The following is a 72,089-nucleotide window of genomic DNA, read 5'->3' on the forward strand; positions in this document are numbered from 1 at the left end:
AAAATATTTTCTGCTTAGACATTTTAACTAGAAGTTAATGCATTTTCAATGAAACATTTTCTAGTTCAACATTAGACAACATGCTTTCATCATTACGCTCTTCACATGATTCAATAGAGGATTTATCACAAAAATCATTACATGAATCAATGCATGCATTATTAGCAGGACAATTACAAGGTTCAACATATTTTTCAAAAAAGGCATTAGATGATTCGACGCATGATATATAACATTTTTCAATACAAGAATCATCAATAGAAATAGAATAAGGATCATATACTTCTTTGTCTACTAATGCTTCTTGCCCATGATTTGCCACTACCTAATCATATGAGCTTGAAGCTTCTAGAGTGGTTGTCTCCTTTTCCTGGGTCTCTCCATACCACTTTTCAAGCCCTTCTCAAATTTCTCTCACATTTTTATTTGCCATGATATTATGAAGGACATTAAAATCTAAAGTACAATATAACATATCCATGACATTTGAATTTACTGCACTAAAAACATTTTCATTCATTCTCAAGCAACTTCCTCTAACAGTCATTTTCCAGGCCCTCCAATCAATTGATTTTGTAAAAATGATCATCCTTTGTTTCCAAGCGGTGCAATCAACACCATAAAATAAAGGAGGACTGGTAAATGACTATCCCTCTCTGAATGGGGATAAACCAATGAGAGTCATTACGATCTTTAGCACAAGTGGTTAAGCTTTTTACAACTTGGCTCTAATACCAATTGATGTGATTGGTGTATTCCCAAGAGGGGGATGAATTGGGTATTTTAAAAAATATTCCTAGTTTAAATTCAAGTCCATAATCAGTATATCACAACTTAGGGTCTTTCTAAGCAATCAGAAATACAATTTCCACAGATATCAAGATATGCAAGTATTTAAATCATACGCAACAGTTTAAATATGACATTCAAGTGTAGAAATTTAAAGTGCAAGAAATAACGAGTCGGCACAAAATTTGTTATCGTGGTTTGGCCAGTCTTGCCTATGTCCCCGCCTTAAGCCGCGGCTCAAGGATTGACTAATGCTCTTTTTAACTAGGTGGAGCGATGCCACATACACTCTCCTTACAGGGCGGAGACTCCCCAACTCAAATTATGAGGATGAGCCACAACCAATTCTCCTTGTGAGGCAGAGAGACCTCGGTTCACTTTTTGAGCGGAATCATGTCGTACACCCTTTAACAGGAAGGTGCACCTCCTGACTTTCCTAACCGGGTCTAAGCCAATCTGGGACTCTTAATAGGGTGAGTCTCCCTCTTCAGGCCACCCCTGGAATACAATAGATAATAAAAATATTTGTGTACAAAGAGAAAGTTTCTACAAAAGCAGATGTGTACACAGTGAAGCTCTAAAATGCACTCACACAAGATGTGAATTTAAGCTCAAGTGAGTATGAGTATTTTTCTCAAAATAATTTTTGCAATCTTTGTGCAAGATGTATATGATAAGAGCTCAAAGATTCAACCCCCAATCAATATTTCTCCAAAAATGTTTTTCAATAAAAGTAAAGGAGAACCAAGGGTTTTACTTTCAAAGAGTTTTTGCCCAACTAAATATATAAGATCTTGATGAAAAATGAAATATGGAAATATATGTTTTTCAATGATATTAAACCCTTAAAAATTTTCCCAGAAATGATATTCAAAAATATGGTTCAACGGAACCTAGGGTTCGAAGCTAAAAAAAAATTTTGCAATAAAGAACAAGATGAACTTATGAATCTTGCAATGAAAATGCCAAAAGATTCACAAGTTATAATAAGTTTCTCCATAAATATTTATCAAGAAAAATATGTGGAGAAACACAATTTTTACTCTCAAGAAATGATTTTGAAAAGAAGAGAGTGAATGAGAATAGATGATTTTTTAAATGAAAAATGAATGCCCAAATGAATACTCTCTTGAAAAAGATTTTCAAAATGTTAAGTAAGAGAGTAAAAGAATAAAGCTCAAAAATATTTTCAAAGGATTGTCAATTTAATCATTAGTTAGGAAATGAGTTATTAAGGGGTATTTATAGAGCCTGGGAAGAATATGACCGTTTGGGACCTATTAGGCATTTTAAAATTTGTTTAATCAAAAAATAATTATGTTTAAGCGCTTAAAAATGGTCCAACCGAGACGTTCGGTCGACCTAAGGTTTTGCCGGTCGACCAACCTAAGCCAAGAATTTGAATTTTCAAAGAGGTTCGGTTGGCCGAGGAAGGTGTTGGTCGGCTCACCAAGGAGATTCCCCAAACCTTCATAAGTTCTATCGACTGACGCAATGACCAGTCAGTTGAGTAAATAGTGTCGGTCAGCTGAGGCTCATTTTGTTCTAAAACGGTAGGTCTACCGTGCATAGATAAGAGGCCAGATATGCAAGGCCGGTCGACTGGACATGTTAGTTCATTTTGGGATCGGTTGGCCAAGTTTGACCAAAATTACAATATTTTCCTCAGGGCATGGTCATTCGGCTTAGGTGTTTTAAAACGTGAAGGGTCTGTCGACCGGGCATATTTAAAATGCAAGTTTGGACCTACTTTTACTTGAAAACATTTTAAAACCTATTGTATATTTTTAGACTTTGATAAAAAAGGTTTTTCATGACAATTTTTGGTCCTCTAAGGTTTGTCTATTGTCGGTTTAAGCTTTCATCCACATCATGCATCATATGCATTATTACAGACCAAAAACTAAAATGCATTACAATATAAAACGTAAAATGTCTTATTTTTCTTCTTTTGCTCCTTTGTCATCCATGAAATACACCAAATGATGTAGGCTTTAAGATCTTCAAGCTTCCATTTTCCCTTTGTCTTATGTGCGTGCCAAAATATAAACCTGTTCAAATGCTTAAAAACACATAAGATCCTTGTGCTTTGTCAGTATCAAAATAGGGACCGTATTCAAAAAGTCAACAATTATGTATGCATATATTGTGAATATGATTATCTTGATATGTATGACAATTGATTATAATGAAGCAAAATCTTAATGTTAGGGTTGTGTGTTTCTCGTAGATATTTTTTCATATCGAGACTGCTACTCTGAATGGTAGAAAGTTCAAGCAGTGTTCCTATGATTGTCCTATTGTATATGGGGGAAATGATCACATGAGTGAATGGATTTGGTTATGGTACTTACCTAGTTAGAGCAATTGAAATTGAAAAGAGGCAAAATTAAGCAAACTGTATGATAAAATATACAAATATCTTCACATTGATCCAAATCATTATGCTTTGTAGGTTATTGTGAGTAGGGGTGGCAAAACGGGTAGGTGGGCCAGGTCCAGGCAGGTCGCCAACGGGCCGGGTAATAAACGGGGCAATGTTAAATGAGTCACATATATGCCAACACTAACCCGCCCATATAATAAACGGGCGAGTCACGGGTCACCCGTTTTAAAAATATAATTTATTTATTTTAAAATTTTCATATAAAAGGATTTTTTAAAAAAAAAAAAATACTGCATTTTATTTATTAATATCTAAATAAAAACAACATAAAATGTAAAAACTGAGAGAGTGAGAGCCTGAGAAGATCGACCTCTTCTCTGTTTCTGATCTCCCGTTCTGTCCATAATTCCCTACTGCCCAGCAGTCTGCCCTATTCTTCTTTTATGTTTTTCTTCTCCTTCTCTTCTTCTTCTCTTAATTCTCTCCCATAATTCTCTCACCTCTCTCATTTTTGAATTCTGTGGTTGTCTCTTGGCAGTTCCTATCCAGAAACTCCTCCAACCTCCCATCTCTCTCTCTCTCTCTCTCTCTCTCTCTCTCTCTCTCTCTCTCTCTCTCTCTCTCTCTCTCTCTCTCTCTCTCTCTCTCTCTGTGTATATATATATATATGTATATATATATATATATATATATGAATTTCAGTTAAAAAAAACTGAAAAGCAATTATGAACTTTTCAGAAATTCCATTTGTGTCCGCAAATCTCAAACACCACTTTCTATATATATATATATATATATATGAATTTTAGTTAAAAAAAACTGAAATGCAGTTCTAAACTTTTCAGAAATTCCATTCGTGTCCCCAAATCTCAAACACCACTTTCCAACGACCGTCCCGCAACACCACCTAGACCATCAAAAATAGAACCCCACGAAACCCTTCCACTCAAAATTTTATCACGGTCCGAACACCGGAGGATCCCCACGTGCCAGCCAAAACTTCTGCAGCCCTTAGAGGATTTTTTTGTGTGGGTGGCAGCAGGCAGCAGCGCCGGCGCACCAGCAAGAGGGAATCAGGATGAGGGAGGCAGCCTGAGCCCAAAGGAGGACTGAGAATCTATGAGAGTGAAAGGGAGAGCGGTGAGAGCCTGAGAGGGAGAGCGGCGAGAGCTTGAGAGGAGAGTGAAGTAATTAGGGGTTTTTTTTTTTTTTTTTGTGGGTGGACATGCGCGCCCGTGGGTTTACTGAGTTAGTTAGTATATAAAGGGTCCAATAAACAGGTCACCCGGCGGGTGACTCGACCCAAACTCGGTTAAACCATTTATAAAAGTGTCAACCCGTGACCTGCCCATTTATAAAACGTGTAAAGACCCAAACCCAAGTGGGTTCCTAAATATAAATTTTTCGGTGGAAGCAAATAAATCTAAATTATTTTTATTACGAGAGTACTAATTAGTTTTATTACAAATATATATTTCAACTATTAAAATTAGCATTCTTAAAATTCTAAAATAAAAAAACATATTCTAAAATTGTATTATGCTAAATTTTTATTTTACTCTACTCTTTCAATTTCTGCCCATACACTTGCTATGCCAAGTTTCAGGTACATTCTTCAAAATTATCTGAAATGTAAAATAATGGTTAGGGTGAGACGACGCTAACTAAGTAAATAAGATTATTATTAGTGTGTGGCCAAAATGAGCTTTCATAATATTATAATTTCATAAAATAATATTTAATACTATAACTTCAAAATTGCTTTTAAAATAAATGTAAATTTAAAAATTTATGTATAAAACTTTTACTATCATTTATAGCAGTAAACTTTTATTATTAAACTGAACTTTTTAACTTTAAAACTATACTATAATACTCAATCATGTATATATATACTTTTTCTTATGCGTTTCTTTCAAATCATCGTTTAGGCACAAAGATGCCCCTGTTCACATAAACATATATTTTTCCTTCAAATCATTAATAACTCTATTCATGTAATTAAATATGTATATACGTATACTGTAAAAACCACCCTTAGGCTTGTTAGTCGTAAGTCATGTTTACCCCTATGACTGGGTTGTGCGGTTCGAAGATTAGACTTAGCTGGCTGGGCGGTCAAACAAAATCAACATACATTATCATTAAGTGAGATTTTCCCTTTTAAGTCTTGGCCCGGGACCTGGTGTGCACTCAGAAGAAATCCACTACCATATATAATCATTTTATAAATAGTATGGGTGCACTTTGATCCGTTTAAACTTTAAGCTATTTTAAATGGTATTTTCTATTATCTAAATTGCATGATATGTTTTAGGAACCCTGGGGACCAGTGTATTGTGAGCACGGTACTGTTGCTAGAGATTTGTTATGTGGTCGTATGCGTCCACACTTGTGCTTAGAGGTGTAGGGTGGCCTCGTCCAATTTGCCTATGTGAGGTGAATGCACCCCCCTGGGTGAGGGCCATCGGACCAGCAGCTAGAGCTGCATAGACCCACGGAGTATGTTAGCGAAGAGTACAAATGACTATTGTCTAGGTGGATCCCCTAGGACAATAATCCGGCCTTCGGGCCGCACAACCCATGCCATGGGGAAGTAAATGGCGTGTTTGTCACAGGGAGTGTCTTATATGCATATCTGTTAATTTATGTGAGTACGAATAATTAATAAGATAATTTCGAGGGCTTGTTGAGAAAGGCGAGGGCTCTAGTAGCAGTAATGGTATTAGAGCAGAGGGAAGCTACTTGTATGGGCGGGTAATCTTCCTTATCCTCGGCTAATTGTGTGTGTGAGTGTAAAATAAGAATTTTTTCATAAATGTATTTATCTGCTTAGTGAACTAGTTATTTTCTTTACACTAAATGCATACTGGCCACACACTAACATTAACTTAATCTTTCCCTTACTGAACCGTGCCTTACCCCTACTTTACAAACTATCTTTTCGAGAAATCCTAGAGATCAGGTCTAGCGGGCTAGAGAAGCCAGGCTAGAGGTATAAATTCATTTAGGTAGTGTGTAGATAGAGATTTTATTTTTGTTTAGTTTTATGGGATGTAGTTATGTGGAAATGGATATATTTGTGTATAAAGATAGTCAGAACTCTAGTAATGTAATTTGAGGATTTTGTATTTTATTTCCGCTGCATATGTGTGTTTTATATATGATGAACAAGGTATTAGGTACACAGATGTCACTAAAGTAGCACTCCGGACCCACGTGGCGAGTTAGGGTCGTTATAGGTGGTATCAGAGCCTAGGTTTGCTAAATTCTGCAGACTTTGAGGATTGATAATTACCAGAGTATAGGTTGAGATAAGATAGGGATAGGGGTGAATTAGTCAAAAAAGAGTTTTGGTCTGGAAGCTTGGAGGTAGAAATCCTTTGACGGACTTCTGTGATTTTTTGAATCAGTCGCGAGTTTTAGAAAATCATGGTAAATCCATCGATGGTTTCGTTTCTAGGTTGAGGGACTTGAACTCAGAAAATTTAGGTTGGAATGTTAGTATAAGTGGGTATGTGTGTGAAGTTAAGGTTAGGATGGAGACATTTGCCTCAATGGTTTTGTGATAGAATTGGAATATGAATTATTAAATTCGAATCCGTATATTATATCAATTCCATTATTCCATATTTGCAATAATTATATTGAAGGTGAAATTTCTAAGTCGAGTTATATCCTATTTACATACTGTCAGATAGTGCGATTGTATTATTTGATTCTGGTGCAACCCACTCGTTTGTGTCTCAAGGATTTGTTAAACTATGTGGGTTAGGGGCTCAATTATTAGAGACAGAGTAAGTAGTGGGCACACCGATAAGGTCAGTGCAAGTATATAGCAAAGTGATCAGGGATTATCCAGTTGAGATTCAGGGGAGAGTGCTGCCTGCTAGTTTGATGGTCCTTGATATGCATGGTTTTGACATTATTTTGGGCATGAATTGGCTAGCATCTAGCCACGCGAACATTGACTGTCGCAGGAAGGAGGTGGTATTCAGATCTCCTGGGGAGCAAGAGTTTGTATTTGTTGGGTCGTATGTGCATTCGGCACCACGGATCCTTTCGACTATCCAGGCAAAGAGGTTACTTTTGGGGGGGATGCTAGGGTTACCATGTAGTGGTGAAGGAAGCGCCGAAGGAGGAACTCAAGTTGGAAAATATCCTAGTGATACGAGAGTTCTCTGATGTTTTTCCATAGGATTTACCAAGGTTGCCTCCTGATCGGGAGGTGGAATTTGCAATTGATCTAATCCCAAGGACAGCACCAATCTCTAAAACCCCATACAGAATGGCTCTAACTGAGTTAAAAGTGTTAAAGGAACAACTACAGGAACTTCTCGACAAGGATTTATCAGACCGAGTGTATCGCCTTGGGGTGCACCGGTGTTGTTTGTGAAGAAGAAGGACGAGTCGATGAGGACGTGCATCGACTTCTGGGAGATTAATAAAGTAACAGTGAAGAACAAGTATCCAATACCCTGAATTGACGACCTGCTTGATAAACTTCAAGGTACACAAATTTTCTCTAAAATTGATATGTGATCTGGATATCACCAGGTGAAGGTTAAATCAGATGATGTATCGAAGACTGTTTTTTGAACTCAGTACGGCCATTACGAGTTCCTGGTTATGTCGTTCGGGTTGATGAAAGCTCCAGTGGTATTTATGGATCTAATGAATAGGGTATTCCACGAGTACTTAGACCAGTATGTTATTGTGTTCATAGATAATATTTTGGTCTATTTGAGGAGCCTTGAGGAGCATGAAGCTCATTTGAGACTAGTACTTCAGGTGCTCAGGGAAAAGAAGTTATTTGCTGAACTTAAGAAATGTGAATTCTGGCTAGAGTAGGTTGCATTTCTAGGTCATGTAGTATCCAAGGAAGGGATTTCAGTGGATTTGAGCAAAGTAGAGGTTGTAGTTGATTGGGTAAGGCTGAAGAATGTGTAGGAAGTTATAAGTTTTCTAGGTCTTGTCAGATACTACCACCGATTTGTCAAGGGGTTCTCCAGATTATCAAGGTCTTTGACATGACTCACAAGAAAGAATGTGAAGTTTGACTGGATCGACGAATGTGAGCAGAGCTTCGAGGAGTTAAAGTAGCGTCTAGTCACTGCCCCAGTGTTGACCCTTCCATCAGGTGAGGGTGAATTTGTAATTTATAGTGATGCATCGCAGAAGGGACTTAGATGTGTTTTAATGCAGTAGGGGAAAGTCATTGCGTATGCGTCTCGCCAGTTGAAAGAATACAAAAGAACTATCCTACGCATGACTTGGAGCTGACATCAGTTGTGTTTGAGTTAAAGATTTGGCGGCACTACCTTTATGGTGTAAGGTGTAAGATCTTTACTGATCATAAGAGTCTCAAGTACTTCTTCACCCAGAAAGAGTTGAATATGAGGCAGCGTAGATGGCTCGAGTTGATAAAGGATTATGACTGCACCATTAGCTATCACTAGGAAAGGCGAATGTGGTGGCTGATGCATTGAGCTGGAAATCTAGGGGTGCGTCAGCCTCAGCAGTTATGGGTTCACACCAGATTGTGATGGACCTGAAGAGGTTGGGTGTAGAATTGGTAGAAGGGAATCAACAGGCGTTCATTTCTAGTCTGGTGGTTCAACCGACTTTACGGGAGAGAATCAAAACAACTCAATTGAAAGATGCAGAGTTGATAGAGATTGTAGAGAAGATACCAGATGAGCAACGCGTATACTTTAATGTTGCTGAGGATGGAGTTCTCATATTTCACACTCGATTATGTGTGCCAGATGACGTAGAGATAAAGAGGACAATTCTAGGGGAAGCTCACCGCTCTCTTTATACTGTTCACTCGGGTGGCACGAAGATGTATAAAGACTTGCAAGAATCTTTTTGGTGGAGTAACATGAAGAGGGAAATTGCTAAATTTGTGGGTCAGTGCTTGACGTGTCAGTAGGTGAAGGCAAAACACCAGAGGCCAGTGGGACAACTTAAACAACTGGACATCCCTACGTGGAAGTGGGAGCATATCTTGATGGACTTTGTATCGAGATTACCTTCAGCGTTGCATGGACAGAATGTCATATGGGTAGTGGTTGACAAATTGACGAAGATTGCCCATTTCATTCCGGTTAGAACCAGTTATTCCATGGATAAGCTGGCAGAACTCTATGTTCAGGAGATAGTCAGAATACATGGGGTGCCCGTGTCCATCATTTTAGATCGGGATCTGAAGTTCACTTCCCATTTCTGAAAGAGTTTGCAGGGAGCGTTGGGTTCTCAACTCACTTTTAGTACTGCACTTCACCCTCAGATGAATGGGCAGTCTGAACAAACCATTCAGATTCTTGAGAATATGCTATGGGCATGTGTGTTAGATTTTGGGGGCAGTTGGATCCGATATCTGCCGTTGGTTGAGTTTGCATACAATAACAATCACCAGGACAACATTGGAATGACACCATATGAGACTTTGTATGGTCGCCGGTGCCGATCTATTTTGTACTGGGATGAAATAAGCGAGTGGAAGATTTAGGGACCAGAACTTGTTCCGCAGGCCTCTAAAAAGGTCGAACTTATCAGGGAAAGGATCAAGGCAGCCTAGAGTCGGCAGCAGAATTATGCGGATACTCACCGACGGGAGCTAGAATTCGAAGTAGGTGATATTAAATTCTTGAGGATTGCTCCGATGAAGGGGGTGATGAGGTATGGAAAGAAAGGTAACTTGAACCTTTGATACATTGGGCCATTCAAGATTCTGGAGATGATTGATTCAACGACGTACATAATAGCACTACCCTCAACATTGTCCAGGATACACAACATGTTCCACGTGTCTATGTTGAGGAGGTACGTTCCAGAACCCTCACATGTGATCAATTATGAATCATTGGAGATTGGGGATACTTTGGCATACGAGGAGGTACCAGTTCAAATTTTGGATCGGAAAATACAGGAATTGCGTACTAAGGATATACCATTAGTGAAGGTGCTGTGGCGAAATCATGTAGTTGAGGAGGCTTCTTGGGAGTTAGAAAAGGAAATACGCTAGAATTACCTACAGCTGTTCAGCGAGGACTAGTGCCAGACGAGTAAGGGTATGGTTGTATATGGAGGGATTAGAGTAGGTTGTGTAGTTAGTTGTTGATAGTTTTAATTATGGATAGTCTTTGGGAAACTTTGTTATGATTATTGTAATTTCCCAAAGGCAGTATTGTAACCACGGTGTTCCTCCGCCATAAGTGAGGGTAGTTAATAAACTTAGGACAAGGCCGCTATGTAGGTGGTTACCGACTCTTCTATAGACAGGAGCAGTGAGTTAAGAATGTAATTGGTAATAGTTAACAAATTTCAAAGACAAAATTTTTGTAAGGAGGGAAGAATGTAGTGATCTTAAAATTTTTTTTTTAAATTAAAATTAAAATTAAATTAAAATTAAAATTAAAAATTTTTTAAAAATAAAATTAATTAATTAAATTATTATTATTAATTAAATAATATAATATAATATAATAATAATAATAATAATAATAATATAGTATTATAATAATATATATAATATATATAAAGTAATCAATCCTAAGATTGATTGAGATCACACTGAGATTAAAATCTCAGACATGCCACCTCTCCCACTCCGTTCACTCCTCCTCTCCTCTCTCCCACTCTCCTCAATTTCGTCTTTGATATTCGGCCGATCGGAAATTTGAAAATACCGTTGGGCTCTGTTCACCGCCACCGACACTTCAACTGGAGAAGATCTTTCGTGGGAGCGGTGTAGGCATATCTATTGGGGTAAAGTTAATTCTCAAACTTACCTCAATTTCTCTTAAACTATAAGTCCAATTAACGAACAAAAATTATTAGGAGATTCGTGGGGAGATTCTCTACAATCTAGGCGGAGCGGATTTTGAAATTTGAGCTCCGAGGTATTTAGGGTATTCAGAGCCTAGGGAAATTTTAGGGAAAGTTATTCTAGGGATTGTGATGAGTAATGTAGTGAAATTTGAATTTCAGGGTTTCAGGGATTTTTGAACGCGTGGGCGTAGGTTAGGGTATTATCGGGTTTTTCAGGAATCAAGTAAGAGGATTAAGTTAAGTCAGTAATTTTATGAAATTTGAATCCATTTAATTGTTATGTTTATATAAATATATTTATTTATTTATTCATTTGGGAATTTAAAGGCTATTTTGAAAACCAACCGTTCGAAATGGATTTTACAAACTTAGGATATATGGTATGTGTAGTGACCCGAAGAATAATAGTATTTAAATAATAATGAGGGAGAGAAATTGAAACAGAAACAGAAGGAGGCAGTAGGCTTCGTCGACGACATTGCATTTTGGAGATAATAATTTCAAGGAATTTCCAGGCTTCTTCGACGAATACAGGGATAATCGACGAAGGTCTTCAGGACTTCGTCGACGAGGTCCCGTCTCGTCGACGAGAAAATACTAAGAGAAGGATTTGGGCTACTCTAAATTTCATCGACGAAAGGTAAGGTTCGTCGACGAATTTACTAAAGGACTCATCGACGAGATGACGTGTCTCATCGATGAATCTGGTCCTATAAATAGTGAAAACTCGGATTTTTATCATATTTTCAGTGCTCTCTCTCTCTCTCTTTCCTTTCTCTCTCCTACGGTCTCTCTCCCTTCTCTCTTCGATTTCGGCCCCACCAGTCGCCGGATCGATGATCTGAAGCGACCACGATGCTCCTGGAAACGTTCTCTGCAAGTTTGCCGGAGCGGATCGTTGGTGAAACAAAATTGGATTTCATCCCAAATTCAGGGTAAGACCTTTTAGTCCATTTTTGGCCTTCTGACAGTTATAGGAAATGATATAAGCAGAGAAATACTGATATTATGTTCTGACAAATGTTGTTTTCAGGGTGTTATGTAGGAGGCCCTACAGGTGTTAGGCTAGTATAACATAGGGGCTTTCTAGTAGTTAGGTAATGGAAATATACTATGCTAGGTAATTTTAAAATATTATACAGTTTATTAAATTATGAATATTATGTATTAAAGTATGGTGTGGCTCGAGAATATGAATATAGTACGGAGATATGTTTTATGAATTCTAGTATCATGATTTTACGAATTTTAGTACCATGATTATACGAATTTTAGTACCATAATTATATGAATCTCAGTACCATGATTATACGAATTTCAGTACTATGATTATGCAGTTTTCAGTATTATGATTATACAGTTCTCAGTACTATGACGTATGGATTATAGTTACAGGTTATTCAGTATCATGGTTATTACGGTTATTTCAGAATCATGGTAAATCAGATAGTTGTATATAGAGATATATTATATAGTATTAGACCCTGTTGGACCATACAGAAGAGTACAGTACCATTGCTACGGATATTTATGTTATGAGTGCACCCACCTATTTAGATAATACGTAGTAGTAGGTCGATCACTTAGGCCCTTGACGTGGACAGGCTCCCCATCAGATATGGGTTGAGGTGGGCAGATCAGACCGATGGAGTATAGTGATTTACCCTGGTCGGCCAGCCAGTGTAGATCCCGCCTACGACGCACAACCCTGTCATAAAGGGTTAAATCATGACACACAATTATCCACAAGGAAAGTTTTCAGTTACTATTACGTATATACAGTTTTACAGAAACAGGGAACATACTTATGTACATTAGAAGTATTTTGAATAGTAACCTGCAATACTGTTATGTTAAGCAACATGGAAAGGGTGGTGGATTTTATCACTTGTACTGTATTTACATATTTAGTTATACATAATTATATGAAAACAGATTTTCATAATATTGTAACTCATTTGCCACATACTAGTAATAGCATATTTCGTCTTACTGAGCGTTGGCTCATCCCAGTATTAAATCATTTTTTAGGTGATCCAGGTAGGCGAGCGGTCCAGGCTTGCAAATAGAGGGGTCACAGTACTGCCCCGTGAGTAGAGAGTGAGTATATTTTTGAGAGTGTATTGTATAGCCCTCACTAGTTGATGATATTTTGGGAACAGTGATATATGTAAATTATGGGAAACCTATTAGCACTTTGGTATTGTATATAATTATATATATGAATATGTCTATTTGATTTATGCTTCTCGTTGCTTAGGCTAATGATTGGGTTTACCCCAAGTATGGTATCAGAGCATGTAAAATATCATAGTATAAAAAAAAACAACAAACATGGAAATTAAGCAGGTCGTTACAGTATGGTATTTTTGAATAAAATGAATGATGGAAAATTTGTTTGTTTATATGAATATGTTAAAACGTGGAAAATCGTGTGGTAGATGATTTAATTGGTATGGATTATTGTATATCTGGATTTGAGATTTTGAAATACTGAATTGTTTGAGAAATACTGAAAATGCTTATGAAAATATTGGAATTGTTTTATGAAATGCAGGTGTTTGAATTAACAGCTAGTGACCGGGTAATTGTTTTATTGGCTAAGGGTCAGGATTATTATTTGACATCCAAGGGCCGAGTTTTAATTGATGGCTATATGCCGGATTGTATTTTGTGGCCGGGGGCTAGGTTTTTGGAATAACCAGGAATATATGTGAATTAATATTTTAAATAGTATTTTCTATTATCTAAATTGCATGATTTGCTTTAGGAACCTTGGGGACCAGTGTATTGTGAGCACGATACCGTTGCTATAGATTTGTTATGTGGCCGTGTGCGTCCACACCTGTGCTGAGAGGTGTAGGGTGGCCTTGTCCGATTTGCCTACATGAGGTGAATGCACCCCCCTGAGTGAGGGCCATCGGACCAGCAATTGGAGCTGCATAGACCCGTAGAGTATGTTAACGGAGAGTACAAATGACTATTGTCTGGGTGGATCCCCTAGGACAATAGTCCAGCCTTCGGGCCGCACAACCTGTGTCGTGGGGAAGTAAATGTCGTGTTTGTCATAGGGAGTATCTTATATGCATATCTGTTAATTTATATGAATACGAATAATTAATAAGATAATTTCGAGGGCTTGTTGAGAAATGTGAGTGCCCTAGTAGCAGTAATGGTATTAGAGCAGAGGGAAGCTACTTGTATGGGCGGGTAATCTTCCCTATCCTCGGCTAATTGTGTGTGTGAGTGTAAAATAAGAATGTTTTCATAAATGTGTTTATCTGCTTAGTGAACTGATTATTTTTTGTACACTAAATGCATGCTGGCCACACACTAACATTAACTTAGTCTTTCCCTTACTGAGTTGTGCCTCACCCCTACTTTACAAACTATCTTTTTGGAAAATCCTAGAGATCGGGTCTAGCGGGCCAGAGGAGTCGGGTTAGAGGTGTAAATTCATGTAGGTAGTGTGTAGATATAGATTTTATTTTTGTTTAGTTTTATGGAATGTAGTTATATGGAAATGGATATATTTGTGTATAAAGATAGTTAGAACTCTGGTAATGTAATTTGAGGATTTTGTATTTTATTTCCACTGCATATGTGTGTTCTATATATGATGAACAAGGTATTAGGTACACAAATGTCACTAAAGTAGCACTCCGAGCCCACGTGGCGGGTCAGGGTCATTAAAATTTTAATTTATTTTTCAACACTTAATTCATAGTTTGAAGTTTGCTTTTTTTGGATTTCAAAATTTTCATATTCCTCTCAAGTTGCTTCTTTCAACATAACATTTTTAGTTCTTAAATGAAGAAACTTTTGTTTTAACTTGAAATATTTGCGTAATTCTTCTAGACCATCAAAAGTAGCATTGATAGTTATAGATGAATTATTTATTACCATTGAGTCTTATTGGATGTTTTCTGCCATAAGATATAGGTTCTCAGTTTCTTTTGCAGTACCTTTCTATTTAGTGTTTGATGCTTCCAATTCACTCCAAGTGCATAGCACTTTTCCTATTTTCTTTGCTTCATCTCTTTTTATATAATGGATACTTTGATCTAAAATGACTTTTTGCACTCATAGTATGTACTCTCTTATCTTTTCTTGTTGTCTTCCTTGTGGGACTTGTTAATGAAAGAAATTTTTCTCTAATTTTTTACGTTTAAAGTAGGTTGCCATATTAGAGATTAGCATTTTATTATTCTCTTCTCCAGAACTATGATATGGTTATACTACTTTAAGAGTTATGCTCGTCTTTTCGTGCACAAGAGATGTGTTGGTAATATTCCTGTTTATTTCATGAGTGTACCAACTCATCTATAGATGAGTCTAGTAGGATGAGTCTTACTAAGCCCTTTCATTGGGTTGATGATATTAGTAAATCAATTATATATGTTTACAATAGTTTCTTCATCTTTCATCTTAAATATTTCATACTCATGAGCATGTTTACCTTCGACTCTTCTACATGGTTTGTTCCTTCATGTAGAATTTCTTCTCTATCCTAGGTTTCATTTTCCAAGTCATAGTCTAAGACCTTACTGTATTCATTATGAGTTAAAAATAACGAAAATATAGACAAATTTTGCATTAGGTTGGATATATCTTTCATCAGTTTCATTCCATTCATCCAAAGATTTTGGAATTAAGTTTCCATTCTCCAATTCAATGGAAATCTTGGGACCTTAAAGGATATTTTTTAAAACTCCTACATCACTTGATTGAATGTAGGTTTTAACCCATGACTTCAAATGTATGTAATTGGACTTATCAAATAAGGGTGATTAGTTTGTGGATTGTCTTAAAGTAAGTATTTGACTTATCATGGATGCCTATAGGTATTTACTTTAGGGTATAAACGGGTACTAAAGTCATGCTCTTACACTAATTTTCGACTTCAGTGGGCTCCCAAGAAAGGGGGCAGGTAAATTAGGTGATATTAAACTTTTATCTAGGAAAATGCGAGGAGGAGGTTGGAAATTGTAGACACATGAAGATGTAAAAAACAAACCATAAAAAACATGAATTTTTTTAGCCTCGCACCAATTTGGTTGACTGGTCTAGAGCTTAAAGCCAATCAAAGCATATGCAAGCGTACATATGCACACATAGAACCACTAGACTGCCCTTGGGGTCTAGTCAAGTAGGTATTTTGTCAATTTTTATTTTTTTAAAATAAAATTTTAATTTATTAAAATAAATAAAAACACAACTAGAGCTTGAAAAAAAAAACAAATAATTTAGAAAAAATTAGAAATGGTAAAAATTGTTGAAAAAGAAGAAAAATTCAAAATATAGGGATTTTTTTTTTTAATTTTGTGTAAAAGGTCTAAAACGCTTTCGGACTACTCTAATCCTTTCAAACTATTCTAAATCATCAAAAATGGTTTCAATGAGCCAAAAAGAGATATAAATGCCCCAATTTGATAAAATGAATAGAGCAAAAAGGAGAACATGAGTTTTAGCTGTAGTTGCCTCGGTTTTTGGTGTGGAGTTTTGAGATTAGAGTTTTGACTATTTCGTTAAAAATGACTATTGACGTGCAGTTAGAGAATGACAATGATACATCACAAGAAAGAAAAAGAAAAGACAAAAAATGATAGTATATTACGTTAAATTAGAATTTTAGATTACATTTTAAAAGTTGGGCTTTTTAAATATTAGATGAAGCAAAATATTGAAAAAATCTAAAAGACCCATTCGAGGCTTAAAAAACATTAGAAAAAGGAAAGAAAAATATGAATGAATCAAGAAAATTGAGAAAGAAAATAAAACAAATACAAAATTAATGACAAAAATTTAATTTTAAACATTGTTAGCATTTGATTCGTTTTTAAAATTTTAAACTATATTATAATAAATTTTTATTTGTAATAATATTTGATATAGATACAAAATATACTGAAAAGGAATTTCATTCTTATTTTTTCAAATAAAATTCTTAACCCAAACGTACATTAAGAGATGTAAATTACTTTTTTTCAAATTATTTGTTAGATCATGTATTGTAACTTTATTTTCTATTTTCTCAAATCATTAAAATTATGAATTGAAACTTTATTAACCTACAAAAATAAAAAGAAAAGAAAAATCAAAAAAGAAAAGATTAGTTCTTTTCAATCGGGCTGAGGGAAAATAAAATTAAAGACTAAGGGCCTTTTTGGTATTGTTGTTATTTTTCGTTTTCTATTTCTGTTTTCTCCATAGTGAAGAAACATATTATAAAACATGTTTATTTATGTTATCAATTTTCTAATTTTGTCATTGTTTTTTAGTTATTTACCCAAAGACTGAAAATCAAATTTTATAATTTTTAATTTTTTTGGCAACTTGTTACTAGAAATTTTACTATCCGGAAATAGTTTTTTGAATTAAATTATTCACTTTATGCACTTTTAAATTAATATCAAATTAAATGATTACATAAATTTAAATATAATTAAAATAGAAATGTACATAAATTTTAAATAATAATAATAAAGTCAATTAAAAAATACTTTTATTATTTTTCAATTGCCATGTTAAATAAAATTTCTATTGTAAAGTAAAATTTGAAAAAAAAAAGATGAAAATGAAAACAGGTTTGTTAGTTTCTAATTTTTAATTTTCATTTCTATTTTTTTTTCACCCGATATCAATTTCTCCTATATATATACTGTTACATGTAGCCATAATGAGACAGTAACGCTGACGTGCAGTTGGGGAACGGTCCGTCAATTAACTGTGACGATGATGGGCCCAGCCACGCTTGTTCGTCTTCTTCTCCTCGTCTCCTCCGTCCCAAGAAATTATTTGGAGCATTCGAATAAACAGCTCCAGCAAGAGACGAACAAGAAAGTTTTGCACAGAGAGAGAGAGAGAGAGAGAGAGAGGGGAGAGGAGGGAGAGATTTCTGACGAAGAGAGATCGGCAATCAATGGAATCCGTGGTGGGTATTTTGGTATATGGGCGAACATAGACACTGCTGGCAATGAAAGGCGTCTTCTCGGCGCCCGGAGATTATGTTCACTTTAAGTCACAGGTCCCTCTCCACAAGATCCCTGTAAGATCCCCTGTCTTCCCTTTTTAATTTTTCCTCCAATTTTTTTGGGTATATTCTGATATTGCTTCCACTCTTTTAGCATCTAGTTGTAAGTGGGTATAATTTTTCAGCTGTAATCTCTTTTCTTGCAGTTCAATTTTATGGTGCTGTGGAGCATGGATTTGTCTTTGATTGATAATCTTGTGTACTGGGTTTCAATCTTCCATGTATTTTTAAGGAAAATTAATGCTTTTAGGGTATTTTTTTTTGCAAATTGCACGCAAAATTTGCGGATTTGGATGCGTGTATATTTAAGTCGCAAGCTTTGTGGTCCATATTTTCATCTTGAGCCTTACATGTACGGTTGTGTCTGTGTTTTGTCAATACTCTAGCGGACGTGATTCATTATTTTGATTGGGGTTTACTAAGTGTAAGGTTAGCAAAATTTGTTGGGCCATATAGCGCATGCTGGACTGCTCCCGTGACAATTCTAACAACAATTTCTTCTCATCTTTGGACTTTGGATGATTACTATATTGTTTTTATGTAATTGATAATGTTGGCGTTTTTTTCTTTTTGCTTAGAAGAATGTTTACACCTAATGCCCAACTTACCCAATTCAATTGGGGTCTGGGGGGAGCATGATGTACACAGCCTTACCTCCACGGCCGGAGAGATTGTTTCTCTGATTAGAAATTCTGATCTGACCATGACTCTAGGCTGGCAGGAATTGACAGTATTTTTGAATTTTGAATCTTGATTTTGTTAAAGAGAGTTTGTATTATCTTTTTTTTTTTTGTTTAAAATTTTATTGCTCCGTTGTTCCCATAAACTTTTGAACTAAATGAGATTTGCTTTGGTAAGTGCCTAAGTGGCAAAACCTTTTTAGCCATCAATCATATTCTTTTTTTGTTTTTGGAAAAAGATTGTCAATCATATTCTGAATTGGATATCCAATTATTTTTCTATGAAATTTGAGAGATGGCTCAATCTTTTGAGGTGGCTATTTGGAACAATAGATCAATGCTTTTGAGTGAGGTGTTAATGATATTGGTTGCAGCTTTTAGGTTGTAGTTTTCAGTGTGTCTTTTATTAAGTTCTGTGCTCTAATTATTTAATGAGCTTAAAATTGTTTTTGTGATACCCAATGCCCAGTCCCCCGTTGGTTGTGGAGGGATGATTGACGTGGTTTATGACCTTGGGCAAGCTTCCTGCCAAGAAACCTGACTAATAAGCATTTCGGGTGAGCTGACCAGTGCAAAGATTCTTGAGCTAGCGGCTCTTATGACATTACATTTGGTGTTGAAGTACCCATTATTATTGACTTGGAGAATCAGTCATGTGGCACAGGGGTCTTTTAACTTGCGCAAGCTGAACAGTGGAGTAGAATGGAACTATTTCCCACATAGGCAAGATGAGGCCTGTGACATGCCACAGCGGGGATTCTACACATTTGAACAAGGGACGGAGGGAGATTATGATACCCAAATTTTCAAAATTTCAGTGCTACATTGATCATGGAGGGGAAGATTTTATGTGTTTTATAAGCTTTAATAAACCTACCATCAAGCCTAGCTTAAGCATTTTAGGCCTGCGGGTTTGGCCTGGAGTGTTACAGTTTTGACTTTAGAAATGCTAGAGGGGATTGTTGATTTCTTACCATTGTGAATGTAGTGAAAGGTTCACCTTGTGTTGTTTTTATTATTTGATTGATTATTTTAACCACACTATTTTTTTAATAAGAATTTTCTTGTAGATTGGCTCGAAGCAATGGCGATATTACGACTTTGGTCCAAAAATGGTGCCTCCTCTTATCTGCCTTCCTGGCACAGCAGGAACAGCAGATGTTTACTATAAACAGATCATGGCATTGTCCATGAAGGTATATTTGATATAAGGATAACATCATTATAACTGTAACATAAATTGTGGTTGTACCTTATCTTTTCCTTATCTTTTCTTATGCTCACGTTCCTTCTCTTTGGTCCTGTTTGGAGCTTGGAAACTATTAGAGAAAGGAAAGGAATTTTGAGGGAATCTACTTTTTCATGTTTTGTTATCAAGGAAAGTGAGAAAAAAAAAAAAAAGAAATTAATCGATGAAATAATGATTTTACACATTAAAATTTGATTTTTCTTAATTTTAAATTCTATTAGAGTAAATTCATTTTTAATAGTATTTAGTATAGAGAGAAAATATATTGAAAAATGAGTTTCCTTCTTACTATTAACTTTTTTCCATTTCTTTCCCTAAACAAAATCCTTGATCCAAATAAGCCCTAAAGGAATGAGGGAAAGGAAAAGAAAATGCTCATAAATGCTTAAAAAATAATTCCTAGAATTTTATTTTTGGTTTCTCAATTCTTTTTTTATTAAAAACCAAATACCATCTCAAGGAATGCACTAAGATTTACTTTATGATTTTGAAAATTCATGGTTATGATTATTTGCAAGGGCTCATAGGCTTCAATCTTTGGCAGATTACTATTTCTCTATTGAGGCTGCATGCCATTCTCAAGAGTGCGTAGACATGGGTGTAGTGCCACCCAAGTTTATGTGTAGCTTCAGTTTTGTCATTAGAGAGAAGAAAGATAGAATGGAAACGTCTTAACTAGTTTTAAAAACATCTTTCCATTTGCAGTTTACTCTCCTGTCAATTGAGTTTTGTGTTTTGTTGTGAGTGCTGGAGTTACGTACTGTAAAAATAGGTAAGTAACCTCAATTTGCTTTCCATAGTCATTCAACAACAACAAACTACAACAACAAGCCTTAAGTCTCACTAGGTGAGATGAGCTACATGAATCCTTTTCCGCCAATTCACTTGATCAAGAGCGTTTTCCTCTATTAGGTTGAGGACTATTAAATCCTTCCTTATTATCCCATTCCAAGTTATTTTAGGCCTACCTCTACCCCTTTTCATGTCAGACAAAATTAATTCACTCCTTCTTGCATGTGCTCTACTAGGCTTACGTTTCAAATGCGCAAACCATCTAAGCCGCCCCTCCCTTATCTTGTTTTCAACTGGTGCTATGCCTAAATTATTACGTATATGTTCATTTCTTACTTTATCTTTTAATACTAAACAACTCATCCACCTTAACATTCGCATCTTAGTAACTTTTATTTTTTGTACACGTTTCTTAGTTGCCCAACATTTTGAACCATAAAGCATAGCTGGCCTCATAGCCATTTTATTAAACATTCCTTTTAATTTTAAGGGTATTCTACGATCACACAATACACCTGACACACTCCTTCATTTTACCCAGCCTGTTTTAATTTTATGTACTACATCTTTTTCAATTTCCCCTTTAGCTTGCATAATAGATCCAAGATATCTAATCTATCAATGCTATTAATCTCTTGATTATCAAGTTTAATCTTCTCTCTATTGCTACTCCTTACATTACTGAAATTACATTTCATATATTTTGCCTTATTCGTACTTATCATGAACCTTTTAGATTCTATTGTGGCTCTCCAAAGTTCTAGCTTAGATTCCACTCCACTCCTACTATCATCAATCGACACGATATCATCTGCAAACAACATAACTAGGGGATTTCATTTTGGATATTCTTAGTTAGTTCATCAATGACTCAAGTAAAAAGATAAGGACTCAAAGTGCAACCTTGATGTACACTTATCATAGTCATTAATTTTTTTTTTTTTTATGTTCCATTTTTAATTGTCTGATAAAATTCCAGCTAGACCAAAAGAAGAAAAATTCCTGTTGTGCATGTGTGTGACTGAGTGGACCATTTGATGCTTCAGTTCCATTAAAATATTGCAAGGGAAACATTAAAATTTTAAATTAATGAAACAAACATATGTTCCTCATGCGGCTTTTGTTATAAAAAAGGCAATAATATAACAGAATTCATTTTCTGTGTTATCTTTTTTGTTGACTGTTTATGTAGCATATATCAACTGGTCTAATTATCAGAAAACACTGTCTTTTCACTTTTTTAAATTGGGCTGGCTACTGCTCCGACACCTCTTATTATAGTCGACAGTGATGGCTTGTTGGTCTGTATGTTACTGCTAACATTGGTATTTTGAATGTAGTGAAAAGTAATTTCTGAATTCATATCCCAGGGTTACAGGGTGATTTCTGTTGACATTCCACGTGTATGGAATCATCATGAGTGGATTCAAGCATTTGAAAAGTTTTTGGATGCTATCGACGTTCACCATGTACGGACATTGCTGCCTTTTCATCTATATGTTCTTTTTAAAGACTCTTTTATTTCCGTTTGTTTTTTGTTTTCATTGATAGAATTTTTAGCTCTGTTTTAATATTCAAGTTTTGTGGAGAAAAGGCAGATGCCTGCTTTCTCAGTTTAATGGTTTTTGAGTTTTTATTTGATATGGATTGGGAAGTCTATCAAGTCTTTCTGTTGCTCCATAATGTTCAACAGTCTGGCAACTCAATTATTAAATGAATTTTAGTTGTTATAAGTGTAATTTCTGCCAAAATACTGCTCTGTCCCTGTTCTGTGAAGCGCACATTAATCTCAAAAGCATCATTTGGCAAGTTGAGTTCTTTCAATTTGATTTCTTTGTCAATTTTTGAATTTTGACTTCAAGAAAGCCAAATTTTGAAAACCCATGAACCGCTTGCCAGCTTTTAGGCTATTTTTTTTTTGGCAATTTCTATCATAAACAACCATCTGTGTTAATATCAGCAAAATAATTTGAAATCCTATCAAAAATTCAAATAGTTGTTTGTGGTAAGCAAAGAAATGTGTTAGGATAAGAAAGAAAGGCGATGTTTCATGGAGGGAAAAAAATCTTCCTAAAAAACAGGAAAGCAAAAAGAACAAAAAGAAAAAATCAACAACGTCACAAAGGTAATCCATCAAAGCTCTCCCATCTTTGCAAATTAGTAAGAAAGATGTCTCTATTCACAACCTAACTAGTAGGTCTAACAGAACTAAAAGTATGGCATTACATGCTCCTCTCTCCTTTCCAAAAATCTTACACCAAGGAGGCATATACTCCCCAGAGAAGATGGACAAAATGAATGCTCCCCAGAAACACCAAAAAAGTTATTCTAAATGGACAATGTAAAACCAAACGAGAACTGGTCTCCACACTCATTAGTGCCTCCCTCTCCAACGTTCCCATTTATTACCTCTCCATGTTTAAAGTTCCCTTGAAAGTAGCTAGATCTTTAGAGAGGCTGATGTGTAATTTCCTTTGGGTAGGAGAGAGCATCTAGCTGGGGTGCTGGTTAGCATACCTAAATCCAGGGGGTGGGGCCTGGCCATTGGGAATGTGGTATCCAAGAACATTTCCTTATAGGCAAGTGGCTTTGGATTTTCCCTCTGGAAGTTGATTCCCTATAGCATAAGGTGATAAAGAACAACTACAGGATCCAATGAATGGGTGGGATACAAGAGGCAACGATATCATCTCTCATTCATGTCCCTAAGATTTGTTGTCCCTGATAACTGGTTGGTTCTTTCCTTCCATCCAGTTCAAAGTAGGTGATGATAAAAAGGTTCGATTCTGGGAGAATGTGTGGATGGACGAGTCTTCTTTGGAGCTTAATGTCCCTTGTCTATTTAAACTTTCATTGTTACATAAGGCTCCCATCAGCTATTTCGTTTCATTTGAGGGACTCTTGTTTCTGGGATTTGCACTTCTTGAGGAATCTCAATGAGAGGCTGATGAGCACACTATCCTACTTTCTTTGATGGACTAGCAAATTCATTTCATTAGGGAGGATGAGAGAGTGTGGGAGGGTGATTCTTTGGGTATGTGCATTATGTGTTGTGAATGCAATGAAATGAATGCTCATCTCTCTGTGCACGCAGGGTGGCAACGTGCTTTGGAGCACCCTCTTTTCTTATGTTGGGGAAGAATGGTTGGTGCCGGAAAAGGTGGGAGATCTGTTATTGGTTAACTATAGGGGTTTTGGAGAAAATAGAAATGGTAGATTACCTTGGAGCGCAGCAGTTTTCGCCATTCTTTGGACCTTGTGGGTTGAGTGGAATGCTAGAATTAGAGTGATATTCCTCTCTCTCTTTTGCGGTGCACTGTCTTGGTCTTTTTTGGGGATTATCGCTTTCCAATCTCAAAAGGGATTGAAAAGGCAGCATTTCATAAGTAAATATATGTATATGTTCTGTATTTTTTGTTCTAGATCGCTTGAGGAGGACTCCTTGTCCTCCAAGACTTGCATTCTGCTTTTTGGATATTTATAAACTGTCTTCTTTTATCCAAAAGAAAAATGATAATTACTCTCCTCACTCCAGTAACGAAGCACACACACATCTGAAGGGAATTCTTGATTTTGTATTTTTCTATGAAGCAAATAAAAGAATGCAGAAAGAAAGGAATAGCACTAGGAAATGGTGTCTAATGAGTGAAAAAGAACTTTGTAAGAAAATCTTCTGGAAGCATCCAAAACCTGTCTCCTTTTGGCACTCCCCAAAGAACGTTGAAAGAACCCAAGACAGTCATCAAAGGATTAGATCATCTGTACCTCAGCAGGCAGAATATGGAACAGCAAAACTGACCTTGAAGGCCAAGAGGAGGGCAACAAGGATGTTGTCCAAGCTAATAGCCAAGGAAAAGGGGTTGTTGAGTGTCACCCCCTAGCTATTGTCGACCCAATAACTGGTCGATAGTTAGCTATGAGGGGAGGGATAGGGGCCATCATGTGGGGATCTTTCCAAGTGGGTCAAAAGACAGTTAAAGGATTTTGGTGAAGGCGGTTATGGATCTTCTTCTTAGCCTGGAGAAAAGGTGGAGGGAGGGAGGGAGGGAGGAAGAGGGACAGGAAAAAGAAGCTCAGTGAAATTTTTTGGGGGGGGGGGGGGGGGGGACGGGGGTTGAGAGACTAGCATGCTCCATTGGACCATCAATCTTAAGGGAAGTCGGGTTGGAAAGGGGGGGGGGGGGGGAGGGGTTAACAATAAAATTATGGAGTGATAAATCCTTTCTTTTGAGTGTTAGGGGTCTCTGAATAGCTCAGCAAAAGGATGGCGATCAAGGGTCTCATTAGAAAATGGAGGCTGGATGTGTATGTATCCAAGAAACAAAAATTGAGGTTTTAATGGGAAATACAGTTAGCTCTGCTTGGGCTGGAAGAAGGGTGGATTAGATCTTCAAATGACAAGTAGTGAGGGATAGGGACCACTAGGGTATTTTGATAATGTGGCGTACCAGATTCTGTGTCAAAATTGATGAAAAAATTGGTGAGCAATCAGTCTCCTGCATATTAGAAAAATTTGGAGAACCCTTTTAGGTGGGTTTTTCTGGTGTGTATCGTTCGGTCGATGACAGAGTGGAAGACTACCTATGGTGTGATTGAGGACGGTTAGTTCCAGGTGAGAGTTGCCTTGTGCTGGTGTGTGGGCAAGGGCTTTAACATTGTCAGATTCTTTTGTGAGAGAAAGTTCTGCAACAGGTCTTTTTTTTTTTTTATTTATAAAAAGAACAGGTCCTTAATTGATGAATTGCAACTAACTTACCTTTGCAGGGTCGTGAATACTTGTTGACCAACTGAGAAGCTACAAGTTTCTCCATGATCAACAAATTTTAATTTCTACCAAGTGGGAGGAGATGTATCCTGGCCTATTCCAGATTTGCCTTCCAAGATCAATTTCTTATCACTGCCCATGGCTTCTTGATGGCATTGAGTTAGCTAGGGGTAGCCAGCCCATTTTGTTGTAAGGGCGTAACATTGTCAGATTCCTTTGTGAGAGAATGTATTGCCGCAGTTCCTTTTTTATTAGAAGAACAGGTCCTTAATTGATGAATTGCAATTAATTAACTTGCCTTTGCAGAGTCCAGTACTTGGTTGGACAACAGAGAAGCTGCAAGTTTCTCCATTATCAACAAATTTCATTTACCACTGGTGGGAGGATATGTATCCTGACCAAGTCCAAATTGGCCTTCCAAGACCAATTTCTATCACTGCCCAGTGCTTCTTGATAGCGGCAGGTTAGCTAGGGGTAGCCAGTCCATTTTGTTTTGAATACATGTGATTAAGGGTGGGTTTTGTAGAGTTGGTAAAAAGTTTATGGGATACGTATGAAGTGGAAGGTACACCTTGTAATGATTTGTTGAGGAAGCTGAAATTGCTGGAAGTTGATCTAAGAAAATTGAATAAAGATATTTTTGGGAAAATTGGTGTTAAGCTTCCTGCCGTCTTGGAGGTGGAGGCTGTGGATTAAAGAGGATACAAACTTGCTAAAAACAGAAGAAATCTCTTGGAGACAGAAATCTATAGCTTTTTGGCTCACAGAAGGAGACAATAACATGAAGTTTTTGCATAGGGTGGCAATTGTGCACAGAAGGGTTAATAGCATTTGCATCTGGGATAGAGTCTTGGGAGCAGGTTGCTAGTCAAATCATGAGTTTCTACAAAACTTTTAACAAGGAACAATAGATTTGAGACTGGATGGTAAAGAAAATCGGTGAAGGAGACAAAAGGTGGTTAAAGAGACCTTTATTTAAAGAAGAGGTTGTGGTGGCTCTAAAGAGTTGCTACTGGGACAAGGTTCCTGGCTTGAATGAATTTCTCAAACATTGTTGGACCGCTGATAGAGATGATGTTTTAGCCAACTTTCAATGAACTTGTTTGAGCATGGCAGATTCAGAAAGAGCCTTAATGCCACCTTCATTGCTCTCATTCCTAAGAAGGGAGGTGCCCATGATATCCAAGAAGGGGAGGGCATTCATAAATTGATTGCAATAGTCCTCATACCTAAAATTAAAGAGGTGATGGGGAATGATTTCTGATGTTTGGATTGTCTTTATCCTGGGAAGATAGTTTTCAGATGCAATGCTTGTTGCTGATGAGAGTGTTGACTCAAGGATAAAAAAGCTTAACTAGGTTTAAATTTGCAAAGTGGACATAAGAAAGGCATATGACTGTGTGGAATTGAAAGTTCTTTCTTTACATGCTTAGAAGAATGGGTTTTTGGGGAGAACCAGAGTAGGTGGATTGATTTCTTTGTTTCCTTTGTTTGGATTTCTATCTTGATCAAGGGTTCTCCTAATGCCTTCTTTGTAGCTCTAGGGACACCTGCTGTCTCCCTACTTATTCATTGTCATCATGGAAGCCCTTTCTTGAATGCTTATAAGAACCAAGGGTGGAGGGGGGAATAAGGGGGTTTCAGGTGTGGGAGCTAATGGAGGTGACAAATTTGAAAGTGAGATTCTTTCTCTTTGCTGATGATACCGTTTTCTTTGTGAAGCTAAGAGGAGCTCAAATACCGGAGATTCATTTTCTATGTTTGAAGCTCTACTAGGTTTAAGGTCAATGCAGGTAAGAGTCAGTTCCTGCAGGAATGTCAGGGAATTGAATGAGATTGTACCAACTTAGGGTTTAAGACCATGGCTGATTTTAGCAGTTATTTATTTCTTTATTTTTGGGAGTTTTTCTTGTGTTTTTATATTTTTTCGAGGATTTTGTATCCTCAGGTTGATTGTACATTCTCTCCCTTAATACATCTTCTTTTGTTTTCCAAAAAAAAAAAAGAAGAAAAGATTGGTTCTCTCCCAACCTCTTAACTTGATATGCCCCTTGTTGCTCAATTCAAGTCCAAGGCTGTGCAGGATAGGGTGATCAGAAGATTTGAAAGAAGACCTTTTGGTTGAACAAGGTGTTACTTATCAAAGGTGCTGAGAATCACTCTGATTAAAATCATCCTTTCTTTTTCTTCTACTTATCTCTTTTCACAACTCTGGCTCCAGTAGCTAAGAGGTTGGAAAAGATTCAAAATGAATTCCTTGGGGTAGTGATTTTGAGAGTAATGGAAGCACAAAATAGCCCACAACAAGAGTGAAAAATTAGTCTCTGCGCATAGACGGAACAGAATTACTAAAGATTCTTGCATTAGTTGTGACCACAGAACAGAAGCAGCAGCACCGCGTAGAAACTCCTCAGAGTGTAGCCGAATGGTAAGGGCGAGCTTTGGGATGAGCTGCTAACTCAGACCTTTTGTGTTCGATTTCTCATGGGATCAAACCTGTGTTTAAGTGGAAACTCATGGCAGGTGCAGTGGGGGTTGCTTTGGTATGTGTCCTGGAGGTAGCCAGTCAACTTATGATCAAAATCCTCTATTATAGAAGGGAAAGAAAAAAAAAGGAAAAAAGAAACAGCGCCATGCAGAATGCATCCATCAGGAACACAAAAGACTCCCCAGCAATCTTCCTGCTACAAGAAGAGGTCATAGGCATGGTCTTAAATTTCCACGAAATTGTCGAAAATTTCCGATTTCCATCACCCTCGAAATCGAAATGGTAGTCGATTTTTGTTGTACATTATTTCCATCAAAATTTCAACGAATCATTTGAAATTTATCAAAATCTCGCAATTTTAGTAAAACTTATCGAAATTTTATCTATAGAACAAAATTTCCACGGAATTCAACTGAGAGATTTAGGAGCGAAGTGAAATTTCTCTCTTAATCTATTTTATTTTTTATTGAAACAAAAATATTATTACAAGGGATTTTGAAGTTAGATGAAAAAATAAACTTACAACAACATTTTTATCTAAGCATTCATGTCTAAATTATCATTATTTGTATAATAAATTATATTTAAATGATTTAGTAATTTCATTTGTATTAATTGAATATTTTTAATGCACATTTTCTTATACACAAATTATATTACAACTTTTCCACCACTGACACAACATAGATGCATTTAACTTGTAATATTTTAGTCCTAAAACTTATGTTAATATGTCTGTTAACTATTTCAAAAGTTTCATAAAAAAATTTCATGATTTACTACTGATTTCCATTATTTTTTAAAATTGAAATTGACATTGAAATTGATATTTCCGTACTTTGGAGCTTTGAAAATTGAGTCGAAATCGAAATTTAAGACCTTGGTCATAGGCATGGTAGATATTCACAGGATCATCCACAGTTGCTAGCAATAGAGCAGTCCTCACGACGCAGTTGCCAATTTTCTATGGCACTTTTAACAATGGCCTTCACAAAATGGAGGAATCCAAATTGATAAAACGACACCCATACATGATCGAATGGATGGCTAAAACATCCTAAACAATTTTGAAACCAGGGAGCTTCTATTTTAGAGGTAAATCAGGTAAAGGATAAAAAGGGAGGGGATTGTGAACTGTATCAATGACCAATAGCGATGAATAGTAACAGCACAGCATGTGATATTGGTGAACAGCAATGATGAATAGTGACTCTGAAAAATAGCAACGAACAATGATGGTGAACAGTGCATGAGCAGTGCATGAATAGTGATCATGAATTGTGAAAAAACACAAGGCTTAATCATAGAGGATGCAGTTTGCTCTGATACCTTTCAAATAAGGGAGGAATCCAAATTGATAAACCCACACCCGTACATGATTGAATAAAAGGCTAAAACATCCTAAACAACTCTCAAACCAGGGAGCTTCTATTTTAAAGGTCGATTAGAGAAAGGAGAAAGAGGGAGGCGATTGTGAATTGTATCAATGAACAGTAGTGATGAATAGTAACAATGCAGTATGTGATAGTGGTGAACAACAATGATTAATAGTGACTCTCAAAAGTAGTAACGAACAGCGCTGGTGAACAGTGCATTAGCAATCGTGAATTGTGATCATGAATGTGGAAAAAATACACAAAGCTTAAGCATAGAGGATGATGTTTGCTCTGATACCATGTTGCCAACTTGAAAGATATAACTTGATTATGGGAATTAGGGTAAAGGTTAGAAACAGAAGAGAAGAATGAAGAGAAGATGATGAGAGAAGTTGCGGTCTAGACAATATGATTCTCACATACCATCCTGCTGTTTTTTTTCGTAATGCCGTTATGTAATGGTTATGGTTGCTATTTAAAACCATGATGGAGCATATTTATGAATCATGATTAATCATGGGAATGAATTTGGTTGGCTGTGAGCAGAGGGCAAGTGCTAAGTGAGATGTGGGTAAATGTGTAACCTGATGGCTCTAACCTGAACCTGCTTAAACCATTAAGTAAATAGGTTATGTTCGGGTTGACTCAATAATAAATGGGTCAGTATACCATAAATTGCCACCCCTAATCTCTTTAGATCTCCAACCATGGTTGATGTCTCCCCTTACCACCCAACGCAAACTACAAAACCCAGAGAGATTGGCTAACTCCTTTTTTTTTTTTTCTTAATAAGGGCATCTTGCAAAGAAAACTACATGGTTCCATAGACTGATGTAAACAACTACTCCCCAAAAGCCCTAACCTATAATAAAACCGAAAACAAAAAAGATCCAACATGACACTCTTTAAGCATTGTTACTCTAGTACCCTAAGCTACTACCACACCGGAAGAAGGAAGAGGCACCCAACCCTCAAACTTGGAACCCCAAATGCTTCTGACTAAGAAGGCATCAACCTCCCCTAATTTAGACTCCTACAAAAACAAAATATCAAGACTAAGCTTATTAACCAACTCCTTAACCAACCTCTTCTTATTACCACCCCCTGACCCCCACATGTTCCAAGGGAGAACTACTATTTAATCCCTCTATTTACTCCTAGAGACCTACCACCTTTGCCATAGTTGACTTAAGATGCAAGTCTAACCAGCTTCCAGCCCATATTTTTGCCTTTTTACTACCCCCAAAACCCTTTTTTTCTAAGCCTACCAGATGCCCGCTAGGATTCACCAAAATCTAAGACCCAACTTATCAAGGAGATCTTGAATGGCCTTGTTATTCTTCTCATCTCTTAAGAGGTCAACTTTTTAAATTCCCCTTAGCTGCTGGCCCCTCATTGTACATTGATGATTCAAAGTTCACATGATGTAACAAGGGAATAGGGAAATTATGTGATAATTGACATTGTTAACCTAAGTCTTTGGGTGATAATTTCTGAGGGTTCTTTTTCCAAGCTTGGAAGGGAATGGGCATGATAGAATCTTCCAAAGAACTTATGACATATTTATAGCCAAGTTCTCCTAGGATCTGAATATCATTTGTGCTTTTGACTCTGTGCTTGATTAACCTTAGACCTACAACATCCACACCAATATCCTCCTTGACATCCAAAGTCCCACTTCTAGATTGTGCCTTTTCCTTATGATATGCTACACCCCTGTCTCCTCAAATGCTCTATTAGTACCTGTTGGATATGTGGCTCATATTGAGTGAAACGCATGCACCGGGAAAGCATGGTGAAGCAAAGAACAAGGAAGTAGGTTGCAGAAAGAAACTGTTGACTATTTGGTCGACGGTATGATCGACGGTTCACCCTCAGGAGATAACCGTTGACGGTTTCCTTGAAATTGTTGACGGTTTTAATCTGCAGAAAACTGCCTCAGTATTAAACCATTGATGGTTTGCTGATACTATTGACGGTTTTGTTTGGTGCTAAACAAGAATTTTGAATCGGGATGATCAGTAGATTGGGGGATTTGGAGGATTTTCCTCCGGGGATTATTACAGGAGTACTTTAGAGAATTTCTAAGCCTGTTGTATGCATAGGGTTACAATATAAACATTATTTTGTAACCTTTGATGTAAGCTTTGACGAATTGATAGTGGAAATCAGCCACTTGCTCCCGTGGACGTAGGCACATTGCCAAACCACATAAATTCTTGTGTCTTTGATTATTTGCTTTCCTTTATTCTCATTGTGATTGATTGTTGCGTATATTCAACGTTGGTTGTTTGCATTACTTGTTCTGATTCGATTTGTGGTTTCCGCTGCGCATGGGCATTCAGGCCACTCTGCACAACAATACCTCCTCTTTATTGAAGTCATTAGAAGATATTGAGTCAATTCTCAACATCTTCAAAGTCATAATATAGCTTCACATCGTTGTTTGACACTAAAACCTCTTTCCTTTCTTTCGTATTTTTGGAATCTTTGGCGACCTTCTTCATTTTTCACTTGGTCATCACCTCTGATAATTGTCATAAGGCCTGCTTTGAAAAGCTTGAATCCAATGTTCCTTTCTCCTCTTGTTGCTGCAGCTGTGGGCTTTGCTCTCCAGTTTTGTTACACTTGTAGAAGCCTATGTCGTCTACTTCTTCTTTCTGTACCCTGGACTTTTGTGCATTTGTGCAACTTGACATTTCCCCCCTGTACCCCCTGAATGTTGCGAGCCCAAATGAAATGGGCTCTTGAAGACAAAGGCTTGTTCCTTTGAATTTGTTTAACTGTATTGTTAGGCCCATCGATGGTGAGGCCAGTTGGAAGCACACCTTTGATCGGTATTGGCCTGCTTTGGGCTCTCCAGCAGCCCATCTTATTTATTAGCAGCTTTCAAACCCTCCTGATGTTGGCCTAACTAGATCCCCCTAAAGCCCCAGGTCTGCCCCTCTATTGGATCGATGAGGATGACCTGTACTGTCCTGCTTTTCTTTCATTCTGTACTTTGTACAACCTCACTTGTGTCACCTCCTCTGGTTTAATATTAAATTAACTAGTTACAGTTTTAATTTTTCTTCCGAACATAAAAAATAAAAAAAACATATATATATATATATATCTATATTTGGGATTAGGATAACTGTAAGAAAAGGAATTTAGTTGCCTTTTCATGATTAATGGTGAAATTAACTGGTGTTTTTTCCCCAATTCAAAATTGAAATGCATGCTACATTTTGTGAAATTTTGTAATGTGCTATGTATTATAATAAATACAGTTAAATATTGGAATTGAAAATATTCTAACTTAATATCAATGGTTAAAATTTGCTCTAATTGTTAAAGTTGGTGAATGATCAAAGCTCTGGCAAATTCATATAAGCAAGAATAATCAATGATATCTCATTGAGGGCTAAACCTAAATCAGTGCTTGAAAGCCGTCTGCACAAACAAATGACCCTGCCACATCAAACTGCTACCCAAACCTGCAGCTCAAATTGTAAATGCCTACTTGAAGGTAAGCCAATAAACCATGGTTGACACTGAACCACTAATCCCCACAATACCACTTCATTAATAGTTAACAGTGAACCAATAATCCATATTTACCGAGAACTTAATTGATATTCAGAATAAAAACTGTGGGCCGTGTACAAAATTAATGAGCTAAAAAACTGAAATCTATGTAGATTTGAGAAAAAAAGACAGAATTCCATGCATACATTTGCAGATATGATCTAAAAAAAAATTGAAAAAAGGAATGTTGGGGCTCTCTGCAACTCTTGGGGCAGCCTCCAAAGAATGGAGGAGGGGGGCTTGCAATGATTTGCAATGCAATGGTGACAAGAGGTTAGGGAAGGAAAATGGCACTGAGCCATGGAAGGGAAGGAAAATCAGCACTGCTGTCTTGCTGGTGACTGGAAAATTAGAGGATGGATGACTAGGCAAGAGAGGAAAATGGAAAAATGGGAGAAAACAAAGCCAAAAGGAAAAAAGAAGGAAGAAGAAGAAAAAGAAAAGACTTAGTGCTGATTGGAGAAGAGAATCGTGTTGCTCTGGACTGGTGTTGAAGAAGCTGGAGAAGGATCATTTATGTGATAGGTTCTTTCTCTGTTTTTTATTTTTAGGGGCTAAATTTGTCCAATGTGCCTCTTAAAATTGCCACTCTCCAAATCAGAAATTGAACAATGTCTGGTGTGATCTGATCAATGTTTTAAATTTTGATTTCAAATAAGATTTTGAGACTTAAAAAATACTGAAATTTTGATGGAAATTTAGATGGTATCAATTTCGATCTTGTTTTCATAAAATCATAGAAATTAATAGTGAGGTGTAGAATTTTTTTAATGAAACTTTAGAAACTCTTAATAGACATAGTAATGCAAGATTTAAAACTAAATATATTATAATTTATAAATAAAGTAATTGGAGGAAGATTTTTCTTCTTCTTTGGTTCTTTGGCTCTGGTGCTTCCCTGCTGGTACAGCCATAAGCTCATTAGAAGGTGGGGAAAGCTACTGCGTGCAATACTGCAAGTTCATAGCATCATATTGCAAAAGCCCAAGGTCAAGGCTTCTTCTTTGAAGGTCATCTTCAGGGCTCAGAGCAGGAAGGTCAGGCCTCTCTCATTCTTTCTCTTCCTCTCTCATGAGACAATCTGCGCATGCTGCTATGAAGCTTACTGCTGTAGGTTATGTTGAATCAATTATTACAAATCGAAGGGTCTCCGCTTGGACACAGGGGGGGGGGGCTCTGTCTTTGCTCATTGTTGAGAATAATGTTGTTCGAAACAGGTGGGTTAGGTTTTCATGAGGCTGCTTCCTGGTTTGCTGATGGATTGTTGGTTTTTGGTTGGATGGAAAGGGGATTTTGATGTATGCATAAGGGTATATCACAGTATTGGCTGTCTATTAGTTGGGTGAAGGCGGGAAAATTTTTGGAGTTAGGATTGGGGTGGAAAGGTAAGAAATTTTCAGTTTTTATTCCTGGCATCCAAAGGGCAAGGGGTGGCGACACTTTGTGAATGATTTTTGTGAGTTGGCTGAGGAATTTCAGAAGGATTTTGCAGGTGTAGCAGCAAATGGTTCTTCTTGTCCCTGATTGTGGTGTCAGGTGCTGCAGGAAGGTAAAAAAGGGGAAGGCGAAGGTTGCAGAAGTCAAGATCTATCTGGAAATCAGGGTAGGGAGGTTGGAAGAGGAGAGCAGTGCTGTAGGTGTGGAGGTACGATACAGAAGAAGTTTTATGGGTTCTCAAAGCCTAGTACCAGGGCTAGCCAACCAGAATTGACCGACTGGAATGCGAAGGAAGACAGGATTCCGATGGGAGCTGTGCATCTCTCTGAGGCAGCTAGGGTTGTTATTGAGGAGGAGATTGTGAAAAGGAGGTATGTCTCTCTTGTCTAAACTGGCCAATTATTTGAACAAGGCCAATGTTTAGGTAAGTCTGATGTGGGAAGTAGTATGTAGTTTAAGGGAGGACCGCATCTCTTGGGTTCCATGCTGAAGGAGCAAGGTGATTCAGGTACTTGTTGCTGGACCCCAATAATGGGCGGGCCCAAAATACTGTTCCTGGTATTCAGAGACAATTTGCAGGAAGGAGGACTCTATACCTTCTGATAATGGACTTCTTTCACAGGCTCCAGCTCTCTTTGGAACAAACCCAGAATATTAGCAGGCTAGTTTTGAAACAAGATTTGTGATGTTAAAGATGGGACTAGTGTCAAAGAGGGGATTAAAATGGTGGGGTTGAAAGGAGTGAAATATTAGAAGCTGCCTTGGGGGGGAAATTCTGATGATTTTTGTCCAAATTCTAACAGAATTGAGAGTAACAAGGTTTATGCTTGTTGGAAGATAGCCCGTATGGGAGGAAGGTGTTTGATGATAAGAGAGAAAAATCTTTTGAGTCAGTGCCAAAGATATTGAGGAGAGATTCTAAAGGAGAATTTAGCATAGTGGAAGACTGTAATGCAGAAGGAGATTGGGGGTAGAGCAATGGGGCAAGTAAAGGAAAGGAGATAAAGAAATGGAGGGGATTTTTCAGATTCAGAGAGATGATATTAGTGAGTTCGACTGTGGTGGGGGGTTGTTGTTGGATGATATTTGAGAACAATATGGTTATGTTTTTTATTCTTGTTACTAACTAGAGGATTAATCTTATTTCATCCTCACCAGCTGGAAGGCTTGGAGGGAGTATCTATTTTTGAAAACGATGGACTGATCAATAATTTAGAGTGTAGGGATGGAAGGAATCGTTGCCTACACCAGTAGAGGAGATTCCTAAGGAGGGGGTAGAAGCTCAATATCTTTTGGATAAAATGGATTTAAAGTTGATTGATTTTAGAGGAAATGAAGTGAGATTGGATGGTGGCAAAAGTCAAAATGAAAGGTCAAAGAGAGTTAGCGAATTTGAAGAATTCAGCAAATTATGATGGAAAGAGTTTGAAAAGGGGTTTCCTTGGTTAATTTTGTCTAGTATTGCGATCTTGACTTTTTTGCTTTCTTTTTTCTTTTTTCTTTTTTTCTAATGGTCTTTTGTTTTCATGGTGGACTCCTTGTCCCCACTCGTTGTACCTTCTCTTCTTTCTATAATATAATGTGGTGTATAAGGTTCAATATCTATAATATAATAATCATATTAAACATAAATATAAATTAAATTCATAAATCAGTCAAATATTAGTTATTATGCAAATATACCTATTTTTGACATAAGAGGTTGAATAAAATGTCGTAAGTAATATTATAGATCAATTTTGCGTAAAATTTCAGTAGTATTCATATCCTTCTTGTTACTATATTTGTTTCAACAAATGGAAGATTCGCTAGGAAAGAAGTTTAAATTTTGGGTTTTGAATCTCAAATTTCAACAAGGAAATTTTGTTCCACAGTCAAATTTTCTAAAAAAATTTAACGAAATTTCAGGATTTCAACAAATTTTAGATTATTTGTGGAGACACGAATGGAAATTTTCATAAGTTGGATATTGATTGTTTTCTGATTCCAAGGTGGTGGAAAGCCGAAATTTTAATGTCGACAATTTTGTGGAAATTTAAGACCTTGGCTCTGATCCAATTTAGGGCTGTTAAGAGGCTCCCCCAAACACTCTTAAAATCATTTCCTTATTAGTGAACCAATTTGGACTTAGTCTCTACTCAGAGATAAATGAGTGCAAAGTGCAAACAAAAAGCTCCTATACTACTATACCTGTGCAACGTGTAATGAGAAGTAAGGTGTATTCCCAAGAGAGGGGGGGCGAATTGGATTTTAAAATTTTCTTTGTAAACTCTTTAGTTAAGTATAACCCTTTTTAAATTTGATTTCAGTCACAATCCCTTTTCAATTTAACTCAATACAACCAATCAATACAAGTTTTACCAACCACCTTGCCAACCAACAATCTGATTTTATTATGATTTCAACTTACTTTAACAAATAATAATTCAGATCAGATTTTCTTCTCAGAACATATCAAAGATAAAATTTTATAAGATTGATCTCAGCTGTGTTTTCAAAAACTCAGTATTCAGAATTTTTTGAATCACACAATCAATCAGTTTCTTGATTTATGTATTGATCAAAATCAGTATTTCAGTGAGCCGCAATATTCAGTAGTTCAATATTCAAGTATAATCTGATTTTTCAATCAACCAATCAATATAGTTCCTTTGATCAGTGTTCCAGCAATTCCCAATAACCAACCAGTTCTCAGCAATCAATTAAACATACACGCAGTGAATACACTTGCAATAAATTAAAGAGATTAGGGAAGAAGAGCTGAGACGATATTTTTACAAGGTTCGGCCAGCGGCCTACGTCCTTGCCCCAAGGAACCGCTGTGAGGATTTTCCTTTCCAACTTCTTTACCAGGCAAAGTTATAGCCTCTCCATTCGAGGTGGAGATCCCTCTCTAACAAGAATACTCCTTCTCATTAGGCAACGATCCAACAGTCCTGAATCGTCAAGAAAACAAAAACAAAGGAACAACTTTTGGTCGTACAATAAGTACTCTCAGTTAGAGCAGATGTGTACAATTGAAAATCAATATATACTTAAATCAATAAACAATATAGAATATGAAGCTCAGTAGTATATCACCAGGGTTCTGATTTAGATTTTGAATATCCCAGTGAACTCGATAAGAAATCAGTGAATTTATCTCAGCAAATTCGATCAGAAATCAGTGAATTTATATCAGAAAATTCGACAAAAAATCAGTGAATTTATATCAGCAACAGCACAGTAGTGTATCAGAAAATTTCAGCAAGGTAGCGTAGGATATTTGAATCGTATGTGCTTTGTTGATATTTATATTTTGTGAAAACAATGAGTATTTATAGAGTTATAAAGCATATTTACGTTTTCCAGATGTTACTTGCAGTGTTTCCCAAGTTTTGAAAAAGTTTGGAGCCCAACAAATCAAATTTGGAAACTTTCCCTTGTTGTTTCAAAAATTAAAATATGAACTTCAGTCGACTATGCCCGAGGTCAGTCGCCTGAGCTTTGTAAGTTCAGCGTAATTTTGAAACACAGTGTTGGGCCAGTCGCTTGAGCCTTAGTGGTCAGTCGTCTGTCTCGGTTCTGTTTGTTTTATTTATAAAGCACAGAAAAGTGTCCATCGCCCGATGATGTTTCATCAGTCGCCTGTCCTTTATTCAACTTATGTGTTTTTCAAATTTTGATTTTAAAACTTTACTTGAGTCTTGGAAAAACATAAGTAAGACTTTAAAAACATTTTCCATGATTTTGAAATAAGGCATCTAAGTCACTTGTACTTTCCTAAGAGTTTCAAACATCTATATTGAAATCATATGAAGTACTTACATGAGACTTCTTATAAACAATAACTTTTTAAGCACTAAGTCTTCATGCGTTTGCTTCCATTCTTTGTCTATCTTGAGCTTCTTTCTTCAATAATCTTTAGCTTCATTAGATCTTCTAGCTTTAAGTACAAGCTTTTAATAAAACTCTTTAAGCACTTGGTCTTTATCAAAGCATTTGAGTCCTGAAACTTCACTTAACCAAACATGTTAAGTACCTTTAATTTGTTATTATCAAAATAAGATTCTAAGCCTTGTTAAGCCAACATGTACTCCTTAAAATTTAAAAACTATCCTGGCAAGTTTCAGGGGGGAATGCGTTTTCTTGGTAATATTTTAGAAGCTGCTTGTGTTTTTGTATAATTTGTCATGGCATTAGAACCTGATGTATTGTTTACTCTCTATTTAACAGGTCCATCTTTATGGTACATCCCTTGGAGGTTTCTTGGCACAAATTTTTGCTCAGTATCGTCCAAGACGAGTTAGGTCACTGATACTATCAAATTCATTTCTGGATACTCACAGTTTCTCAGCTTCAATGCCTTGGGCTCCTGTGTATGTTTTTTTTTTTTTAATTATCATTATTTTTTTATATCTGGTCTAAATTTCTTATAGATATTGGATTGTTGTATTGGTGATTGATATTTGATGCATCAAATTAGTATAGCCATATGACTAAATTAAAATGTTTAGTTAGACTTATGTTGTGCCAATTATGATGCTAAGGTAGGATATCATTGTTGAGAAACTGCTTGTAACCCTTTAATTATGAGTCATTTAAGGAATTATGTTTGGTTCCCTGCATGACATCCATTTTAATCCGTGCTTGTTTTTTTGGATACAAGGGCCTTCGAGCAAATTTTTTTTTTTCAAACTAAGGACAAATAGTTAAGGATTCCCTTCAAGTCGAGGAAACAAGAAAAAAAATTTAATTTTTTGGAGATAAGATATGTGTTTTTGTTATGGGAAAATAGAGGGGAGATGGTAAATTCTATCCTGGTAGATTTGGTTGCGGTCTTTGGTGCTTCTGCTTGTTCTTTTGTTATTGTTGTGTTAACATTCCCAGTGAGGTTCCATGCATAATTTCTATCTGTAAAACCTGGGTGTTTAACTTTGGCCTTTCAAAAAGAAGTATGGCATGGCAACAATGTGAAGTAAGCCCTAAAAAAAGAGCACATAAGCCATTGTCCCATCTGAAAAAAAGGGTATAAATAGGCAGGAGATTAGGCTATGTTATTTGGAAGGGTATCTTGGTAATTTACAACTATGCCAGAAATGATCAAATGATAGTATTTATTTATGAAGTTGATTCTTCTAATAAATAGTGATTCTATATCTTGTTATAACTGCACACTTTTCTAGGATCTTGAATTATGAGTTCTTGTCCTGCTTATTGAGTTGACATTCACGCTGGTAATTTTTTCCCTGATGAACAGTATAACATAGCATATTATCAAGTTCTGTTTTACTGCATAATATGCTGCTGCAATTTTATTTTCACCTGATTGAGCTGTCTAGGTAAGATCTTCATTATGCTTCTAGATATTCTTAGGCTGCTTTTGGTTAAGGTTCTGGATACAATTTTCAATACCCCAAAACTCGGGATACAAAATGTGGGGTACCTAGAATGCACAAAATTTGCATTTGGTTGAGGTGTTCTCAAAAAATTGTTTTTGGAACTGCATCTGAAAACATCTTTAAAAGGGACCAGTTTTTAGGATACTGCTTTGAGGCGTTTTTTGCATTTTCAGATTCAGTTTCAGGCTATACCCCCATTCCCATTTGCTCTCCCTCTTTCTCACAGATCACAATCTCTCATGATTGACCCTCTCCCTCTCTCATGACTGTCCTCTCCCTCTCGAACTCTTTCCCGATGTCAAGAATTGGTTAGAAAGATGGCTAAGACGACCCAAAGAAGTCCCTTGATTCCCCCCTCTCCCTCTCTTGCTCTCTCCCAGCCTCTTGCAGCATTGAATCTGTGCTGTTGACTAGGAAGGCGACCGGAAGATGACAGATTTTTCAGTCCTGGACTATGAAATTTGTGAGTTGCTCCTTCTCAATCTGTTCTTTTTTTCCCCTCCCAATTGTAGTGGGAAGACAACTGATTTCAGCCCTAGATCTCTGTTCTTCACATGGCATATGCAGATCTGGGGTTGTATTTGATGGTCTATGCAGATTTACATGATTTTTTGGCCTTTTTTGTTCTGCATGTTTGTGTGTTTACTGCGAATCTGGGGAAAATTGCTGCAAATGCTTGGGGGTTTATGGATGGGGGAAATGGTGGATTTCTATGAAAATTGGCAGATTTAAGAGGACATATACTGTCTGTGTGTGGTTGTTTGATCTGCTGTAACCTGCATGTGTTGTTGATATGGGTTTGTATTGTGGCATTTTGTGGTTGGAGGATTACAGATGGGGATAAATAGCCAGTAGGAGGCCCAAGGTTTTTTTAACATTGTGTACAATATTCCTTGTATTGATAATCTTCTAAATTAGTCATTAGGAGGCCCAACATTTGAACTTCATGGCTATTAAAATCCATAGCTACTTGACAGCTACATCAGTATGCAAGTCAAAATCTTCAAAAGTGGTTTCCAATTGAAGCTTCATATAGTCTCCAAGCATTGTGCATCCTTTTGGGAAGAGTTCAAGCCTCAAACATTTCTGTTTAATCCTTCTTAGTTCTGCAAAAATCTTTGCTAAAAGAAAAAGGGCAGCCCGGTGCACAAAGTCAAAGAACCAAATCCTTCAAGACTTTTTATAAGTTCATGATATCTTTGTTATTGCATGATTTCAATATGGCTGTTTGCACACATATTCTGTCCTCTTCCAATTTAATTTTGAACTTGCGAAAATTGACAAAAATATTATCAACAAATCTTCCTTTAGTATCTTCATAAAAATTCAATCTTGAAGATATCCTGCATGGTGTGCATTCTTGGAAATCCATTTGGCTATTACCCTCTACTATGGCCATTTTGATGTGTTTGCCGCCTTAAGAAATTCTGTTTTATGATTCACTACGTGTTCTATTGTGTCAAAACTGTCATTTGGGATTGATGCTGCAATTTGTTTTGAGGCACTGTTTTCAAAACTCTGCTATCATTTGACTATGTTTGCTTTCTTGGGAAATGAGAGAGCCCATTAGGGTTGTGAGTGTGTTTGAATGGTTTCACTGTTAGGCTAGTAGTCTCATTAATGCAGTGTGACTCTGACTGCGTATTGGGACTCTTGAGTTTATTGAGTGGTTTTGAGGTTCTGATCTATACACTGAATGTGTTGTGTGTGAATGATGTTCATGTGCGGGTGGTAATTTTAATCTTTTTTGTTATAGATGGCTGCTAATGAGGGAATGTGACAACGCTGTACAAGTGCCTACAAGGGCCGAGGCTTTGTTGATATGTATCCTCCAATCTCAAATTCTCAATGAGCATGCTCAGAAGGGAAAGATGCAAACAAATAAATTAGGAAAGTAGGATTGGGCGTACATTAATGACTAGTTGTTTGTTGCCACCAGCTAGTAGATCAATCCCAAAGCTCAAGTTAAAGTATAATAAGCTCGACAAGAAACCCTGTGAGTTCTTCAAACTCATATCCTAAATTGGATTTGGATGGGACTCAACAATAGCACTGTGATTGCTCTGTAGGACGTGTGGCGGACATATTTTAAGGTCGAACATGTCTTAGGAAATCCATTTTACATGTTTGACTTGAGAGTCTATGACAACCTAATAAGAGTTAAGTGATATCTTTGCAGAAATGTCCTTATGCAAAGGCCTTTTGCCAGAAGGGGAATTTTTAACTCAACCACTACAACATGTAGATGGATTACGCATGTACCCAACTTGCCCTAAAGCACATGAGGAGCGTGAGCTTGATGCTGATTTCCTACAACGAGGTGCACGTGTTGAGGTTTTAGGAGAAGAGATTGGGGACAATGAGGAAAAAGTTGAAAGGGCTAAGGACCATGGTGGAAGGTGCAAGGCATTTATTGCACGTGTCCATTGGGTTAATTGGGAGCGTCGTGCGACAAAAATGGACCAAGTCTTAAAATTTGAGCTACTTCTCTCAGTGCTAAGACTGGGTTGTCTCGGTAGAGAGCACAATGATTTGAGATATTTTGAGAAAAAAGTGTAGAAGGGAGGAGCATGTTTTCTTTGGCGGAGAGAGAGATGTAATCCATTGAACAATGTATGGAAGTGCTCAATTCACTCGTGGGTGTTAACTACGCCATGTACAAATGCAGCTTGGGTAAGGTTATTGATGATCTTGAATGGCGCAAGGTCTTCCTGATGATGATCAAGGTTTTCTTGATGATGCCAAACTCCTGTTAGATGTCGTGGCTTGCTGACCTATAGATAATCTCTATTTGTCTATCTTTTGTGGATTTGTATTGATGCGACCATTTGTTTGTTTCGTTTGTGTTTTTTATTTTTATTTTTAAGATGGTATGTTGGAGTATGGACATGTTTTTTGCATTTTTGTGACAATTCTATGGTTTATGTGCAGATTTATTTAGTTAGTTTGTGTAATTTGTGTGTGAGAATTTCTTATGGTTGGATCATGATATTATTACTTTGTGATATTTGATAATAAGAGTATATGTACACAAATGAAGAATTTAAGATCCTCATCTAATGATGACCATGATTCATTTGATGATTTGTCTAGCTCCTCTAATTTATAGGTTAAGTTGGGGATAAAGATAAATGGGATGCCTGAACACTGTACAAAGTATAGAAAAAAACCATTTCGGACTTAGTGGGAGAGAATAGATTGTTGAGTTCTTAGGTCATTTTGATAGGATGTTTGATATTATGTGCATGGATGCATGTGATCTGTTTTTTGTGCGCTCCATTAGAAACAATGACAATGCACAATGAACACAATAGGGATGTGGGCATCTATGAGGGAAGTTGGGATTTTCCTTACCATTGTGTCCTAGTCCCTAAGAAAGCGTATTGTATTGTTGCAGAACATTTCCAACATTCAATGCAAACAATATGAATGAGCCCCTTGTATCATAAGGTCGAACAACATGAATGAACCCCTTAACAAGGTAGAGAGGAACTCACAATTTTTCAAGGCAGCACAACATTTCAAAAATATAGAAACAAGTATTGAAGAAGATTATTTTAGCCTATGATGTACTTAATGTCTTAATCTTTTCACACACTACTGGTCCCAAGCCCGGGTAAAGGAGTAGGGTTGCGTTAGGTAGCTGATAACTAGCGTAAAATTTGCCAGATCACTGTGATATGAATCCTTACCAAATATGATCACATAAATTGGCAGAAAAGGATTCAGGTAGTCGACCCCACCTAGTGGGACTTAAGACTTGGTTTTGTTGTTGTTGTTGTATTGAAAAAGATTATTTTAAAGTGGTTATTACAAATAATTATATCTATGTAGGATTGTGTGGGTGCCATGGATGGCATCCATGTCATTGCATAGGCTCATGCATAAAAAAATATGTCATAATTGGGGGAAAGAAGTGTTGCTCACTCAAAAAGTTATGTGCACTTGTGATTTTGATATGTTCACATTTGTGCACTTGAGATAAGAAGGTAGTGCCAATGACTCAAGTTTTTTTGTTTGTAATGAGGAATCCTGCTTTACAATTTTTAATGTTGGAAAGGTATATAAAGCTTTAAAAATACAAATATGTATCAATTGTATTGTATTATATCCTTATGTACTTAAAAAAAAAAAAGAAATAAAAAAGGGCAGCCCGGTGCACAAAGCGCTCGCGTATGCGGGGTCCGGGGAAGGGGCAGACCACAATGCGTCTATAGTACGCAGCCTTACCTTACATTTTTGTAAGAGTCTGTTTCCACACCTCGAACCTGTGACCTCTAGGTCATACCGTGACAACCTTACTGTTGACATGGGGCACACAAACATCCTGGATTTCTATCACTTAACCGTAGAGAAAAATATCATTTGTGACTATAGAGGGAGGGGTCATGGCCCTACAGGGCTGTAAGAGCTGTTCAATCATTGACATTCATCGCTCGGAATGTAACTCGGTGGAAATTTGATATCTTGAAAGCATGCTTACCAATTTTGACTAGAATTCTGAACTACAATGTCAAGATGTCAACAATGAATTCAAGAAGGTGTGGTTTAGGATGCATACACATCTACATAGCTATAATAGATGGTCGTTATTTCTATCAATGCCTACTAAGAAGTAGACACCAGTCCTCAATTATGAGCATAAGGACTAAGAGAACATGGAATAGCACACAGAAGCTGCGTTATCCCCAGCTCCACATAATGCTGTGAGGGTGAGAGAAGCTTCATACTATTTGCTTCTTGTGGTTGTGATGGTCTGCTTGCATGCTCATTTTCTTCTTATTCCTTCTATTGTTTCTTCTTGTTTTGATGAAGTAAATTTTAATTGAATTATAAATAATGGGTACGATATTTTGTGCTTAATCCTATGACATTATGTATATGTCATAGATGGCTTTGGAATGTTGATTAATGATGCTGATAATGTTTTTCGTAAAATTTTAATATTGCTTGATATCAGTTTTTAATTGGTAATATATTTTTCCCAAATTTTTTTCCCAAAATAGAGAATTGTTTTTCAATTTCCTTGACAAACAGTTATTTATTGTTTTCTTTGTATTTTCTGAATCTGAATTAATTATAACCAAACACAGTTCCATTGTTTCATTTTTGAAAACAATTTCAAAAACAACTAATAGTACACGTTTTTGAGTGTAAAACATACATGGTACAATCCCTTGTTTTCATTTTCAAAAAAAAAACAATATAGAAATTCGTATTTGGATCCTTAATCAAATTGGCCTTTATTTTATTGTTTTCTAAAGCTTTAGATAAGTTTTCTATTTTTAAAAATGTTTATTTTAAATTTCATTTTATTATTACTAAGCATATTAAGCATAAATTGCACCTAAATTCAGGCTTCAATTTGGTATGTAATAAATCTTGCTATCATTATAAGATAAATGCTTGTATTGAGCAGATCGTGTGGAGATATCTGTTTTACACCCATGAGGGTGTTTTGGAATGTAAAGAACAACAACAACAACAACAAACCAAGCCTTAAGTCCCACTAGGTGGGGTAGATTACATGAATCCTTCTCCGCCAATTTATATGATCACGGACAATTTCCTTCGACAAGTTCAACGCTATTAAATTCTTACTATCTCATTTCAAGTTATTTTAGGTCCACTGCTACCCCTTCTTCTACCCCTCATAGTAACTAATTTACTCTTCCTCATTGGTGCAACACTATGTGGTCTACTTTGCAAATGCCTAAATCATTTAAGTTGTCTCTCCCTTATTTTATCTTCAACTGGAGATTACTCCTAACTTACTGCGAATATGTTCTTTCCTTAATTTATCTTTTAACATTATACCACTCATCCATCTTAGCATTCTCATTTCGGTAACTTTTACTTTTTAGGTATGCTGTTTTTTAGTCACCCAACATTCTAATCCATAAAGCGTAATTGGTCTTACAATCCTCCTATAAAACTTCCTTTTTAATTTCATGGGCATTTTTTGATCACACAACACACTTGAACCATTTCTCCATTTTACCCAACCTACTTTAATTCTATGCATTACATGTTCTTCAATTTCTTTTTCATTTTGCATTATAGATCCAAGGCATTAAAAATTACTAGTGCTATTGATTTCTTCATCATCAAGTTTAAGTTTGTCTCCAATGTTCCTCCTGCTATGACTGAAATTACATTTCATACATTCTGTCTTATTTCTACTTATCCTAAAGCCTCTAAATTCTAAAGTTTCTCTTAATTCTAACTTAGATTCTACTCCACCTATACTTTCATCAATCAAGACAATATCATCTAAAAACAACATACACCAAGGAACCTCATTTTGGATACTCCTAGTCAGTTCATCTATCACTAAAGTAAAAAGATAAGGACTCAAAGTAGATTCTTAATGTACATCTATTGTGATTGGAAATTCCCTAGTCTCTCCACTTATAGTCCTAATGTTAGTCATTATTCCATCATAAATATCCTTAATGACATTAGTATGCCCGCTACATACAACTTTTTTTTTTTTAAACCCACCATAAAACATCCTTAGGTGCCTTATCATACGCTTTCTCTAAGTTAATAAATACCATATGCAAGTCCCTCTTCTTTCCCTAAAATTTTTCATTTGTCTTCTTAAAAGATATATGACTTTTGTAGTATACCTACATCATACTCCCTTTTTTCTCTAAAACCCACAATAAAATTTCCCTAGGTATCATATGCTTTGTCTAAGTCAATAAATACCATATGCAAGTTCCTCTTCTTTTTCCTAAACTTTGCCATTAATTTTCTTAAAAGATGTATAGCTTCTGTAGTAGGTCTTCTAGACAAAACCAAATTAATTTTTTGAGATCTTCGGTTTCTGATAGTCTAACTTTAATCTTTGTTCAGCTATCCTTTCCCACAAGTTTATTATATGACTTATGAGTTTAATTCCACATAGTTATTACAATTTTGAATATCTTCTTTATTTTTTGCATATAGATATTAAAGTGTTTTTCCTCCATCCGTCTGACATTTTCTTAGTTTTTATAATTGTGTAAAATAAATTAGTTAACCATATAATTCCATTATCACCTAGGCATTTCCAAACATCAATTGGACTGTTATCTGATCTTATAGCCTTTCCATTTTTCAAATTTTTAGTGCAGAATTAACTTCAATTAACTCTATTTTTGCGAATAAATATCATATTTTTAACCTTTTCCTCATTTTTCAATTCTAAGTTTAAGCCTTCTACTTGGTTTTTATTAAATAGCTTACTAAAGTAACTTTACCATCTTTCTTTTATGTCTTCTTCCTTAACCAAGACAATATCATCCTCACTTTTTTTTACATTTTACATTACCTAAGTACTTACTCTTTCTTTCTCTAGCTTTAGCAAGTTTAAATATGTCTCTTTCTTCTTCTTTTGTATCTAATCTAGCATAAAAATTATTAAATGATCTATGTTTAGCTTCACTAATGACCTTTTTTGTATCTTTTCTCACCTCTTTATACTCTTAAATGTTTTCCATGTTTCTACATTTTTGCCATGTTTTATACCATTTGTTTTCTTTTGTCTTTACAGTTTTTTGGACATCTTGATCCCACCGCCAACTTTCTTTGCTTTTCGTAAATCTTCTTCTTGATTCACCTAAAATCTATTTTGTTATCTTTTTACTAAAGTTAGCTATCTTACTCCAAAGTCTTTGTGTCTACACTATTATCTGTAGTTCAATCACCATCTTTGATTATTTTACCTTTAAATTTTATTATATTTTCTCCCTTTAGATTCCGCCATATAGTTCTTTTGCACTGATTTATTTTGTCCTTTCTCGTCCATGTTTTAATACATATATCTAACACAATAACACCAAAACTCTTATGTTGTATGGTTAAGCTTTCACCTAGGATAATTTTACTATCCTTACATTATGTGATAAATGATTTGCCCTTCTAGATAAGAAAAAATCTATTTGAGTTTTATTTTATCCACTTTGAAGGTTATTAAGTGTTCTTCTATCTTCTTAAAGCAAGTATTCATTGTAATAAAATCATATGACATGGCAAAGTCTAAGATCATCTCCTTATACTCATTTTTGTCTCCATATCCATACCCTCCATGTATCCTCTCATAACCTTTATTATCCCCTCTAATGTGTTCATTCAAATTGCTCTTATAAATATTTTCTTAGTTCTTGATTTCCCTTGTATAATACTATCCATATCTTCCCATCTTCCCAAAATTATCTCTGAAGGTTTTTTGCTAAGCCTACTTGAGGAGTATAAGCACTAATGGCATTTATTATCACTTGGCCTAAGACCATCTTAATTTTTATAATCCTATCTCCTACTCTTTTGACATATTCAATGTTATCTTTTAAGTTTTTGTCGACAATAATTCCTGCCTATTTCTTATATTTTTCTTTTCTAGTGTACCAAAGTTAGAATCCTGATTTTTCAATTTCTGTGGCTTTCTCCCCCACCCACTTAGTTTCTTGAAGGTAGATTAGATTAATTTTTCTTCTAATCATTGTATCCACACTTTCCATGCTTTTACCTGTATCTCTATATTCCAAGTTGCTAATCTAATCCTAGTCTCCTCAAGTAACTTCTTTACCCACCCACATATAGAATAATGCGGGAACTCTTGCATATTTGACATTGTACTTGGGAGTCAACATGGCGTGTTGCTTCGGGGTGACGAACTAGCCCACCGTAGCCCATTTTTAGCTACACTTGAGTGGTATAAGTGCAATGCACCACTTGTAGGGGATGCCCCAATGAATAATTGGTAAGGAAGTGTTCTAACAAGTTTTACGCTGGCTGTTAGCTACCTAGCATAACCCTCCTTTTACCCGGGCTTGGGACTGATTGTATGTGAAAAGATTAGGACATTAAGTGCATCATAGGCAGAGTTAATGTTGAGAAACTTGCCTTAATTTTTATCTCATTGAGAGAGGCTAATCTTTACGATGTAATAAAATATATTTTCCACTAATTATATTTGTTCAAATATAATAAATTTGGCATCATTAGTGTCACATCTTTATTTGTCTATGCCTCTCCATTCATTGTCTTATGTCTTTCCTGCATTTTATCTGAATCATCATTAGCTTGATTGAGCAGCTTGATTGGATTCTCTTAATCCCCACTCATAAAACCCTTCTTAATTGGTATTAATTTTAGGTGTCATGATCCCACATTGGGCGTGTAGCCGTGTATTAGGAAATAGGGAGATCTTGGCCATATAAGGATGGTCTAGGCTTCAACTTTTTGAAGCAATTTTTACAGGACAGTCATGAGGCCATGTGGGCCAAAGTGGACAATACCCAACTAGATTTGGCCAAGACTTACATTTAGTGTTGGAGCCACCCTAAGGGTATTACCATGTAGGTGGATCCTCACAAAGGTGTAAGGCTCAGAAAGTGGTGGGGGTCACTTTGATGAGGGTGTTAGTGATCGAACGGGAGAGCATGTCACAGTCAAATGACAGGATCTTGGCAATAGAAGGATGATTTAGGCTTTAACCTTGTGAGGCGCCTTTCATGGGATAAAGTCGTGAGCCCCATACCAAAGCCTAGAATACCTCTAGAAGCTACACTTGGTTTGTGAGTTATTTATAGTCCTCTAACCTCCCATATGAAATAGCTTTCAATATAGCCAGTTTTTTGGGACATACATTTAGCAATCAAATATTTACTTTTTAAAACTATTAAAATATTTAATTGCTGTACAGTTTATACTGATGTGCAGGATCATTTAGTTTATTCTTATATAATATGGTTCTAAAGAAGATTTAGACCATCTCATTCTGTATGCAAGTTATTTTTTGACAAGTTAACTCTTCCCAGTCTGATTTTTGGCCTTTTGCAGCATTACTTGGACCCCTTCTTTCTTGCTGAAGAGATATGTGTTAACGGGGATTCGTGATGGTCCCCATGAACCATTTATTGCAGATTCTGTCGATTTTGTTGTTTCCCAGGTATAGTTACAAAGAATCAAGTCACTTGGTCATTAATAATGTGCAATTATGGTTCCTAAAATCATGATTCGATCATGCATATTGCAATCTTACTTTGTCAAAATAATTTAGATCCTACGTAGGACTGCAAATTTGTAGGGATTATAGTAGGATCGGTGGGATTGGTTGGATATTAATAGGATTGTTAGAATCTAAATTTATATTTACATTTATATTTATATTTATATTTTTTGAACGATAGGCTTGATGTTCTCTTGTATAACTTGTATAAGAAAGAGATTACTTTGAAGGTGATTTGTTTTTCTAATTTAGTGTAATTACAAACTCGTTAATTTTTATTAGTGCATTGTTGTTCAATATGTGCTTCAAACAGTAATGTTAAGGTTAGGAGTGGTAATAACAATGATGATAGGTGTGCTGAAGACATTGATGATCTCAATGAAATAGCTGAAGCAAATTGTGTCTTAAATGACGACTTTAATGTGGAGGGACTAGCTTGATAGTGTGGCTTTTTTACTTAATTGCAAAAAAATCTTTTGGTTTTATGTGCTATTTGTTATATAGTTGGATTTTGACAAATTTGTGTCAAAAAATTATCTTTTCTTGATTTTTCAGTATTTACTCCTTCATGTTGGTTTGATGGAGTTAGGAATGCAAGAATTTGAACCCATTTGAACCTTGATATCTTTATTAAATGTGATCCCTTTGAGCTACTTTAGTTATGATTCTGATTTTTGAACAATTGCTGGCTATGCAGTTGATAATTATGAAAACATAACATATAGATGCATTCTTACAGTATTTTTATATGTTTGTTAAAATCTTACAATCCCCAATCTGATCTTGGAAACCTTCCTACCCATGGTTCGTGGTATCCTAATTTTAATGACTTTTTGTGTCATAAGTTCTAAAACCTTCTATTATCTATTTGTTAATTCGGTACCATGAATGAGACTTTTTTTTTTTCGGTTAAATGAGTTGCTCTTTCTTGATCATTTCATTGTCATTTTTCTTTTTTCTTTTTTTCTTTTTTTGGCTTGGTAAGATTTGAATCCTAGATCTCCCTTAGCCAACCTCAACCCTCTGCCACCTGAGCTAGGGGTGAACATAGATATCTCTATAATCAAGTTTGATGAAGATGACAGCTTCGAAGAATTGTCTTATATGCAACTAGTTTTTCTTCTTTCTTCTGTGATCTGGATTGTGAGATTAAACATGAAATCTTTGAAGACTATTTTGTTATTAGATATATTATTTTGATAGAATAAAGAGGCATCTGTAAGTGATTAAGTTTGATAAATTTGTCTGCTTTTCTGAATGGTCATGTCTGCCAGTAGTTTTGTGAGTACTTTCATGTTTTCTCTGCCCTGTGCAACAGAATTGCGAAACCCAATACCTCTGTACCTACTTTCCAATCCTTGTTTTCCTAAACTGGATATAAATTTTAGAAGTTAACCTTTGTTCACATCTTTAACTTGGATTTCAAGTTAAAATTAGTCTTTCTAAGGTGGAATTAATTGTAAAGGTTTAAACTGAAAGTATGGTGTAGTCCCAAGAAAGGGGTGAATTGGGTATTTAAATTTGTTACACAGAAGCTTGATTTTATTTTAAACTTTTTAACAATCTCAATCACCACACGACAACTAATCAGCGAATGGCTATACCAATAAGCAATCCTAAGTATATATGTAATTTGTAAAACATAATCTGAATTTTACCTTCAGCAAATTGAAATATCCACTCTGAATTTAAACAATGAACAAGTATTTATTTAAAACAAGATTCAACAATATAATTTAAGCAAGTAGGCTTCTTATGCTTGAACAATCAAACCACAAAAATAACTTTACCTAAGCCAATCAAATTTAATTCAGAGTTTCAGCAACCATCTGATTTTCAATCGGAAAATTAAATCATACAAAACATTCACAAAGCGATTTAATTATTCAAAGTGATCGCAATCCAATCTCAGCATTCAACCAATTTTCCCAATCAAGTTAAAACATACACAGCAGATAAACAAGTAATAAGTGCAGAAAATTAAAGAGAGTTAGGGAAAAAAGATAAACACATGGATTTTTTACAAGGTTTGGCATCTAGCCTACATCCTTGCCTCAGGCAACTTGCTGTGAAGATTTTCTTTACTCTCTCCATTCAATAGTTGGAGTTCCCTCTCTCCATTGGAAGGTGGAGATCGCTCTCTAACAAGAACAACCCTCTCACTAGGCAACGACTCTATCCCCGAATCATCAGTTTGCAAAAATAGCAATACAGTTGTGTGTACAAACAAATTACTCTCACAGTAGAGCAGATATTGTACAATGATAAAAACACTATGCACTCTTAACAGCAATTTGCAATGAAGCTCACAAAGAAATCAAGGGTTTTCTGATTTGTGGTATGAGAAATTTAGAAGAATGAATCAGAATTCAATTTAGGGCTTGAGGAATGCTCACAACAGCTTTTCAGAGTGTAAATCAAAGAATAATGAATGTATTTTAGTGTGTATTTGTGCCCTAATGCGCATATAATAAGCCTTATATAGCTTAGGAAAGAATCTTACTGTTTTCCCCAAGTTTGGAAACCATCTCTCTCAAAATAGGAAAGAAATCAGCGCAGTTCATAGGTTTAAAACATGAACTTCAGTCGCCTGAACCATGCATTTAGTCGCCTGAACCATTTGAAATATGCATTCCAGAACTGGCAGTAGCGATTCAGTTGCCTCAACTCGTGAGTTCAGTAGCCTGACCCTGCTTGGGTGACCTGAATTTACTTCAGTCGCCAATACCAACATTGTTATGATTTCTTCACATTGGCAGTAGCAGTTCAGTCGACTGAGAATTTTCCTCAGGTGCTTGAACACTCTGTAACTCAGTGTTTTTCCATATTTTTGATTCCAAAACTTGTTAGTATTACTTTGAAAAGAATTTTGGACTTTATAAAAATATTTTTCAAGTTTTTAAACAGGTCTCTAAGTGCAATATTTATTCCTAAGAGTTTCGTAAACAAATTTGAAGTTTAAGAGTACTTACATAAGACTCTAAGAACATTTGAATACAAGTAAACCCTAAATCTTCATGTAGTATTGCTGTAACATCATTCAAGCTTGATCAATACTTCCTTGTTTTCTTCATGACTTGTGAATTTAAGTTGAGCTTAAGTCAATCTTTACCAAATTTAACGATAGTGCTTGTGCTTGAGAAATATAATACTTGTAATTTAACTTGAAAGTATAATTAAAATCCTTAGTTTGTTATCATCAAAACGAGATTAAGCCTTATTAGGCCAACACAAACTTTAATTTCCATTCGTCTTGTAATCTTTGTATCTATGACTCTGCTCAACTTTTATTCTTGGGCATCTTGAGATCCATGATTCTTTTGTTGCTCATACTATAAGCAGCATGAGTGTGGCTTACAGCATTTTCCATAAGAAACTTTGTTTCTAATCCTGTGAACATTATTTGATTGTGTTTCAAGATTTTCAGGCAGGATATTTAACTAAAAATATGAACTTCCTTGGCGGAAAACACAGTTTTCTGCATTAGCTGTTGCATTTCCCAACTGCAACTATTTTCTTTTGTGGTTAAGTGCAAGACTCATATATAGTTGCTTAATTTTACCTTCACTTTAATATACGAGTCTCTTACAGGTTGAGACACTCTCGAGAGAGGACTTGGCCTCCAGGTTGACTTTAACTGTTGACGCTGCTTCAGTTGGACCTCTTCTGCTTTCAGATTCTTTGATCACTCTAATGGATGTACGTGAACTTGCTTTAATTTGAGCTTTAAAAAGTAGCAAGGCACAACATTCTAATATTTCTTAAACTATCATTACATTTGAGGTTTTCCTCCATTTGTAAAGGGAAATCAGCCAAGAGTTCTTTGTAATAAGTTAAATTAGAAATTTGCTGTCAAAACTCTCTCTCTCTCTCTCTCTCTCTCTCGTCAGAAAGAATGTGAAGTGTTGAGAACCTGTCAGAATGTGGTCATTATTGTACGTGTCATCAGCTTGGCTTCTCATATGCTTGAAAATCTGAAAATATGCACTTATTGCCATGGCATGACCTTTTTTATTTTGTTAATGAGGCACCAAACAAAATGTAATAGGAAACTCGCTAATTTTTATTGCCATGGCATGACCTTTTTTATTTTGTTAATGAGGCACCAAACAAAATGTAATAGGAAACTCGCTAATTTTTATCATTTTGTTTTTATATGATGCATGCACCACTTGAAGACAAATGATTATTGTGCAATTCCTCAGCAACTCAAAGATCAACTGAGTGAAAGGTATCCTGGAGCAAGGCGGGCATACTTGAAGACTGGGGGTGATTTTCCATTTCTTTCTCGCCCAGATGAAGTCAACCTACATCTTCAGGTAAATGCATAGCCATGCAATTATTGCTGCTATTTATATTTTTTATTTGGCAGTGAGGATCAACTGAGGAATAGTAGTACTCAAAGATTAAAATGGCAGCTGCACCTGAGAAGAGTTGGTGTTGAAGCTCAACCTGATTTGGTTCAGGGCATCTCAAAGGATGGTACCGATGGGAGTCCTAATGAAGAAAGGAATGGTGGCAGAGAAGGTGCTGATGATCAACCAAAGGATGCAGGGGAGAGCTCTGAAAGCCCACCTAGTGAAACTCAGTTAACCCCTGCTCCAGAAAGTACAGAATCTCAGGATATAGATGACCGCCTCAGCAATGCAAAAGTTTTGTTCCTTGGCCGTGAATATTTGATGCTTCTCTCATATCATGCATTGTTTGAGAATGAGCTGTGCATTACCGCCACTGAAATGTTTCAGAAAGTCATGAGAGAGCTTTCTTTAACTCCTTACTTTCTTTTTCTTTCCTTGGTTATATTGTATATTTCTAGGAAGCATGTCCAGGAATTTAGGCAATTTGTGTAAATGGGACACTTGGAAATTGTTGTTTGTGCTACTTCACATACAAGCAATAGTCTGTTCAGAGATTTTTCCTTTTTCGGTATGGTACCCATATTGCGTTACCTTTGATGTTCATGTCATATTTCAAGTTTTCTTAAAATTCTTCTATCAATCGTGAAGAAATATTGTTTGCATCACTTGGTTCTGGTTTGGTCTGAAACAGTAGCTATAATATTTGGGGGGGGGGAGGGGGGGTGGTGTTAGGAAATATAGACTGAAGAGACAACACGGGAGATGGAGGAAATTGTACACACTACTACTCCATTGAATAACAGACTTGGCTATTAGCCTTACAATGGAAACTTACGAAAAAAAAAAAAAAAAAAAAACTGAAACAAACATAAACATAGTCCACCTTTTACAACTGTTATGTGGTGATAATTAACCACTAAGTTAAACATAAAACTAACATTTCCTCCCTTAAACTGAATGCTGGAAGCTTAGTTTACATCATTCTCAGAATAGACTCCCAATTGTTCTCGTAGCTTGGCAAAGGTGTTCAACTTGAGTGGCTTAGTCATTATATCAGCCAATTGATCTTGTGTATCACAGTGCACCAACTTCACAATACCATCCTTTGTAAGATCTCGAAGAAAATGAAAATTAACATCTATGTGCTTGCTTCGACCATGCATTATAGGAATTTTAGAAAGCTTGATTGTAGAGCTACTATCACATTGAATTACACATGACTTGCTTTGATTTTGATCCAGTTTTCCCAAAACTCTTTTTAGCCATACTACTTGGCATGCACATGAAGTTGTAGCAATGAACTTTGCCTTTATGTTAGATAGACTCACCACTGGTTTTTTTTTTTTTATGACCAAGAAATTGCCCCTAAACTCAATAGAAATACATAGCCTGGTGTACTCTTTCTATCTTCTAAATCACTAGCACAGTCACTATCCTTGTAAGCAACAAGTTCATCTCCTCCTCCCTTTCTATAAAAAATCCCAAAATCAGTTGTTCCTTTTAAATAATGCAACAACCTTTTTGCTATCTGTAGATGTAGTTCAATAGTATTCTCCATATACCTACTAATGATGCTTATTACAAACATTAAATCTAGTCAAGTGGCTATGAGGTACATGAGCTAGACTTCCTACAATCTGCTTATAGTAACTCTTCTCCACTTTAACTCCTCCATCCTTCACAAGTTTGCAACCAGGAACAATGGGATTAAAAACAAAATTACTTTTATCCATTCCAAACCTATGTAGTACCTCAGAGGCATATTTCTTTTGGTTTCCGATTTTTGCAAAACTTCAAGACCAAGGAAGTACCTCATCTTACCAAGATCAGTCATATCAAACTCAGGTTTCATTGAATGTTTAAATTTTGTAAACATTGATTCATCATTTCCAGTAAAGATTAGATCATCGACATATAAACTTACAATCAAAACTTTACCTTCCTTGTTAGTCTTGATGAATAAAGTATGTTCGTAGTCACACTTTTCAAACACTTCCTTCATGAAATATGCTTCTACGTGACTGTACCAAGCATGGGGTGCTTGCTTAAGCCAATAAAGGGACTTCTTATAAACTTTATGCTCATTTCGTTTTTGTACATAACCACAAGGCTGCTCTACAAAGACTTCTTCATTCAGCTCACCATGTAAGAATGCAGATTTCACATCCAATTGATAAATGGACCACCCTCTTTGAGCTGCAAGTGCAATCACCAAACGGATTGTCTCCATACGTACCACAGGTGCAAAAACTTCAGTATAGTCCACCCCATATTGTTGTGTGTAACCTTTCGCTACAAGCCGAGCTTTGTGCTTTTCTATTTCTCCATTTTCATTTAGCTTGGTCTTATAGACCCACTTTACTTCAATTTTCTTTCCTCCCTTAGGTAATTATGTTAATTCCCAAGTACCATTTTTCTTTATTGCTTCCATTTCCACATCCATAGCTATCCTCCATTTCTCACTTTTAACTACTTCTTCAAAATAAATAGGATTATCAATTGTAAACATGACAAGTTGAATTTCGTTTCTTCCTAGGGAAAACCTTCTCCAATTTCATAATCTCTCATCCAGTCAGGTGGTCTGCGATTTCTTGTTGCAAGTTGAGAATCTGTTTCAGCAGCACCATCATCTTCATTTACTTCTGCATTTTCTTCTACATCAGCATCAACATTTGATTCATTTTCTTCTTCAGAATCACCCCATTCCAAATCACATATAATTCTTGCTTCATACTTCTTATCCCAATCCCAGTGCTTGTCTTCTTCGAATACAACATCTCCATTGATAATAATCTTTTGCAAAACTGGATCATAAAGTCTGTAAGCCTTTGATTCTTCACTAACTCCCAGCAAAACACAACTGAAACTCTTGTCATCCAACTTAGTTCTCTTATTGTCAGGAATATGAACATGAGAAATGCATCCAAAAACTCTAAAATAATCAACTGAAGGCTTAACTTTACCCCAAGCTTTTTCTGGAGTCTTGTTGTAAGAACCCGACCCGAGAATTTTGAATTAAATAAATAAGAAAATGGAAGAAAATTTTAGAAGGGAAAATAGCATGGCTCATCGACAAGGCTCCTTCTCTTGTCGACGAAGTCCCTTCTACAACTCGACGACGAGATTTAGAGGGTCTTCGGCGAGTGAATACCGAGAGATTTTGGAAATTCTAAAATCTCAGGCTCATCGACGAGGCCAACTCCGTCATCAACGAACTCCCTTCTTATGCTTGTTGACAAGGATGCCATCTCGTCGACGAGGCTGGCCGGGTCAATTAAGTTATAAATATCTAAATCACTTGCTTAATGGAGAAGAAACCAAAACTCTCTCTCTCTCTCTCTCTCTCTAAGATTCAGGTTACTTGTTACCCGAATTGATGATCCGATGTTGCTACGTGGATTAGGGAAGAAATCTCTACAGATATAGCAGATTGGATCTTCGTTTTGAGGATTTTCGGGTTTTGATCCAAAATTGAGGTAAGGGTCCGATTTCTTTTTCGATTTGGTAGATTTGTAGTAGGTAGGATTATATTGAAGTTGTGTTCTTCGATTTTTAGGTTTTGAGAACTCAGTTCGCTGTTTAGGAGCCGTATAGTTTGTATTTCGATTTTCGAGGAAAGGTAAGGGGTTTCTGTTTATATTAGTTATTTTGTAATCTGAATTGGTAAAACTGTGGTTTACGATTATACGAATGTTTTAGCTACTTATTTGGGAAAATCTATCGGGTGAAATTACGGGATTTTCAGGTTTACAGTTTTTAGGAAAATTAAGGGTTTCGGGTATCATCTCCGTTTCTGTTGGAAAACTATATATTTGGTTAAACTGTACTATAGAGATGACCGTACCTTTGATTATTTTAATTTGTACTTTCGGAATATCTGATATGAGATTGTTTGTTTACCCAAATGAGTGTGGAATGAGCTGATATATTGAATGATGTGTTTTGTGGAAAAGCGTGTCGATTAACTACCGTAGGCTGTGAATGATGTATTTTGTGGAAAAGCATGCTGGTTAACTATCGTAGGCTGTGAGTAATTTAAATGAGATATAGGAACATGATTTTCAAATTGTTCCAGGTTTTGTGAAAATGCCGAGTCGGGATAAAAGCGAAGGCCTAGGATGATTGAAGCGTGCTAGTTAACAACCGAAGGTTGAGATATGAGGCGTGCTAGAATAATACCATAGGCGGTCGAGTTGGTTAACTACCGTAGGCTCAGATATCCAGCTTGAGACCGAGGGTGTGCAATACCACCTATGATTTCGGTTGATCACCGAAGGGTATGAGTTTGTACCATGTTTGCACCAGTTGAACGCTGTGGGGGGCTACGCCAAGTTACGGGGGGCACCGTGTCGTGCGGCCGGCTTAGGTCGAAGAGTGTGACGACACTAGACTAAGGTGTTTTGGTGAGATGTATACTAGAACTGTATTGTGAAGATACTGGAATTGTGAAATGTTTTTGTTTTACTATTGACATAACACTTATGTATCCACACACTGATATAACCTGTTTCTCCCTTAGTGAGAGGTGTCTCACCCTTATCATACAAATATTTTTTACGTCCTTCGAGTAGTCGACCCTAGCGTTCTAGTGTTTCAGGAGCGTGGGTGTTGGTTAGCACTGTCTAGGTACTTGTGTAAGTACCAAACCATGCTCGAGGAGTCATTTTGAGTTACGTGGATACCCAAGGATTATGTTTTGTATTATGAGACTAGATCCTAATGTTGTATAGACTCTAGTATGGTGTTATGAATGTATTAGGTTAATTTATTCCGCTGCGTATATACATTGTGTATGTGATGATGTACACGGTATACGTGAACCCTACGGGGTCAAACCCTTATATTGTGTAGTATCATGGATGGTTGTATGATACAGGGACAGGTTAGGTTACTAAATCATACCTCGGGCCCCATTTTCGAGTTCAGGCGTGACACTTGTTTTGAATTGCAAAATTTTGATTTCTATTCAGAACATGCAATGTCCGAATTTGCTGCTTCAGGCCAAAAAGTCTTGGGAATTTTCTTTATTGCCAGCATACTTCAAACCATATTCATGATAGTTCTATTCTTGCGTTCCACAACACCATTCTGTTGTGGTGCATATGCAGTTGTTAGTTGTCATCGTATGCCATTTACATCACGGAAGATTAAAACTTCATGGGATGTAAACTCACCTCCTCGATCAGTTCGCAGGCTTTTCAGAGAAGAACTGGTTTCCTTTTCAACATGAGTCGTAAAATTCTTGAAAACAGTAAAGGCTTCTGATTTCTCTACCAAAAAATAAACCCATGTTTTTCTACTAAAATCATCAGTGAAAGTAAGTAGGTACCTTTTGTTGCTATTAGAGATGGGTGTAATGCGCCCACAAATGTCTGCATGCACTAAGTGAAGAATCTCTATAGTTTGCCAGGTACTCCTTTTTGGAAATAAATCTCTGTATTGTTTCCCTACCAAGCAGTCCTTGCATAACTTGGAGGGAGGTTGAAATTGTGGTAATCCATTTACCATTTGCTTTTTCTGAAGAGTCTTTACGGCTCCGGTACGCGTCTAGAGTGGGGTGAATAGACGTTTTTTGCACTTTTCAAGGATATGAAAATTTTATACAACCACAAAATTATCTTGGCAAGATGCAAGAGTATTATATCACAATTTACATTCAAAGCAAATAATAATAATAAGCAATATGAAAGAGAAAGGATAAGAAAAGCTTAACATGGTGATGTTAATGTGGTTCAGAACCAAGCCTACGTCCATGCCTTAAGACCAACTCAAGGATTCCCCAATCCACTAAGCAACCCTCCTTCATTGGCAGAGAAGCCTTTACAATCCAACTGCTCACCAAGAGCTACAACAAGGTGCTCACCAAGAGTCACCTTACAAAGGCTCACAAAGAACCCTTCAACACAATGAAATTGAAACAATGAGATACAATAACAAAATGTCCCTTCTTGAGTAGATATACCAACACCTCACACTACACTCTCTTTGCAAATGATGTGTAAACAAGAGTAAGGAGCAAGAGAGCTTAAGAGCACAAATGAAATCCTAGAATGAAAGCTCAAAATGAATGTTCTCAACAACCAAAGTGCTTAAAATCTATGATGTTGACTTTTTGGTCAGATCCCTGTTTTGATTATGACAAACCACAGTATCTCATCTATGTACTTGGAGTATTTAAGCAGGTTTATGTTTTAGTTAGCACAGATGATGGTGTAATGTGGAGGCCATAAGAGCACCTGAACGAGCATATTCCGGTATATTCCATGGAATTAAAAAGGAGCCGCGCATGAAGATCGATTTATATTTCAAGTTGTATTATATTTTTATACTTATCATTTTGGGTTTGGTCTGTATTAATCAATGCATTGCATGCATGATAGGGTAGATAAGCTCAAAGGATTATTAAATGACCTTAGGGATCACCTTCAGTCAACCTTCGGTCGACTGCGCCAGATTTTTGGGGTTAACTCACAAAGACCATAGATTCTCTTTAGGACCCTAAATATTGCATAAAAATGTCTCCCATAGTCTTGAAAATAAATATCATATAATTAGGGATAATTTAATAAAGGGAAAAAGATCAAAATGCCCAAGGATGACATGTTTGGTTGACTGAACTTAGTTACACTAAGATCTTTGGTTAACCGAACCCCCACCGGGTCAGCAAGTTTACCCTTCGGTCGACCAACCAGAAATATATAGGCAAGGCCCTGGTCAACCGAACCCCCATGTGGAAAATTCCAACTACCTGGTCGACTGAACCCTTAAGTTCAATATATCTCGGTTAACCGAAGTTTGGCCAGTTCGGTCAACCGAAATAAGCTTGGTCGACCGAATCGCGTGGATCAGAAAATCACCTTCCACTTGGTTGACCATATTTTCAGTTCAAAATACTCCTGGTTGACCGAATTGAGACACTCGGTCAACCGAACCTTGTGTACAGTCGACCAGTGCTCTTGGGTTGGCGAATTTCACCGAGGTTAAAACACTGTTAAATTTTATTAACCTCACTTAAAATTTTTCTAAAAATAATCAATATGTCCTGAACGATTATAATTCTAGGGAATTTTATATATACCCCCTCATTTGCAAAGATTAGTGTGTGATTAGAAAAAACAATTAGCAAATTTTATCTGATTTCAAAAGCTCTATTTCTCACATTCAGGCTTCATTCCTTCATTCTTACTCATCCTCATTGCAAACCTTGCTAAGTAAGAGTGTTATTGTGAGTTTCTAGTTAAGCTTACACTCTCGTTAGTTCTAGTTGATTGAGATATATTTTTATCCGAGAGTAAGCTTGAGTTTTTCTAGGAGACTTCATTAATAAATCTTTCGCAGGAAAACTTCGTAGAGTTTGTGAGTTTTGCATCATCATTGCAACACTCAAGAGTTCGTATTGTTTTTTGTTTGTGAAATAAAATTTTTACAAACCGTTTTCAAATATCCTTTGTGCTTATTTTTGAGAAAAATACTTTTGGGATATTTGCTTGTGTTGTGAAGATATTTGTTGCTAAATATTGTGGTTGATATTAATATCTTGATACAAAGATTCTAACACTTACACTCTCACGTATTGATTGCAATATTTGGATACATCTTTGAGAGTAGACATTAAGACTACATTGAGCTTATCTTATCATATCATTCGGTAGTGTGTTGATTATAGTGGTACATATTTTTCTTGTGAAAGAAGCATTTCCATGTACGAAAATTTTTATATTTGTTGTATTCCAAACGTGGGCTTGAAGAGGGAGACTAGCCTTGTGGAATAGTCGCGGATTGGCTTAAACCCAGTTAAGAAAGCTAGGTACACCATCCTGGTAAGGTGTAGGTTGAGGTCAGCCCTGCTAATTGACCTAGTTGTAATCGGTGCCGCTCCACCCATTAAGTGAGCATTAGTAGAATCCTCAGGCTTGCGAGTTAGAGGCGGGGACGTAGGCAGTATTGGCTGAACCCTGATAACATGTCGTGTGTCTGTTTATATTTTTGAAATTTAAATTAATCCATGTGTATATTATAGTATGAATGATGCACATGATTTAAATTTCCGCATATTATATTTATCTGCGTATTTGGGATTGCCTAGAAAGACCCTAAGTTGTGAAATACTACTAATATCTGGTTTAACCTAAGAATAAGTTTTAAAATTCTAATTCACCCCCTCTTGGGAATACACTAAAGCTAACATTTGAAATAAATGCACAAGACTCATTTTAAAGGCCAAAGGGACGAGCAAGTCCTTGGAGAGCCATTGGGCATTAATGGACATAAGACAATTTGAAAACTAGCCACTAATACACATTTAATGCTGCCTGCAGCCCAACATTTGTTGACGAGGTCACGCCCTCGCCGATGAGTTCCATGCATGCCTTCATCAACGATACCTTGCGTTCGTCAACGAACCTTCTATTTTAAATTCAGGTGGGTCTCAGTTTCTTTTCGTCGATGAGGCCCTTATGTACGTCGATGAACCACCACTATGTCTTCGTCGCCGAATCCCCTGTATTCGTTGACGAACCTGTTCTGAACATTTAGGTGGTCTTGGTATCTTTTCGTCGACGAGTTCCTTATGTACGTCGACGAAATCCTCTCTTACGTTCATTGACGAATCCCTTGTATTTGTCAACGAAGCCTTTACTTGTATTGTTTTGAATATGTTTAGGAATTGGTTTTCATCCAAGTAAAGGTTCTATCTTGTCTAGAATTAAGTTTTACCAATTTTAAGATGTCTTGGTTTGATAAAACATGTTTGAAAGCCATTTTGACATCTTATGCGTTTTAAGTGACTCGACATGCATGGGTGAACTTGAAATCATGTTCTAACCTATTACGAACTATATGCATGTATGATTTCCTCGTCTCTTCCAAGATACTCTTGAAGCATACCATATGCATAGGAGTTACAATATTCATCTCATACGCGAAAACCCAACACATATATGTGGAAGTTATAAATGCTTTGCTTGAATGGTTGAGTTCCGAATGTGTCGTAGGTTGGACTTTGCTGATGATCGTTTGGCTGTTTAATATATATTTGATCCTTACGCTTGTCTTGGAGTTTTCCTATGTATCTAAACTGAACCTGAGGAGAAATGTTAGAAAGAACTAGTAATGGGTTGTAGTCACCAAAACAAGCTGGAATGAAAGCCCTTAGACATTAGGACTAACATTCTCCCCCTTTTTGATGATGGCAAACCATTTCTGTTCTTTTGAAGGTTTTTCCATAAAAAAATTGCTTCCCCTCAAAGCATGCATATATGTTGAAAATGTAACTATTCCTCCCCCTTAATGTATGCACTATGTGATCATCATATTTAATTTTGGAAAATAAATTCAAATGATATTTTGGCAACATGTCGTCTATAAATTAAGCATTTTCCATATTTTTAAACCTACATCAATTTAATATTCTACACAAGCAGTTCAGTATTACACAATTCAAGCACAAGCATCTCAGTAGAAGTATTAGTAATGCATTTAGTTATAGTCATATTTAGCATCTATCTATTTGTGAGTACAAAGGTGGTGTAAGGCAATTTGCATAAGGACATCAAAAGTGATGCAAATTCAACAATATGTATGAACAAAAAGAAGAACCATCACTACATCAAAGTATCTAAAACAAAAAGAACCATCATCCTACATTAGAGTATCTAAGACAAAAAGAAAACATCCTACATCATCGATCCTACATATCATCATCTCCCCCTTTGCCATTATAAAAAAAATAGGGGGTGGCGACCTGAAAGCTACTTCAGGGGGCAATCCAGTTTGGCGAGGATGGCGGTGAGGGCATCTTCAATGGAGTCAAAGCGTGCGCAATGCTGATTGGCTTGCAGTACTAGGGCCGCATCAATAGAATCAAAACGAGCACGATTACGCTGATAAGATTGTGCCATGGCGAGCTATAGGCCATCTAGACGCTCTAGAATAGGATCAACAGTAGGCTCCTCGACCTCCTTATCTTCCTCCATGGTAGCCTATACCTCATCCACTGGTACCCTCCCCTACTCATGAGCCTTTACCCAAGTGTTCGTATCCTCATCTTTCTGAAAATGCATACGGCATAGAGTAGCCTCAGTATATGTATCGTCCAGCGTGGGTCTAATGCAGGGTATCTCGACGCGAATGAGACTGAAATAATCAAAAAAGGTGGTGAGTAGGCGGTCGTATGACAGACATCCTCGTTGCCATTTTAGACTCTCCTCCATATGTCGAATAATGACTATCGACAAGTAGATTCCTTTGCCATGCCACATACAGTACATGCAGAAGATATCGCCCAAGGTCACCCAATCGCGTCCGCCGGTCCTTGGTGAGAAGTTGTATGTGATCATATGATGTAGGACTTGAAATTCAACGGTAAGGTTCTTGGATTTGGGTCGAGTCACGAGAGGAATGCGGGGGTCACCAGTGATCATCTTTAGAGCTTCGTGAGAGTCAAACCAATCAAAATGAGTAGCTAGGAGGCCTTGGGAAGGCCTTGTATCGGATAGAGCTGGTAGCCTAAGACCTGAGAAAATGTGTGGTCAGATAAACGAATCATGGTTCCCCGAATCGTAGAGTATGCCTCAACACCTCGATTGGATGGAACAAAATTGACATAAAACTCACGGACGAGCTCCTCATACACGAGCTCTCCTAAATCGAATAGAACCTCCCATTTAAGGAATTAGGTTTTGGTTAGTAGGTTGGGGAAATGAGTCTAAAGGAAAGCTGATGGAACGATCTTACCATGCACTATATGGCACTTGGAGATGTCATTTTGATACCAGTAGGCAGCCTTAGAGGAAACGAAGCACTAATTAGCCTCGGCAAAGGCTTGCCAGGACGACTCAATGGGAGGGCGTTGAGAGGAACCTTCACTGAGCTTGGGGTGAGAGGCTCTCTTTTTCGAGCGAGGAGCCATATGGAGGTGAGGAAAAGAGGGTCATAGAGCTGGGGAAAGGGAGGTAGGGCACGAAGGTGGGAGAGGCAGTTGGGGAGGGGGAGTCGACTGTGAGGGGCTAGCTAGGAGAAATGGAGAGGGGCTGCGAGGGTGAGCTTAGGAGGACGTAGGGGCATCGAATGAGGTTTAGAGGGATGAAGGATGGAGAAGGGTCCAAGAGCTAGGGTTTAGGGCTATAAAAAAAAATCAGACTGAATGTTGGGAAATTTAAGTAGCCTCAACAAATTTCGTTAAGGAATCCCTTGTGTTCATCGACGAAGAGCTCTGTACCATTGGGTGATGAATTCCCTGTGTTCATCGACGAAGCGCTCCATATTATTCGGCGACGAATGCCCTGTGTTCATCGACAAATAGATCTTCATGTCTCGGTGACGAATCCCTTGTGTTCGTCAACAAGGCTAGTGAAAACTGCTGCATTTGATCTTTTGGGAGTTTTGAGCCAATTGAAAACAACTTGTTGTTCCTAAGATAGGCCCTTGGAAGTGTACATGCCCAAGGCATGCCTGAATTTGTTGAATCTTCTTCATTTAGGGGTTTTGTTAAAATTTCTGCCAGTTGATTTTTAGTATTTATGTATACTAGCTCAACGCCCCCCTTTTGAACATGATCTCGGATAAAGTGGCGTCGTATCTCAATATGTTTGGTTCTAGAGTGCAAGTATGGGTTTTTCAACATATTGATGGTACTAGTATTTTCACAATGGATTGGTGTACCTTTTATCAAAATTTTAAAGTCCTCGAGTTGTTGCTTCATATATAAAGCTTGTGCACAACAACTACCAGCTGCAATGTATTTAGCCTCAGTGGTTGAAAGAGTAACCGAAGTTTACTTCTTTCAAAACCATGAGACAAGCGAATGTCCTGGAAAGTGACATGTTCCACTAGTACTCTTTCTATTGGTTTTGCACCCGCCATAGTCAGCATTTAAGTAGCAGGTGAGATCAAAGGGAGCATTCTTAGGGTAAAAGAGTCCTAAGTCATGTGCTAAAGATTCTTTTAATGGCATTAAGATGTGACTCTTTGGGACATGATTGGAATCTAGCACACAAGAAACCACCGAACATAATATCCGGCCTACTAGAAGCGAGGTATAATAAACTACCAATCATTCTTCTACATAACTTTTGGTCAACATTCTTCCCTTTTTCATCATTGTCAAGCTTTGGTGTCGTGCTCATAGGGGTTGCTTTGGGTTTTCCTATTTCAAGTCCAAATTTCTTGAGCATGTCCTTGACATACTTGGCTTGATTATTGAATATTTCATTTTTCAATTGTTTGATTTGCAAACCAAGGAAGAAAGTTAATTCGCCCATCATACTCATCTCAAATGTCTCCTGCATAGTTCAAGCAAATTCTTTACACATATTTTCATTTGTGGCCCCGAAAATGATATCATCTACGTAAATTTGAATGATTAGCATATCATTTTCCTTATGTTTCAAGAACAAGGTAGTATCGAATTGTCCTCTTGTGAAGCCATCTTCCACGAGGAATTTGCTTAAACATTCATACCATGGTCTTAGTGCCTGTTTGAGTCTATATAGGGCTTTGGAGAGTTTGAAGACATATTCAGGGTGAGTATGACTCTCAAAACCTAGGGGTTGTCTAACATATACTTCTTCATTAATGAATCCATTTAGAAATGCACTCTTGACATCCATTTGAAATAGTTTGAAATTTTTGAAGCAAGCAAATGCAAGTAACATCTTAATGGCCTCAAGTCTAGCTACAGGGGCACAAGTTTCATTGTAATCAATTCTTTCTTGTTGATTATACCTTTGTGCAACTAGTCTCGCTTTATTTCTCACAATGTTACCATTTTCATCTTTCTTATTTCTAAACACCCATTTTGTGCCTATTATGGCTATGTTCTTGGGTTTAGGAACCAATTCCCATACTTTGTTCCTTTCGAATTGATCAAACTCCTCTTGCATGGCAATGATCTAGATTTCATCATTTTCAGCCTCCTCAATGTTAGGCTTTATTTGAGATACAAAGGCTACGTGATTACATCCACTTCTCAAGTGTGACCAAGTACTAACTCCTTGCGATGGATTACCAATGATAAGGTGAGTTGGGTGGTTTCTAACAAATTTCCATGCTCTAGGGAGTTCCTAATTTTCTTCTTCAAGTCTTATAGAATCTTCCTTAGGTGATGACTTTTGATTATCATTTTTGATTTCTTGGAATTTTTTTTTGTTTGCCGCCTATTTTAAGTTGTTCAAGTTCTCTCTCAATTCTCATGGTAGTTACTTGATCATCCTCTTCAACTATTTCTTTAGGTGCATTAGGGCTACTTTCATAAAAAACAACATGCATTGATTCTTGAACAACTTGAGTCATTCTATTAAATACTTTGTAGGCTTTACTATTCATTGCGTACCCTAGAAAGATCCCTTCATCGGATTTTGAGTCAAATTTGGCTAAGTGATCTCTATCATTTAGAATGAAGCATTTGCATCCAAAAACCTTCAGGTGTGAGATGTTAGGTTCTCTACCCTTCCAAATCTCATATGGAGTTTTGCCTATTTTGGATCTAATAAAGACACGGTTACTAACATAGCATGTTGTACTAACGGCTTCAGCCCAAAAATATTTTGGAAGTTTATGTTCATTGAGCATTGTCCTAGCCATTTCTTGGAGTATTCAGTTCTCTCTTTCAACTACTTCGTTTTGTTGTGGATTTTTAGGTGCGGAGTGTTGACCCTATGGGTCATATCTCGGTTTAATGACAAATACTCAAGTATTTAATGGCTATCTAGTTCATGTGCAGGTTTATATTAGCAGATACATCAATGGTACATGAAGTAAAACTTGAAGACCCTGAAGATCATTTTTATTGTATTTCATTATTATTTAATTTGGGTCTGTAATATTTAAGTAAGTAAAGTCTATAATATTTAATGCATGTCATGCATGTAGGAACTACAAGCTCAAAGACCTTAGAATGACTCTAGGTCCCTACACAAAATCACGACCTTAGAAAGACCTTAGGGATCACCAGTCGACCGATGTTGGATTTTTTTGGTGTCCTAAAAAAGGCCTAGAATGACCCTATGACACTTATACATGCACAAATACATATGACTAAATGAATAAGGTGATCACATAAGTAAAAAGGACCGAAATGCACTAAATATGCATGTTCAGTCGACCGTACTTAAAAGTACAAAAATATCCCGATCGACTGAATCGGTGTCGGGTTAATAGTTTGACCACTGCTCGGTCAACCGAGGCATGCTAGTTCATTCTCACTCGGTCGATTGAACTCCCTCAGAGTCAACCATTTGACCATACGGTCGACTGAGCCCAAAACATAAGCCAATGCCCTAGTTGGCCGAGTTCCCATGTGTGAGGATCCAATGCCACGGTCGACCGAACTACTTAGTTCAAAACCTCCCGGTTGACTAAATAGCGTAGTAAAGAAAAATCACCATGGAACCCTGGTATCCAGTTGACTGAACTTCTTGTACAATTTATGCTCGGTTGACTGAAGGTGCACAACTCGGTCAACCGAACCTTGCTTCAGTCGACTGGTGTTCTCGGGTTGTCCCAATATTTTTATCGTGGTTAAAGTTTTTAAATAGGGTTAATTGTGTTAAAATGTTTTAAAATAATAATAATAATACCCTATATGTCCCCAACGACTATAATTCTTCCTACTTCTATACATAGCCCCTCATTTGCTAAGATTAAGCATGAGATTAGCAAAAGTAATTAGGAAAATTTCTCTCAAATATTTTATACCTCTTTTGCTATATACTCAACATTCCAAGCCAATTTTTCACACTCTCTTTGATTCTTCTTTGCAAAACCATCTTTGATAAAGAGAGCATTGTACCCTCTTCATTTGCATTATTGTTGCAACTTGAAGAGTGAATATATTTGTGTGTTTTCATACATTATTTTAAAGCTAATACACTCTCTCATTTATTATTGTTGAAATTATTTTTAGAGAGTTAGCTTGAGTTAATCCCAAATTATTTCATTGATAAATACTATCTTGGGATAACTCGTTTCAGCTTGTGAATCTTGCATTATTGTTGCAAGTAATGAAAAGCTTGTTCTTGTGCTTTGTGAAATATTTTTCAAACAAGTTTGATTTCAAATATCTCTTGTGTTAGAATCTTGAGAAAATCATCTTAGAGATATTTTGATTACATTTTTTGAAAATCTTTGAAACCCTATTTGTGGTTGATATATATCTATATACAGTTTCAAAGAAAGATTGCAAACACACTCTCACACTTTGATTGCCTAGTGACATTATCTTAAGAGTTGTAGTATTATCTGCATTGAGCTTATAGTTCTTATCATATTGATGTGCATTGACTATTACTTGTGCTTAACGGTACAAATTTGCTTAGTGTAAGAAGCACTTTACTTATATGCAAAGTTTTATATCAAAGTTGTTGTATTCCAGGAACGGGCTTGAAGAGGGAGACTAGCCCTGGTAAATAGTTCCGGACTGGCTTTGACCTAGTTAGGAGAACTAGGTACGCCATCCTGGTAATGCTTGTTGGTTGAGGTCAGCTCCACTAATTGACCAAATTGTAACCGGTGTCGCTCCACCCGTTAAGTGAGCCTTTAGTGGAATCTTCGGGCTTGTGAGCTAGAGGCGGGGACGTAGGCACAGTTGGCCGAACCCTGATAACATATTGTGTGTTTGTTTATGTTTCTGCACTTTATATTTACCGCATGTGTATGTTATAGTGTGAATGATGCGCATGATTTAAATTTTCGCATATTATATTTATCTGCGCATTTGGGATTGCATAGAAAGACCCTAGGTTGTGATATTCTGCTAACATCTGTTTTAACCTAGGAATAAGTTATAAAATTCCAATTCACCCCCTCCCTTTTTGGGAATACACCAAAGCTAACAATTGGCATTAGAACCTCGTGGCCTTGACTTAAACATTTTTGCTAAAAGATCGATATGGCTCTCATTGGTGTATCCCCATTCGGAGAGGGACAGTCACCTATTAGTCCTCCATTGTTTTATGGTTTCAATTATACTACCTGAAAAATTAGAATAAGTGTATTTATAAAATCTATAAGTTGGAGGGTCTGGAAGGTGATTGTCAAAGGAATTTGTATGCCCGTAGAAAATGATATTAATTTGATGCATGCAAATTATATGTCATGAACATGTTATATCTTGCATTAGATTCTAATATTTTCGTTGAGTTTGTGGCATGTCATAGTGCACAGGAAATCTGGATGGACACGAAAAGAAATATGAAAAATTCCAGGAAAAGGAAACCATCACTCTAGAGATATCATGTTCAGATGATCAGGGAGTGCTAAGTGATAGGGATAGTGCATCAATAGAACATGAGGTACATGATTCTCACTGTAGCTCGTTTGAGGATTCATGTGTTGAATGTTGTGTTGCTACATGTGCTAAATCATCTATTGAATATTGTGATAGTCTTGTTATTGATGCACGTGACGATTCTTATGAAAAATATTGCCATATATTTTATGATGAACCATCTGGTATTCCTTGTGAAAATACTATTGTTATTGCATGCAATGATTCATGTGAAAATTATTGTGTTAATTCGTTTAATGAATCATGTGCTGAATTGATTAATGAAAGCATGTCTTCGTGTAAGAAACTGGAAAATGCTTTATTGAAAATGAATAAGTTTCTAGTTAGGGTGAACAAGAAGAAGGTATCTTGCAAAAATTAAAATAAAAGGATAGCTCAACAATTAGAAAAATTAAAGGAATATCATGCTATCCTTGAGAAGAAAAAGATTAAGAAGGTCTTGAAAATCATTTGCTTAGAAAGAAAAATTGACAATTATTCTAAAATGATTTTCAAATCTAAGAAGTATAGTTCAAATAAACCCTAGGAGCAGAAAGAAATAAATCTTTTGAAAAGGGTGCATCTTGCGAATCCCACTGTCATGCCTTATTCAGTAAAAACAGATTAAATAAGCATACTCTTTTATGTATATTTAATACCTGCTTATTTTGCAAAACTATGTGACACGTGTGGTTTAACTGTCTATTTAGAGGTGCAAGAGGCTTAGAAAAGGAAATGAAATGGATAATCAGCAAGGAAAACCTCGTAGGTCCTAAGGAAAAATGGATTTAAATTAAAATTATCAAATTAGTTATTTTTTTCCTTAGATCCTAGGACTAGATTTAGGGGGTAGTGATGATTAAAGGGCTAGGAAGTGGTCCATGCTTAAAATTCCAAAACTTAGTATTTGCATTCTCTATATACTATTTTGTTATACTAAGATTAAAATCCACTTTCAAAATGGACAAAGCACTTTTTCTTGGTAAAAAATTCAAGTTGCTTAACTCTCGCTTAAATATGGATATCTAAAGCTAAGCATACTCTGTCCATTGCACAAGTTTGAGTCTTAGGAAATGAATTTATTCATCTTGTCCTAAACTCATCTTTGAATATGAAATACCTAAAACAAAATCAAGTCATCACTCTAGGCTTAAGGCACTACTGATCATAAATGACTAATATATATTGAGTGCTCATCGCAAGACATCCCTTCTACTCACCAGTTGTATCATTACTTCATAATTATAATTATATCTAAAGGATACATACCACCATTCAAAGAGCTGTTTTCAAAATTCCTACTCTCCCAGACGCTCTTTGCGCATACCTGGACATCATTACTAAGCACGAAAAACATTTTTGAAAATGTCCACTCATAATGAATACTCTTCGAACTTAACCTAAATTTTAATCTTTGATAGTATTTAATCGTTTGCCTCGCACACGCATTGAAATTCATATCAATAGAGGCAATATTGGCTTAGTATATTTAAAGAAATATTCATTGTGACTTTTTGGTCCAATAAGTCGAAAGTATGTAAAGCTAAGATATAATCATAAAAAATCTAAAACATTTGGCTAAGTAATTAGAAATTAAGAGAAGGCATAAAATGAATAAGTACATAACTCGGGGGGAGCATCTCTCTTTTATGACTATTTTTATTAAATACTCTCATGATCATAGTTTA

General features: G+C 36.5%; 1 protein-coding gene across 3 annotated transcripts; it reads left to right on the plus strand.

Annotated features, from left to right (window-relative positions):
* The first annotated feature begins 17,767 nt into the window (after positions 1 to 17,767).
* On the plus strand, positions 17,768 to 54,695 carry LOC131163794 (uncharacterized). 3 transcript variants are annotated; one of them, XM_058120545.1, is made up of 8 exons: positions 17,768 to 18,059; positions 19,795 to 19,920; positions 22,136 to 22,234; positions 38,617 to 38,759; positions 49,611 to 49,719; positions 53,371 to 53,478; positions 53,958 to 54,098; positions 54,198 to 54,695. In XM_058120545.1, exons 1-8 carry the CDS (start codon positions 17,988 to 17,990, stop codon positions 54,627 to 54,629), a joined length of 1,230 nt encoding a protein of 409 aa, XP_057976528.1. In that variant the 5' UTR covers positions 17,768 to 17,987; the 3' UTR covers positions 54,630 to 54,695. The 3 variants fall into 3 exon arrangements, with proteins under 3 accessions (XP_057976528.1, XP_057976529.1, XP_057976530.1); XM_058120546.1 differs by having other exon boundaries at positions 17,808 to 18,059; positions 53,985 to 54,098; XM_058120547.1 differs by lacking the exon at positions 17,768 to 18,059 and adding an exon at positions 19,194 to 19,281 and having other exon boundaries at positions 19,376 to 19,920.
* The last annotated feature ends 17,394 nt before the right edge of the window (positions 54,696 to 72,089 follow it).

Source organism: Malania oleifera, chromosome 9, assembly GCF_029873635.1.
Source record: "Malania oleifera isolate guangnan ecotype guangnan chromosome 9, ASM2987363v1, whole genome shotgun sequence".
Lineage (NCBI taxonomy): Eukaryota > Viridiplantae > Streptophyta > Magnoliopsida > Santalales > Ximeniaceae > Malania > Malania oleifera.

Coding starts and splice junctions, on each gene's coding strand:
- LOC131163794 (XM_058120545.1), top strand. CDS start 17,988: ATGAAAGGCGTCTTCTCGGCGCCCGGAGATTATGTTCACTTTAAGTCA. Junction 18,060..19,794: donor TCCCTCTCCACAAGATCCCT/GTAAGATCCCCT, acceptor ATTTTCTTGTAG/ATTGGCTCGAAGCAATGGCG. Junction 38,760..49,610: donor TCAATGCCTTGGGCTCCTGT/GTATGTTTTTTT, acceptor GGCCTTTTGCAG/CATTACTTGGACCCCTTCTT.